General features: G+C 45.6%; 1 protein-coding gene and 1 non-coding gene across 2 annotated transcripts; both read left to right on the top strand.

The window, feature by feature from the left end:
- The first annotated feature begins 6,704 nt into the window (after window positions 1-6,704).
- On the top strand, window positions 6,705-31,175 carry LOC112320006 (cell adhesion molecule CEACAM1-like). Its single transcript, XM_071220078.1, is given in 10 exon segments — window positions 6,705-6,756; window positions 8,364-8,602; window positions 12,821-12,992; window positions 14,657-15,010; window positions 20,880-21,158; window positions 27,380-27,506; window positions 28,242-28,314; window positions 28,998-29,024; window positions 30,898-31,005; window positions 31,008-31,175. Coding segments are annotated over 10 exon segments (1,599 nt in total).
- A 105-nt stretch (window positions 31,176-31,280) lies between these two features.
- LOC112320269 (U6 spliceosomal RNA) lies at window positions 31,281-31,387 on the top strand. Its single transcript, XR_002976402.1, has one exon. It is a non-coding gene; the product is annotated as a U6 spliceosomal RNA (small nuclear RNA).
- Window positions 31,388-68,962: the final 37,575 nt, after the last annotated feature.

Consider the following 68,962-nt stretch of genomic DNA (forward strand, 5'->3'; position numbering starts at 1 on the left):
AGTGCAAGTTTTTACAAGGTAATGTGTGGGTTTCACTCCTAAATTTTTTGATTGCTTTAAAATAAAATTCACATAAACTGAAAATTATTCTTTAATCATTTCAAAGTCTGGGGCTGGAAGAATGTGGCCCATCTGGTCCTACCAGAGTTCCATGCTACGGGACAGACCCAGGGTGACCAGGGTCCTGCACTGACTGTCACTGCAGGTGAAAGGTCGCAGCCCATCTCTGCCCAGGGTTCCTGTCCACAGCACTAACCTGAACCCTGCTCAGGTGCCTGGCCTCAGGGCTACCCAAGGGTACAGTACCCTCGTGTCCACCAGAGGGTGATACGGGGACACACATGGTGTCTGTCACAGTCCCACACCCACCCTCCCTCATCCCCCTCACACACACACACACACACACACACACACACACACACAGGGCACTGCTAGACTCACTGACCCACAAATGTCCTCCAGTGCCCTGATCGTGGATCGACTTTAGGAGGACAGTGCCCACCATCTCAGATGAGATGGCCCTGAGGGACAGGTAGGTACATGAAGAAGCAGCTCAAACACCCATGGTCCCCACTCCTATACATGGCCCTCCCTCCCAGCCACACCTACTGGGAAGGAGAAAACTGGACTTGGCCTACAGGTGGTCTGTGTGACATGCAGGTGCCCCTGGACAGTGGGCAGCTGCCGCACTGCAGCCCCTCCCTGGGACGTCCCTGAAGGATCGCGTGGGAGGGAAATGCTCTCAGAGGCAGAGCTTCAGGCAGTGAAGCTCACTGGTCATTTTTCTTGGAAAGAGAAAAGGCCAGAGGAGTGATTAGATACCAGGTCATGGGCTGTGGCCAATGGTTTGGCTGAACAGTCAGGGACTTGAACATGATGGAAAATGGATGATGCCCACTCCCTCTGCCTCCTGACCAGCCCTGCTGATTCACTGTGTAAACCTGTGTGGAGTGTGCCCCCTCCTGTTTCTAGGAATCTGATAAGAAATTCATATTTAAGAAAAATGCTAGATGGCAGCGGAGTAAGTGGGAACTACACTAACCTCCTCCCAGCATCAATCTGGAATTACAACTACATTGTAGAGAAAGCATCCTGAGTAACCCACTGAACACAAGCTGGAGAGAAGCCTTATAACCACGGACAGACAGAAGAAATCACTCCACAACAACGAGACTGGTAGGGAATGCGGAGGAAGCACGAGAAGGCTGGCTGGGCTCCCACCAGCGGCCGCTGAAGTTCTAGAGGGACATTTCCGTGGCACGGGGTTCCCCCTGGGAAGTGTGGGGTCTAAACCCCAAGTTAGGTTCCACAGTTACAGCACCAGAGCTGGGAAGGAACCCAGATAACCCTGGGACAAGCAGCAGGGCTTCTGTCTGCCAGGGAAAGATGGCTGGAGATGCAGAAACCCTTTTAAAGGGCCAAGGCAAAATTTTGTTTGCAGTCACTTACCCTGGGCTCTGGAAGAGGGAGGGCAGAGTGGCCTAGAGAATCTTGAGGAGAGTTTGGGGTTGCTGGCTCTGGGAGAAAACTGAGGGAGCAGCCACCAGGATCCCCATGCTGAGTCATTCCCCAGACTGCAGGGGCCATCTTTCTCAGGCAGAGCACTCCTCTCTGAATGGCATCCACCTGAGGGGAAGCAATAGCCCCCACCTGCAGGAAAGACTCTGCCCTACCCTGTGGTGCTTAAGCCAGGCTGCTAATTACAGCTTAAAGCTATATAAGTGATTAGCTTAACAACTAAAATGGAAATACAAAAAAGAAGCAAAAATGGGAAGACAAAGAAACAGATCCCAAATGAAAGACAAGAAAATTCTCTAGAAGAAGAACTAAATGACATGAAGGCAGGCAATTTATTAGATAGAGAATATAAGGATACTCAATCGCATGAAAAAAGACATAGAAACCATACAGAAGGACCAGTCAGATATAAAGAATGCAATATCTGAAATTAATATGCTGGAAGGAATAAACAGTAGATTAGATGAAGCAGAAGATCAAATCAGTGATTTGAAAGACAGTGTAGGAAAATATACCCAGGTAGTGCAGAAAAAAAACACTTTTTTAAATTTGGAGAGCTTAAGAAACATTTTGGATAACATGAAGTGTAACAACATTTGCATCATGGGAATACCAGAAAGAGAAGAGAGTGGACAATAGATCAAGAACCTATTTGAAGAAATAATGACTGAAAACGTCCCCAATCTGGTGAAGGAAAAAGACACACAGGTCCAGAATGCTCAGAGAGTGCCAAACAAGTTGGACCTAAAGAGGTCTACACCAAGACATGTAATAATTAATGACAAGGTTTAAAGACAAGGAGAGAGTCCTAAAAGCCTTAAGAGAAAAGCAGGTAGTTACATACAAGGCAGCACCAACTGGACTGTCATTTGATTACTCAACAGAAACATTTCAGGCCATAGGGAGTGGCATGAAATATTCAAGGTGATGAAAAGCAAGGACCTACAACCAAGGCTACTTTACCCAGCAGGGCTATCGTTAAAATGGAAGGAGAAATAAGGAGCTTTGGAGGCAAGAAAAACCTAAATTTTTTAAACACCAAACCAGTACTGCAACAAATGGCTTGCTTTAAAAAGAAGAAAAGGAGAAAAAAGCAGAATAAAATAGTTTAACAATAAAATGGCACTACATTTCCATCAATAATCAAGATATTGTATCCATCGATAATCACCTTAAGTCTAAATGGCTTAAATGTTCCAACCAAACAACAGAGGGAGCTGACTAGATTAGAAAACAAGACCCATATGTATCCTGCCTCCAAGAGACCCATCACAAATCAGAAGGTACACACAGACTAAAAGCAAAGGGATGGAAAAAGATATTTCATGCAAATGGAAAGGGAAAAAAAAGCTAGGGTAGCCAAACTTAATGTATTTTGCCATGCATAATGCACACTTTTCTGCCCAAATTTTTCAGGGTAAAGTAAGTACATGCACTATAGATGGGTAGTATTAGTTTTGTACCGATATAAATGTTTTTAATTCTTTTCTTTATGATTATGCATTAATATTGTAATTCTAGAAAGCAATTATGGTATCTGTATGCAAAATAATACCCTGGAATACAATAATCATTTTTGTTTCTAAATATAAACAAATAAATAACCGAATTAAAAAATTAAAATGAAAGATTTTTTCCTGAAAGTTTGGGCCAAAAACATAGGTGTGCATTCTACATGGCCAAATAGAGTATATCCGATGAAATAGACTTTAAAACTAAGGCTATAGTAGGAGACAAAGAAGGACACTACACAATGATAAAGGAAACAATTGAACAAGAGGACATAACCCTAGTAAACATTTAGGCACCCAACATAGGAGCAACTAAATATGTGAAGCAAATCTTTTTTTAAATATATTTTATTGATTATGCTATTACACTTGTCCCATTTTCCCCCCTTTATTCCCTTCCACCCTGCACACCCCTCCCACCCACATCCCCGCCCCCCCCCCCCGCCCCCAGTTTTAGTTCATGTCTATGGATCATATGTAGAAGTTCTTTGGCTTCTACATTTCCTACACTATTCTTAACCTCCCCCTGTCTATTTTCTACCTACCACTTATGTTACTTATTCTCTGTACCTTTTCCCCCTCTCTCCCCTTCCCACTCCCCCACTGATAACCCTCCATTTGATCTCCATTTCTATGGTTCTGTTCCTGTTCTATTTGTTCACTTACTTTGTTTATGCTTTGGGGGGGGTAGGTTCAGTTGTTAATAGCTGTGAGTTTGTTGTCATTTTACTGTTCATATTTTTGATCTTCTTTTTCATAGTTAAGTCCCTTTAACATTTCATATAATAAGGGCTGGGTGGTGATTAATTCCTTTAACTTGACTTTATCTGGGAAGCACTTTATCTGCCCTTCCATTCTCAATGATAGCTTTGCTGGATACAGTAATCTTGGATGTAGGTCCTTGCCTTTCATGATTTTGAATACTTCTTTCCAGCCTTGCTTGCAAGGTTTCTTTTGAGAAATCAGCTGATAGTCTTATGGGAACTCCTTTGTAGGTAAGTGTGTCCTTTTCTCTTGCTGCTTTTAAGCTTCTCTCCTTCTCTTTAACCTTGGCTAATGTAATTATGATGTGCCTTGGTGTGTTCCTCCTTGGGTCCAGCTTCTTTGGGACTCTCTGAGCTTCCTGGACTTCCTGGAAGTTTATTTCTTTTGCCAGACTGGGGAAGTTCTCCTTCATTATTTTTTCAAATAACTTTTCAATTTGTTGCTCTTCCTCTTCTCCTTCTGGCACCCCTATGATTCAGATGTTGGAACGTTTAAAGATGTCCTGGAGGTTCCTAAGCCTCTCCTCACATTTTTTGAAACAAGAAACATTCTTGTTTCTTGATTCACAGGCCTGCACTCGATTCACTGAGCCACACCAGCCAAGACTGAATTCTTGTTTCTTCATTCTATTCTGGTTAAATGTTTCTTTCTTCCTTCTGCTCCAAACCATTGATTTGAGTCCTGGTTTCCTTCCCGTCACTGTTGGTTCCCTGTATATTTTCCTTTATTTCACTTTTCATAGCTTTCATTTTTCATCTAATTTGCAACCATATTTAACCAATTCTGTGAGAATCCTGATTACCAGTGTTTTGAACTGTGCATCTGATAGGTTGGCTATCTCTTTGTTGCTTAGTGGTATTTTTTCTGGAGCTTTGATCTGTTCTTTCATTTGGGCCTTTTTTTTTTCTTTACCCAGCAGTCTCTGCAGGGCTGCTAGGTAGTAGGGGGTGGAGCCTTAGGTGCTTACCAGGGTAGGGCAACTCACATGGCTGCATTGTGATGCTGTATGTGGGGGAGGGGTCCAAAGGGAACTTGCTCCATTTTTTGCTGGTTTTCAGTCACATCCCCCAATACACACAATCAAATTGGGCCCTTATGGTGCTGATTCCCAGGTGGGTGGGTTTGTGTACATTCTAGGACCCTGTGGGACGCTCCAATGAACTCTCCTGTGAAGACGGGAGTTTCTTCTGCTGCTGCCTGAACCCCACAGGTGTTTCAGTCAGAGTCCTTGAGGCTTTATTTTCCTGTACTGGAACCCTGGGTTTCATGGTCTATCTCTCTCCCCAGTTGTTCCTCCCGATTTATCTGCACGCAAATGTGGAACTCCCAGTCTGCAAGCCACTGCCTCACCCGGTCCGCCAGCCACTCGCATAGACCAATGGAACAGAATAGAGAGGCCATAAAAAACCCACACCTTTATAGTCAGTTAATATTCAACAGAGGAAGCAAGCACATACAATGGGCTAAAGATAGTTTATTCAATAAATGGTGTTGGAAAAATTGGACAAATACATGCAGAAACATAAAACTAGACCACCTTATTACACCACACACAAGAATAAATTCTAAATGGATTCAAGACTGAAATATTAGACCCAAAACCATAAACATCCTAGAGGAAAATAAAAGCAGCAAAATCTCAGACATTGCTTGTAGAAATTTTTAACAGATATATCTCCCCAGGCAAGGGAAACAAGAAAAAATAAACAAATGGGACTTCATCAAACTAAAAAGATTTTTCACAGCAAAGGAAATTATCAACAAAATAAAAGACAACACAGAGAATGGGAGAACATATTTGTCGATCCATCTGATAAGGAGGTAACGTCCAAAATTTGTAAAGAAATTACAAAACTCAACACCAGAAAAATAAACCAATTAAAAAATGGGCAACAGAGACATATGAAAAGATGCTCAGCATCACTAGCCATCAGAGAGATGCAAATTAAAACCACAATGAGGTACCATCTCACACCAGTCAGACTGGCCAACATAAACAAATCCACAAACAAATGTTGGAGAGGATGCGGAGAAAAGGGAACCCTAGTGCACTGTTGATGGGAATGGAGACTGGTGAGGCCACTGTGGAAAACAGTATGGAATTTCCTCAGAAAACTAAAAATGGAACTGTCTTTTGACCCAGCAATTCCGCTGCTGGGATTATACCCTAAGAACCCGGAAACACCAATCCAAAAGAACCTATGCACCCCAATGTTCATAGCAGCACAATTTACAATAGTCAAGTACTGGAAGCAACCTAAGTGCCCATCAGCAAACGAGTGGATCCAAAAACTATGGTATATTTACACAATGGAATTCTATGCAGCAGAGAGAAAGAAGGAGCTTATACCCTTTGCAACAGCATGGATGAAACTGGAGAGCATTATGTTAAGTGAAATAAGCCAGACAGTGAGGGGCAAATACCATATGATCTCACCTTTAACTGGAACATAATCAATAGAAGAAAAAAGGAAACAAAATATAACCAGAGACATTGAAGTTAAGAACAATCTAACAATAGCCGGGGGGGGGGGGGGGACAGTGGGAAGAGGGGATTACAGGAACTACTATAAAGGACACATGGACAAAACCAAGGGGGAGGGTGGAGGTGGGGGAGGGAGGTGGGTTTGGCTGGGGTGGGGTGGAGGGATGGGGAGAAAAGGCATACAACTGTAATTGAATAACAATAAAAATTTAAAAAAAAATGGGCAAAAGACCTGAGTAGACACTTCTCCAAAGAGGACATACAAATGGCCAATAGACACATGAAAAGATGCTCAACATCACTTATCATCAGAGAAATGTATATTAAAACCACAGTGAGACATCATCTCACACCTGTCAGATTGGCTATCATCAAGAAATCAACAAACAACTGCTGGCGAGGAAGAGGAGAAAGGGGGAACCTTGATGCATTGTGGGAATGCAGACTGGTGCAACCACTGTGGAAAGCAGTATGGCGGTACCTCAAAAAAATTTAAATGGATCTGCTTATTCCCCAGCTATCCCACTTCTGTGAATATATACAAAGGAACCCAAAACACTAATTCAAAAGAACATAAGCACCCCTATGTTCATTGCAGTGTTATTTACAATTGCCAAGTATAGAAGCAGCCCAAGTGCCCATCAGTAGATGAGTGGATAAAACAACTATGGGACATTTACACAATGGAATACTACTTGGCCATGAAAAAGAAGAAAAATTTACCCTTTGCAACAGTATGGATGGACCTGGAGAATATTATGCTAAGTGAAATAAGCCAGTCAGAGAGAAACAAATACCACATGATTTCACTCATACGTAGAATCTAATGAACAAACTGAATATGGAGAGCAAGATGACACCTAACGGGGGAGGGAGGTAAGGGGATGGAGGGATTAAACAAAATTAGAAAAAGATTCATGGCTATGGACAACAGTATGGTGATTTCTGGGGGTAGAGAAGGATAAAGGGACCAAGTGGTAATGGAAAAACATACAAAAAAAACCCTTATTTAAGATGGGAAAGGAACCAGCTCTGTTTTTTTAAAGTAAAAGAATACAATGGGAAGGTGGGAGGGGGATAAATGGTGATGGAAGGAGACTTGACTTGGGGTGGTGAACACACATTACACAGATGATGTGGTGTGGAACTGTGCACCTGAAACCTGCATAATTTTGTTAACTGGTGTCACCCAAATAAATTCAATAAAGAGGGAGAAAGAAAAGAAAACAGAGGACAAGGGGCCTGGGGAAGAAGTGTGAGCTTAGGCCTCTCGGAATGCTCACCACTGGCCTCAGGGGAGGGGGTTCAATGATCAAGTGGGTGGGACGCCCTGCTCTGTAGGCACAATCGGCCGTCCCTGTCATCCCCTGGGGGGCTCAGGAACAAGGTGGCCATGGTAGCAGGGATGGAGGGCATGCACAGGCTCAGCAACATGGACTTCCAGTCAGCAGCACCCGCCTGGCTGTGGACACCACTAAGGGCCCCATCTGTCTGCTCAAAGACCAACACGGGGCCCCTGACAACACTGCTCCCTGGGTGATCAGCAGCTACTTGGTGCAGGTTGATTCCCCTGGACCACTCCCGTCATGGAGCAGGAGCGTTTCATTCTTATTGGAAGAGACTCTCACTCTGGGTACACACTTGCCTTCCCTGCACACGTGCTGCAACAGACGCTGCCACCCACTGACCACAGGGTGCCTGTGCGACACCACGGTTCCCCACAGGGCACTGCTTCTGACCGAGGCCTCACTTCACAGCACATGAAACGCAGCAGTGGGTTCCTGCCCATGGAGGCCACTGGTCTCACCATCCTCAAACAGCTGGCTTGACAGAAAAGTGAAATGGCCTTTTGGGAACACAGTGACAGCACCAGCTATGTGACCATACCTTGCAGGGCTGGGGGAAGGTACTCCAGGAAACCACATATGCTCTGAATACAGGACGCTGCTTCTTCCAGAGCCAGGAATCACAGGTCCAGGGATCAGGGGGTGGAAGAGGAGAGACACCACTCTTTCTTACCTCTAACAACCCACTAGCACGTGCTCTGCCCCCTGTGCCCAAGACACCATGCTCTGCTGGCCTAGAGGGCTCAGTTCTGGAAAATGAGAAAGGTTTCCACCTGAGACACAGCAGTGACCCCATCGACACATCAGGGCCCCTCACTCTACAGCTCTCCAGACAGTGCAGCACCTTGGAGAGCGCCAACCCCAGCTCCAGCCTTCCTCCCTCACTGGAGCCAGGGCTCAGAGCAAATGAGAGGCTGCTGAGCACAGAGATGGTGAGGGGGCAGCACCACAAGGGCAGCTGCCTGGAATGGGAGCAGGTGAGGCCCTGGCTGAGGCTGCCCACAGAGGCCCAGGGAAAAGGAGGTGCAGGACAGAAACCCCAGGAATGAGGAGGGGGAAGGTGAGGCACACAGGCATTAGGGAGTTCTGCCTGGGCCCTGGGTGGGGCTGTGTGTGTGAAGCAGTCTCAGGACCAGGACTTCACCATCACAGCCCATGTGACAGAGAGCACCAACCACAGCCCTGGATCAATGTGGACCCAACACCTGACAGCCCAGCCACGGGCACAGGGCGCGTGAGGCCCAGGTCATGACAAACTGCTCAGGAAGCAGCTCCACTCACCTGATCAGGACCACAGAGAAGTGTGTGGTGCTGTGTGTCCCCAGAACCAGGGTCCCTGTCCTGGGCGCCAGGAACTAGCAGTGAGGGGGACCATGACTCATCCATCCTGCCCCCTCTGCTGCCCTAACACAGACCTTCCCCTCCTGACACGCCTGGTTCCCTGCTCCTCCTTCTCCCCACAGACCCACCACCCAGCACTCCAGCCACACACACCACTCCACCCAGGGGCACCCTCAGTGTAACCTGCTGGAGACAAACACAAATGGATACACATTCCTGGAAATGTGAGCCTGGTAACATGTCTCTGAGGGAAGAGGCAGGGCCAACGTACTTACAGGAACAGAGACTAGAACTCACAGACATGAACATGAACATGATACGTTTGACCCCTGTGAAATGTCTATGAAAGCATGGGGACTGCCACACTCCGACCTCTGTCCACCAGAGGGCAGAAGAGATACTCAACAGACAGGAGCCACCCCAGGGGCCTGCTGAACCCTGGCCTCCCCCTACTCTTCCCTGGCAGCAGCACTCACAGACCTGCTGGATTTGACCCTCCCCAGCACCCCACAGTCCACAGTCCTCCTCGCTATGCATTCTCCCCACACTGGATTCCATCAGCTCCTCTCTCCACCCAGAAAAGGCCAGCCCTCTGCAGGCAGCTGCTCTCAACACACCCTCCACATCCTTCCGGGGGTGAATACCCACTCATGCTTCAGTCACAGCCAAAAGGCCACTTTCTCAGAGGGGCTCTCTGTGATCCCCAGACCAGCTGAGACTCACCTGCGTGCTCCAGATGTACCAGACACTTGCCCTTCACAGACCATCTCTCAATAACTGACTCCTTCCTTCCATGATTTCACTGAGTGACCGTCTCTCTGATACAAAGTAATCTCCATGAGCACAGGGCCCCCTATGTCCTCTTCTCTGTGGAGTTCCCAGGGCCCAACACAGGGCCTGACTGACACATCACAGAAGCTCAGTAAATGCTCATGAAGTGGATGAGGAAACCACACAGCAGACGTCTGTACCCCGTGTGACACCTGGGGTCAGAGCATGTTCCTCAGTCAGGAAGACACTGGTGTCAGCATGGGAAGAAGCCACCAACTGCCCATGGCTGTCACAGGGACAGGCCTGTACTCTTTGTAGAGTCATCAAGAAGGACAGGGACTTCCTAACAGAGAGGGGTTGGAACCCCCTCATTCCCAGGAAACCATAGTCCTCCCCAGCTCTATCCTGTGAGTTGACTTCTCCTCCGATAGGGATGGAGTAGGCCTGGGCAGTAAGCCATCAGCAACCTGACTGGGCGCAAACTCTGAGTTCTCCACCACGGTGAGACACCACCAGGGAAGGGGGGAGTCTGTCCTGACCACAGAAGAACCAGGAGCATCTTCCCATCCACAGGGTCCCTGGTCCAGGGGGACTCCCACCTGTGGTCCCCAGCAGACATCTCACCACCCAGTCCATGGTGTCCTGGGGAACAAGGTGCACTCCCCATGCATGATGGGACTGGAGGACCCAGGATCTGGGGTGGCTTCCATCTCAGAGGGGCTGAGGGTCCCAAGGGGCCTCCCCATCCCCTGCCTGAGTCTCCATGTGGAGCTGCTCTGGCTCCTGGGCCCTGCGGGGAGGCCTAGAGCAGATGACAAGCAGGGATACAGGTGACTTGTGGTGGGGACACACAGGGCAGTCTGTGGAGCAGCCCCCCAGGCTGATCCCTCTCTTGAAACATTCAAGAAACCCCTCACCTGGTCCTTTCTAAGAAACCTCAGGGACAAAGAGCTCCTCCTGAGACAGCACATCCCCTTGGGGGATGGTTCTCCTGACACTGGATTGGACCCCTCTGAACACCTGTCCTCTCTCTGGGCTCAGTCAGTCCTGGGATGCAGTCAGGAATCCAGAGACCAGGACCCAGGCTGACTGGCCGCTTGGCACAGTGGTCAGAGCCCAGGTCTCCCCAGGGTTCAGGGTCAGCATCCTTGTACAGCCCCTGACATTGTCCACAGGTCTCCTTAATGCCCTCCAGGGGGCAACATTGAGACACACAGACAACACACAGGAAACTAACACAAGAACCTGGCTTTGGCTAAGGAGATAGAAAGAGCCTGATTTCCATACCACAGACCTTTCTTGGTCACTCCCACACACCTGCTCTGTCCCACTGGCTCCTTCTGGGGCCTGGGAGCACTGCTCTGCACTCCCTGCCTGGCACCACCCGTGAGCAAGGTTGGGTGACCACAGGGAAGTCCCCCAGCCAGAGAATAGAGGTTGCCCCCAAGGTCAGGGACAACGTGGACAGGCTCAACCAACAGACACGGAGGGAGGAGTCTCCCTGAAAATGTACCCTGAGGACCAGGGAGCCCACAGCCACCAGACCACCCCCCAGGACACACAGGATAACTCTCCCTTCACACTCGGGAACCACAGGTCCTTCTGAGACACCCAGTCTTGGGTCTCTGTCCTTAGAAGCAGAAGCCAGGCTGGTGACACCTGAAGACAGAAGGTGGGTCCCCTCACCAATCATCACCCAGCTTGTCCCTTTGTTACTCCAGAGTCACGTCTGTGACCTTCCTGCTGGGAGGACACCCACCACCCCAGAGCATTGAGAACCTGGGGGAGACCCGGTGCCCAGCTGGGTTTGGTGTCACAGACAGAAACAATCCCCAGGTTTGGGGACACAGGGGCTCCCTGTGTGGTGCTGAGAGACCCCAAACCAGGACACAGCAGAGACCAATGCTGGGGAGAGTTGTCCTTGGGGGAGGGTCTCTACCAGCCTCCCTGTTGGACCGTGCTCCTGAGCTCCTGTAATTTTTTAAACAAATTTAGATGTTTACAAGAAATGTCAAATGAAACATTCTGATGGATTTATTAAGGAGAATTGTATTTTCATTTCTGTGGATTTTTTTACTGTCATATGCCCAGGTTACTGAGTATAAGCTCAATAAATACTTGGTAAATGGGAGAGAGAGAGAGAGAGAGAGAGAAAGAGAGAGATGAAGGAAGGAAGGGAGGAAGGAAGTGCTTCACAGGCCAGCAAGATCAACCTCCCCTAAGAGCTTGTCAGATGCAGAGTTAGGTCCACTGCACACCTGCCGAGTCAGAATCTGCATTTGTAACGGGACCTTGGACCCTCCCTGTGCACTGGAAGTGGGGAGTGCCTGCCCCACCACCATATGTTGGGTCCACACCTGGTTGGGCATCCACCTTAGCAGGACAGCTGCTGAGGCATCACTTCTAAGGTGGCATCTCCACGCTCACAATCTTTACAAAATTCCACAAGTGATTCCGATATACAACAGGGTTACATCTTTGTGGCAAGAGTTCCTGATGATGCCCCAGGGCTCCTGCTCTGAAAGAAAAAGCCAGAAAAGCCCTGACCTGTGTGGTTGGGTTGGTTGGACATGTGAAAAGTCACAGGTTTGATTCCGGGTCAGAGCACATGCCCGGGTTTCAGGTTCGGCCCTGGCCTGGGCATGTACATACAAGCCAATTACTGTTTCTCTCTTACATCAAGGTTTCTCTCCCTCTCTTTCTTCCTTCCTTCCTTCCTCTCTACAAATAAATAAATAAAATCTTTTTTTTTTTTAAGAAAAAGCTAGAAGATATAAAAAGGCTTGAGGGTGACGATATTGTGCACCCAACGTACAGCTGTGGGGAACGCCCCTCCCCACTGTCCCAGGCTAGTGTGCGTCCACACAGGTCGTGCCTGCCCGTGCAGGAGGGTTGGGGATGGAGGGGTAGAGAATCACTGCGGGAAAAGGCAGAGGCCTCAGCCGGTCCCAGATCTGAAATCTAGATGGAAGATAAAAGGAAAGGAGGAAATAGGGAAGGCAGGAATGAGGGAAGATAGAGGGAGGAACCTCCGTACAGACCCTGCCCCCGGACCACGTGACTGAGGAGTGCTCCTGACCCAGAGCAGGCTCGCCACACCTGGAGAGGAACAGCAGCAGCTCGCTCACTTCAGGACAGCAGTGCCCGTGCGCATTTCTGGAATCCAAGCTCCTGTCACAGAGGGAGGGACAGAACAGACAGCAGACGCCATGGAGTCCCGCATAGCCACTGCCCGGCAGCGGGTCCTGCTGGCCCGTAAGGAGGGGACAATCCCTGGGAGTGGACTGGAGGATGGGGACAGAGACTGTCTGGGTCTCCTGGGGAGGACAGCGCTCTGAGAGGCGACAGAGTGCTTCTGTTTGTACCTCAGGGGAGAGGACAGGGGAGCAGAGTAGGATGGGGAGGAGGGTCAGCAACAGGGAAATCTCATGATCTGGAAGTGTGAGGGTCAGGAAAACCTCGATTACAGTAGGTTTTTAAAGTTATTCATCATAATAGTAGTTATAATAGCAGTTAACACTTACAGACCATTTCCACTGTGTGTGGCATTTTGCTAGGGGTTTAACTATCATTACATTAAATATTTAAAGCAATACCATGAAAGAGGTGCTCTTATTGTAACTTCCAGTTGTGGAATGTGAGGCTCAGAGAAGTTAAGAATCTTGTGCAAGAAACTTGTCATTGTAACTGCTTACTTTGCAAAAGAAGAAAGATCTCAAATCAACACCCTAACTTTACAACTTAAGGAACTAGAGAGAGCAGAACAAAATAAACTCCAAGCTAGCGGAAGGAAAGGGGTAATAAAGATTAGAATGGAGAAAAATAAAATACGGAATGAAAAAACAGTAGTGAAAATTAATGAAACCAAAAGGTGCTTTATCAAAAAAGCCTAACAAAATTGACAAACCTTTCACTAGACTGGCTAAGAAAAAAGAGAGAAGATTCAAATTACTAAAATCAGGAAAGAGAGTGGAACATTACTACCAATTCTGCAGAACAAATAAGAGTTCTGATAGTGCCATGAATTACTGTATGCCAACAAATTAGACAACTTAGATGAAATAAACAAATTACTAGACACAAACCTTCCAAGATGGAATCACAATGAAATGGAAAATATGAATAGGCCTATAAATAGTAAGGAGAAGAATTGGTATGAGCATTTGACAAAATTCAACTTCTGTTTTTTAAATAAAAACACTCTAACTAGAAATAGAAAGAAACTACCTCAACATTAGAAAAGTCATTTATGAAAAAAATGAATAATGTCTGGAAACTGATGAGAGTAACTATTTATGTCAGGTGCCACAAGAAAAACTTTACCAGGGGCACTAAACATTGTCCTTGCCACCTACCTCAGAAAGAAGCAAATACACCCCGGGAGGTGCAGGACCTGGGACCACTCGCTCATTCCCCCGCAGGTACCTGCAGCCTGTCACAGGCACTGGGGGTGCAACAGGGCCAGGCAAGCCCCTGCCTGCGTGGAGCTCACATTCTGCGGGGAGGAGAAGGACAAGGAAAGATCTAGATGTGAGGTCAGGTAGCCATGAGTGCCACAGAAGGAAAAGAGCCAGGGCAGGTCAGAAGGTGACGACACAGGGTCATTAGAGGAGGTAGTCAGGGAAGGTGTCTCCCTGGGACACCCCTGAGGGTCAGCAGGGGTCTGAGGGCAGTGAGGGGGAGCCAGGCAGACACCTGGGGAAAAGTTTTCGAAACAGAAGAAATAACAGGTTCAGAGGTAATGGTGGCCCTGCTGCTGACCTTGACCATGGGAGACACACACTCACAGATACACACACGCTCACACTCATACATGCACTAAGGCTGAGAGATAAAGAGACATGGTCAGGACCCAGGGCCTCATCTTTCCCTCCCAACATGTAGACCTGAAAACCGATGGATTTCTCCTTTCCTCCTAGTCTTACTGCTAACCTTCAGGAGCCCGCCCACCGCTTCCCAGCTCACAATTGCGTCGATCAATGCTACTGAAGGGAAGGATGTGCTTCTCCTGGTCCTCAGTCTGCCTGAGAATCTGGTAGGCTATGCCTGGTACAGAGGGGAAAGTGTGGACAGCAACCGTGGCATTGCATCATATGTAATACACACTCAAGAATTTACCCCCGGGCCTGCACACAGCAGTCGAGAGACAATATGCCCCAATGGATCCCTGCTGTTACAGAACATCACCCTGAAGGACACAGGATACTACACCATACAAGCCATAAAAAAAACTTTTCAGAATGAAGAAGCAAAGGGACACCTCCGTGTATACCGTGAGTGATTTCTCTCTGACCTCTGGGTGTCGGGTGGGGTGACTTCTTCACACACAGGTCTGACAGCCCTGGACTCTGCCTCCACCTCCCTCTGCTTCACGTCCGGGGGGTGGGGGGATTGGACATTTAGTGCAGGACACACACAGTGTAGACAAACCTCCTATGATCAGAGTTCCCCTCCCAGATTCCAGCCCTGCACACAGCCATTACCTACCTGCCCTGGGGGACATGAGAGACTCCAGAGGGAGGTGAGCATCCCCAGGGAGGAGCAGACAAGATGCTGCTCACAGCTCCTCGTCCACCAGGGGTCAGGCCAGGGAGTCCTCCCTCGGGGTTACAAATGGTAACAGAAGCTGTTAGCTAGGGCAGCTCCTCTGTTCCAAGGTTTACATTAAGAAATTGGGAAACAATTAAGGTTCATCCACAGACAACCTGGCAAGCCTGAGACCACTACCCTGCTTTATTCAGGGGAGCTGAGTTACTGGGGCACATTCACGCAGAGTCACACAGACCAGGACTGTCCAATCTGAGTCCCGCCAAGACCTGTCTGCAGTCATGGCCCATCCCCTCCTCCCCTCCAAAGGCCTTATCACACATGTGTAGACCCCGACACCAGCTGTTTGGTCGGATCTTTTCTTAGGTGTTGCCAGCTCAAAGGGAGAGATTCTGGTCTGGGGAGTGAAAGCAAGTGGAGAATTAATGTTTTTACTCCAGAACCAAAGAACCTGCAGTAACAATCAGAGTCCGTGCTGGGAACGCCCAGGCCTCCCCGTCAGGTGGCCGGTCCAACCTCCCTGCCCTGGACTTGAAATCCCTTCTTTGCTTCCCAATGTGCTGGTGTCACTCCCACTGGACATGAAGGGAAGGACTGTGCCTTCTCACCCCTCACCCCACACCTGCAACCAGCTCAGGGACCAGCACTCAGTTGCTCTTTCATGTAAGATAAGACTGGAAGGTGAGAAAAGTGAATAACTAAATGAATGAATGATTCATAATCTGTACAGAGGCTGGAACCTGGATAGAATCATAGAAAGTTTTGGCCACACTTGTTCCCTGTCTCTCTAGGGCAGAGACCCACATTCCATCACTCTGACCAACTGCCCCTGGAGCCCCCTCAGGAGCCAAGTCTCACAGTGACTGTGGGGCTGCCCAGCTGCAGCAGGCTTTCCGGGCTGCACTGGTCCCTGGGGCAGCCCTGGGCTCTTGATCCCTGGGGTCCTTGAAGTCACCTGTAATCCTCACTGTGCACCAAGGATATTTCGGGCTCTCTCTGCTCCTTCCATGTCCCTCATCTGCCTCCTCCTTCTCTCCAGCCCCATTGCTCTGTTCTGCTTCCTCCACCCTGCAGGCTCCCCAGATTCTCCTTCTCACACCTGTGTCCAGGCCCACCCTCCTGGGCAACAGGAAAGGACACAGAAGTCAGTCAGAGCAGCAGCCCCTGGCTCCATCATGAGCCAGGTCCCCAGGTCACAGGAGGAAGACCCTCTGCTGTGCCCCCTTCCAGGGCTCCTTCCTTCCCTGATGCCAAGAACAGGAACAGGCCACCTGCCAGAGACATGTAACCCATTGATCTACTCTGTGTATGACTAACAGGGACTCAAAGGCAGAAGGACAGGCTTCAGTCCCCAACAGGGCTCACTTCATCCCTGAATCGTGACACATCTGTGTCTGGTATGAGGCTCCCATTCCTTCCAGTGGCTCCCCACACTTTCCCAAGGCAGGGCTGGTGACCCTGCCCCTTCTGACTGGTTCACTGCCTGTGTCACACACGTGTGTCTTCACGATGAAACCTTTGCCGTGGGGCGGGACCCTCTCAGACGGTGAGGTGCCCCAGCCTCTGTGCTTTTCTCTTAGACACTGTCCAACTTGAATGAATTTGATCAAAGCACAGTTCTGTTTTCTGAGTTAAGTGGGGGCTCCTCCCACAAGCCTGACTATCCACAGAAACTGGTGACAGGGACCATCTTCCTCTATGTACTAACATAACAGTGTCTTTTCTACCAGTTTGGCGTCATCCCTCCCTTTATGCAACAGAGACGCCTGCATGTGCCCTCTGGTCACTTCTGTCCCCTCAACAGGACTCACAGTCTCTCCCCCCCCCCCCCAGGGAGGCACTGACTTCACACTCACTGTAGCGTCTTCCTTTGGTCACAGTGTGTCCTGGTTGGACTCAGAACTTGCTCTGTGACCTTCAATGTTCTCTTCACAGAGAGATGCCTCCAAGACTGGCCTTAGACCTTAGGGCACGAGTAATGATTTTCACATGTTCTTTCACAATTTAACTCCAATTTTTGTCTCATGATGCCAAACACGAATGGTCCATGAGGGCCATATTTCAGCAAGACCAGCTCCCCCACTTCCCACAAGTCCCCCCTTCTGTAGCTGCTGTTGTCTGGGTGTTTGAGGAAGGGTCCTGCCCGCTGCAGTGGGAGACAGCACAGCAAAGACCGAGGGCAGAGAGCCTGCTTCCACTGCCCAAGCCAGCCAGCTCCCACATCCCTCACTCTTGTCTCAACCATTTCTGGTCTGTGCTGTGCCCTTACTGGGGTCACTGCCTCATGTCGTCACCAATAAACTCCTGGGTTCTCTGTCCACCTCATGGTCCTGCAGCCTCAGACCAGAACTGACCACCAGACCTCTTGATGGTCTCTCTGTGTAATGTTTCTGCTCAACACTCAGCTGTAGGCCACACTGGCCAGTCCCATCAGGGTGTGAGACGTGTGGGAGGCCCTTTGTAACTCCTCTCTGGGATAACCCTGGAATGTGAGTCTTCAGTGCAAGCACGTCTCGCCCCATCAAAGTAGGTCTGTGTACCTTGAAAGGACTCAGCACCCACACATTCCAGGTGAGACCTTAACGACAGTCCGGCAGTCAGCTGATCAGTGAAGAGTCAGGAGGTGTCCTGTGGTCTCTAACTAATAGGTCTCAGTCTATCCATGATAAACCCTGATACTTAACTGACCCTTGAGACAGTCTGTGCTTTCTCCAGACACAGAACAGGAGGCCTCACATTCTCTGAGCACTCAGGTGCTCATGTTGTTGTGTGATACACAGACCCGCCTTATTCTTTAAAAACTCAAGTTGACTAAAAGGTGAGAGGTGCCAACCCTGATTGAAGATGCCTTTGGAGGATTCCAAGGTACCGCCCAGGGCAATGTTCTCTCTGTTATCTGCACAGCAGAGTTGCCCAAACCCAGAATCACAAGCAACAACTCCAACCCTGAGGAGCACAAGGCCCCTGTCCTGTTAACGTGTGGACCTGAGACTCAGGATACCACCTACCTGTGGATGGTCAACAGTGAGAGCCTCCAGGACAGCGCCAGGCTGGAGCTGTCTGTCTGAGGACAACAGGACTCTCGCTTTGCTCTGTGTCACAAGGAATGACACAGGACCCTATGAGTGTGAAACCCAGAACCCAGGGAGTGCCAGCCACAGTGACCCCTTCACCCTACATGTTTTCTGAGAGTAACTTCTGTCCCTGTGTGGTCCAGGGCACCACCTAAATTCACATACTAGAGGCCAGATTACAACCAGCTCTTCCTAAGGGCACAGACCCTCACCCCAGACACCCAGGGGAGCCAAGATTTTCTTTCCTAGACAAATCTGGGGTTCAATCCAGGTTTGAGACAAACAGGTTAATGTCTCAGACTCAAGCTCAGTGGACACAGAGGTTACGGTTGGAACTTTTTTCCATCACCATTCATCTTCTCTATACCCTCTTCCACTTCCAACCACCCCCTCCACTCTGGAGTCACCACACTGTAGTCTCGGTCCATGAGTTTTTCCACTTTTTTTTTCCTCAGTGCCCCACCTCCCCAGCCCCACCCAAACCCCCAAAGCTCTCAGCCTGCTCTCTATATGTCGGTCTGTCTGGTTGGAATTTTTAAAATGAGGATTGTGACCCAGCTCAGAGGGAAACTGTGGCCTTACACAGACCAGGAGCTTCCCCTTCCCTCTGATTACATCATGTGTGGCTTTGCTCTGTTTGCTCCAGATGGCCTGGACGACCCCTTCATTTCCTCCTTGGACCCCCATTACCTACAAGGGGCAAACCTCAGACTCTCCTGCCATGCAGCCTCTAACCCACCTGCATAGTGTTCTTGGTTTATCAATGGGAGACCCCAGCAACCCCACACAGGAGCTCTTTATCCCCAGCATCACTGTGAATGACAGTGGGTCCTACACCTGCCTCGCCCATAACTCTGTCACTGGCCTCAGTAGGACCACAGTCAGGATGATCACAGTGACTGGTAAGTACCTCCTGGACCATCAGCACTGACCTCTGGGTTGGAGGTTGGCCTGCTTTTCAGAAAAGAACCAGGATATTGTCTCCATCATATGGCCATGGACACATGAAATCACAAATTCTTCCCTGAACCCTCCACTACATCTCTGTAGTCTCTCTCCTCCCCTTGCTCTTCTGATTTCTCATGGCAGAGATGGGGTCCAGTCTTGGAAAGAGAGGAGGGGATTCTCTCAGCCTCAGAAAAGCCCCATGTGGTGGAGGGGGCCTCACAGAGGGGAAAAGCAAGGGGCTTCATGGTTAAGTTGCTTCTTCTGTCACTTCCTTCTTTCCTGTGACCCACTCCATGTGCTCCAAGGAACATATGAGGCTTTGAGTCAAGCTCACCTCTTCCTCCCCAAAGGAAACAGTGAAACCCCCTCTGAGGAGGTGAGCAGCACAGACCCCTGCTGCCTGCTCTGCTCCAGGCTCACTTGGTACCTGACTCTGCTGCCCCCAGTGCAGGACAGGCCCCATGGAGAAGTTGCATGGGCAGCCTGTCCTCAGTCTGGCCAAACTGAGCCACCCACCAACACCAGAGCCTCCCTTGGGTCAGGCTGCTGGAAACAGCCATAATGTAGCCGCCTCTGAGCTGTGTCGGCTCTGACGCCACCAGCTGTATAACGCTGTGTGATGCCAGCATGTGTGATGTTCAGAGGACAGCAGTGAGCGATGGGGCTTCCCTGACAGATAGGTAGATCCCTGCATGAAGTCCCTTCACAGGACAGAAGGAGCAGTGCCACAAAGTGTGTAGTTTACGGAGAAGGCTGAGTACCAGCCTTTGTTAAACTGGGACTACTTCTCTCTGGAGGTTTCCTTTCTTCTCTGCATTAGTCAATCCACAGGCCAGGGAGCAAGAGTCCTATTCACACTGAGAAATCCTTTGGGTCGGAATTTATTGAGGCCCTAAGGTCATGATAACTGGCTTGGGCTATTCTTACTGTCTTACAAATTATTTAACAAAAAGAAGATGACTTCCATCTCTATGCATAATCACCATACTAGAGAGGGGGTCTGATCTTTTACGAAGTCACAGAAAGCTCTAGGAAAGAGTCACACAAAAAGCAATGGGTAAGCCCTGACTGGTGTGGCTCAATGGATTGAGCACCAGACTGCGAACCAAAGGGTCACCATGTTGATTCCCAGTCAGGGCACATGCTTGGGTTGCAGGCCAGGTCCCCAGTGGGGGTGCTTGAGAGGCAACCACACCTTGGTGTTTCTCTACCTCTCTCCTTCTCTTCCCCTCTCTCTAAAAATAATTAAATAAAATCTTTTTTTCAAAAGCAATGGGCAAAAAAATTCCACCTAATGATGAGGACGCTGGACACATGGGCTAAGAAGTTCCTGGTGCTCATTCTACAGGTGTGCAGGAAGACAGGTCAGGGCTCATCCTGGGGTGATCTGGTATCAAAGGGAGAGACATAGACCTCTCCTTACATAGTATTGCCTGAACAAAGACACTTGTCCTCCTTCAGAGGCCAGGGCCATCCTCCAGTGACGATATCAAAGCTCCCTGGGGACTATGACTGGCTGAGACTCTGAGGAAGAAGCCCACTCCCAGTCAATCACCTTCTCGTTTCTCCACAGAGTCCGTGGGGAAGCCCTCCATCAGAGCCAGGACCACCACCGTCACAGAGCATAAGGACACCGTGGTGCTGACCTGCCTCACAAATGACACTGGGATCTGCACCCGGTGGTTCTTCAGTGACCAGAGTCTCCTGCTCACAGAGAGGATGAAGCTGTCCCGGGACAACAGCACCCTAATCATAGAGCCTGTCAGGAGGGAGGACGCTGGGGGTTACCAGTGTGAGGTCTCCAACCCCGTCAGTGCCAGCAAAAGTGACCCCTTCAGGCTGGGTGTACAATGTAAGTGACCCCTGGCCCCACCTTCCTGGGATGATTGCACTACCAGTGGTGTGTGAAATGGAGAGAAGTCACAGAGGGCAGAAGGTCAATTAGGAGAGCATTACAGAATGGCAAAGTGGTTAAGAGTTCAGTCTCTGAATCACATATACTTAGTTTCTTATCCTGAGTCTGGGATTCTCTGTGACCTTCACAAGGTGGTTTTATTACCACTTTTATGTGGTAAAATATACATAAAATTTACCATTTTAACTACTCTAAGTGCACAGTTCAGTGGCATTAGTACATTCATGTCAATGATGATGCAACTATCACCACTATCCCCTTCCTAAACTTTTTCATCTTACCACACTAAAGCTCTATAGCCACTAACTCCTCACTCCCCCACTGCCCACCCCTGGAAACCACCATTCTTCTGTCTCTGTGAATGTGACTATTCTAGGTACTTCGTATCAGTGGAATCATATGATATTTGTCCTTTTGTGTCGAGCCTATTTCACTTATCATAATGTCTTCAAGGTTCATCATGTTGTGCATATATCACAATTTCACTCCTTTTTAAGGCTGAGTAACATTCCCTTGTATGTGTCCATCATGTTTCACTCATCATTCATCCATCCATGAACTTCTGGGTGATTTCTACCTTTTCCCTTTTATAAGTAATGCTGCTATGAACAAGGATGTACCAGTATCTGTTCAAATTCCTTTTGAGTATATACCAGAAGGGGAATTGCTGGATTAAATAGCAAGTCTTTGTTCAATTTTTTAATGAACTACCATGCTATTTTTCACAGTGGCTGCACCATTTTATATTCCTTCTGGCAATGCACAGAAGTTTCAGTTTTTTCCCATCATTGCCAATCCACTGTTTTCTGCATTTATTTGTTTGTTTAGTAATAACCATATTAGTGGGTGTGAGGTGTATCTCTTTGTGCTTTTGATTTGCATTTCCCTAATGATTAGTGGTGCTGAGCATCTGTTCATGTGCTTATTTTCCATTTGTATGTCTTCTCTGAAAAAATGAACATTCAATTCCCCTGGCCCATTTTTAATTGGATTTTTTTGTTGTTGAGTTGTAATTGTTATTTACATATTCTGGATATTAATCCCTTATCAGGTATATGACTTTCAAATATTCTCTCCTATTCTGTGTTGTCTTTTCATTTTGTTGACAATGTCCTTTGAACACAGACGTTTTTAATTTGATCAAGTCCGATTTACCTATTTTTTCCTTTGATGTCTGTGCATTTGGTTTCCTATTCAAGAGATCATCACCAAAGCCAATGTCATAAAGCTTTCACCCGATGTTCTCCTCTAAGACTTTTTTGTTTGTTTGTTTGTTTTTGTTGTTTTTTAAATATATTTATTGATTATGCTATTACAGTTGTCCCATTTCCCCCCCCAACTCCACTCCATCCTGCCCACCCCCTCCCTCCCACATTCCCCCACTATAGTTCATGTCCATGGGTCATGTATATAAGTTCTTTGGCTTCTACATTTCCTACACTATTCTTACCCTCCCCCTGTCTATTTTCTACCTACCATTTATGCTACTTATTCTCTGTACCTTTCCCCCCCTCTCCCCCTCCCACTCCTCTATTGACAACCCTCCATGTGATCTCCATTTCTGTGGTTCTGTTTCTGTTCTAGTTGTTTGCTTAGTTTTCTTTTGTTTTGGTTTTAGGTGCGGTCGTTAATAACTGTGAGTTTGCTGTCATTTTTACTGTTCATATTTTTTATCTTCTTTTTCTTAGGTAACTCCCTTTAACATTTCATATAATAAGGGCTTGGTGATGATGAACTTCTTTTTCTTTTTTTAATATATTTATTGATTATGCTATTACAGTTGTCCCATTTCCCCCCCCCACTCCACTCCATCCTGCCCACCCCTCTCCCTCCCACATTCCCCCCCTATAGTTCATGTCCATGGGTCATGTATATAAGTTCTTTGGCTTCTACATTTCCTACACTATTCTTACCCTCCCACTGTCTATTTTCCACCTACCATCTATACTACTTATTCTCTGTACCTTTCCCCCCCTCTCCCCCTCCCACTCCCTTATTGACAACCCTCATGTTCTAGTTGTTTGCCTAGTTTGCTCTCGTTTTTGTTTTATGTGTGGTCGTTAATAACTGTGAGTTTGCTGTCATTTTTACTGTTCCTATTTTTGATCTTCTTTTTCTTAGGTAACTCCCTTTAACATTTCATATAATAAGGGCTTGGTGATGATGAGCTTCTTTAACTTGACCTTATCTGAGAAGCACTTTATCTTCCCTTCCATTCTAAATGATAGCTTTGCTGGATACAGTAATCTTGGATGTAGGTCCTTGCGTTTAATCTTGGGTAATGTAATTATGATGTGCCTTGGTGTGCTCCTCCTTGGGTCTAGCTTCTTTGGGACTCTCTGAGCTTCCTGGACTTCCTGGAAGTCTGTTTCCTTTGCCAGATTAGGGAAGTTCTCCTTCATTATTTGTTCAAATAAGTTTTCAGTTTTTTGTTCTTCCTCTTCTCCTGGCACCCCTATAATTCGGATGTTGGAACGTTTCGAGATGTCCTGGAGGTTCCTAAGCCTGTCCTCATTTTTCCGAATTCTTGTTTCTTCATTCTTTTCTGGTTGGATGTTTCTTTCTTCCTTCTGGTCCACACCACTGATTTGAGTCCCAGTTTCCTTCACATCACTATTGGTTCCCTGTACATTTTCCTTTGTTTCTCTTAGCATAGGCTTCATTTTTTCATCTACTTTTTGAACAGATTAGTTCGAAATTCATTCTTTTGATGGATATCCAGTTTCCCCAGTACCATTTCTTTTTTTTTTCTTTTTAAGATTTCATTTATTTATTTTTAGAGAGAAGGGAAGGGAAGGAGAAAGAGAGGGAGAGAAACATCACTGTGTGGTTGCCTCTCCCACGTCCTCTGCTGGGGACCTGGCCTGCAACCCAGGCATGTGCTCTGACTGGGAATCCAACCACAAGCCTTTGGTTTGCAGGCCCACGCTCAATCCACTGAGCTACACCATCCAGGCTCCATTTCTTGAAAAGACAGTCCTTTCCCTGTTGGATGGTCTTGGTACTCTTGTCAAAATCATCTGGCCATATATGTGAGGGTTTATTTTTGGGCTTTCCTTTATTTTTTTAAATTTATTTATTTAGAAAGAAGGGGAGGGAGGGAGAAAGAGAGGGAGAGAAACATCAGTGTATGGTTACCTCTCACACAACCTCAACCAGGGACCTGGTCCACAACATAGGCATGTGCCCTAACTGGGAATCGAACTGGCAATCCTTTGGTTCACAGGCCAGCACTCAATCCACTGAGCCACACCAGACTATGAACCAAAGGGTTGCCGGTTTGATTCCCAGTCAGGGCACATGCCTGGGTTGTAGGAGAGGTCCCCAGTAGGAGGCACTCAAGAGGCAACCACACATTGATGTTTCTCTACCTCTCTTTCTCCTTCCCTTCCCCTCTCTCTCTAAAAAAAATAATAATAATAATTAAAAAAAAAGGAAAGCCCGGAAATAAACCTTCACATATGGTTTTCTATTCCATTGGCCTATGTATCTGTCTTCATGATAGTACCATACTGTTTTTCTTACTGTAGTTTTGTAGTAAATTTTGAAATCAGGAAGAGTGAATCCTCCAACTTTGTTTTTCTTTCTCCAGGTTGTATCAGCTATTTGGGGTCTATTGAAATTCCATGTGAATTTTAGGATAGATTTTACTATTATTGCCCCAAAAGTGTCATTGGGATATTGATAGGGACTGCACCGAACCTGTAGGTCACTTTGGGCAGTATTGTCATCCCAACAATATTGTCTGCCAATCTGTGAACACAGAATGTCTTCCCACTTATTTACGTCTTTAATTTTTTTCACCAGTGTTATTTCTAGTTGTTCAGTATATAAGACTTTCACCTCACTGTTTAAGTTAATTCCTAAGTATTTTATTCTTTCTAATGCTATTATAAATGGAATTTTCTTAATTTCCTTCATGAATTGTTTATTGTTGATATATAGAAACACAACTGATTTTTACATGTTGATTTATATCCTACAGTTTTGCTGCATTTGTTTATTAGTTTTAACAGTTCTTTGTGGGATCATTAGTGTGTTCTACATATAAGTCCATGTCATATGCAAACAGAGGTAATTTTACATCTTCCTTTCCAACTTGGATGCCTTTTATTTCTTTTTCTTACCTAGTTACTGGCTAAAATTTCCAATACTGTTTGTGAAAAAATGGCAAAATCAGGGATCGTGGTCTTCTGCCTGATCTTAGAAAAAAACTTGTAGTCTTTCACAGTTGAGAATGGTGTTAGCTGTGGGTTTTTTCATAAATTATCTTTATAATGTTGAGGTAGTTTCTTTCTATTTCTAGTTAGAGTGTTTTTATTTAAAAAACAGAAGTTGAATTTTGTCAAATGCTCATACCAATTCTTCTCCTTACTATTTATAGGCCTATTCATATTTTCCATTTCATTGTGATTCCATCTTGGAAGGTTTGTGTCTAGTAATTTGTTTATTTCATCTAAGTTGTCTAATTTGTTGGCATACAGTAATTCATGGCACTATCAGAACTCTTATTTGTTCTGCAGAATTGGTAGTAATGTTCCACTCTCTTTCCTGATTTTAGTAATTTGAATCTTCTCTCTTTTTTCTTAGCCAGTCTAGTGAAAGGTTTGTCAATTTTGTTAGGCTTTTTTGATAAAGCACCTTTTGGTTTCATTAATTTTCACTACTGTTTTTTCATTCCGTATTTTATTTTTCTCCATTCTAATCTTTATTACCCCTTTCCTTCCGCTAGCTTGGAGTTTATTTTGTTCTGCTCTCTCTAGTTCCTTAAGTTGTAAAGTTAGGGTGTTGATTTGAGATCTTTCTTCTTTTGCAAAGTAAGCAGTTACAATGACAAGTTTCTTGCACAAGATTCTTAACTTCTCTGAGCCTCACATTCCACAACTGGAAGTTACAATAAGAGCACCTCTTTCATGGTATTGCTTTAAATATTTCATGTAATGATAGTTAAACCCCTAGAAAAATGCCACACACAGTGGAAATGGTCCACAAGTGTTAGCTGCTATTATAACTACTATTATCATTAGCCTCTATGAAGTCAGGTAGCCCTAGAGTCAAATCCCAGATCCACCTAGTACTAGTCATATGACTTTGGGAAATTTTCACCACTGTAAAGCCTCTATTTTTTCATCAGTAAGGTAAAAATAGCATCTATTTGACAGAGTTATTATAGGAATCAAATGAGATGTAAGTGGAAGATTTAGCACAGAGCCTGGCACATAGTAGGCATCCCCTAAGAGTAGCCAACATGAATATTAGTCATCAATCTTGAGGTCACTAGTGAGGGCAACAGAAATAAAAGGAAGAAACAAATGAAAAGTGATTTATGTTTGGGGGAGTACGAGGGCCATTACACACAAAATTCACTGGGACAGGAAAAGAAAAAAGGAGCTGAGTGCAAAGTTTCAAGCCCAGCTTGTTAGTTTTCATCCCCTGAGATACAGCTAACATAGGATTAGACATACTGAGTATTTATTGGAAAAAGTGCCTGTGGAGGAAAGTGGGATGGAAGTGGGAGGAGCCTGGCAGATTCCTCAGACCACGGTGCAGATCCGATCCGATCCCGTGAAGGAGAAAGAAAAGACAGTGTTGGGTTGCAGTGGTTGGTTCTAAGAGAGAGTCTGCAAGGCTGACGGGGAGACCTTGAGCTTAAAGTCACCCATAGGAGGAAACAGTTTCTCACAGAATTGAGCTTATTTCATGTCCCTGCTGGGAGCCCAGGGAAGCGTGGTCTCTGTGCAAAGGAGGTGGTTAATGCACCACCTTCCGTCACTTAAGCCCCCCCCACACACAGGAGACCGGAGTGGCACATGTTCATGGCCGCCACACCTGGTACACAGGAAACATGCAACCATGGAAAGGTGGGAAGTGATAACCTACAAAAATGGCAATCAGCCTTTGTCACATTTCCAAAGCTCCAAAAATATCTGCGCACAGGAAGGCCAGGATGGAATTGAGGCAAGTCTGACCACCAACCTAGAAATACCATGAGAAAAAAAATACAAGGATATAGTCAGCTAATGACAACACAGAAACCTTCCCACAGAAAATGTATTCCCAGGAGGAACAAGTACAGAGTTCTTCGTGTTGAGACATTTCCCAGGGCACCTCACTGTAAAATAATGTCACCTTCATTCATTCTTCTCTTTTCATGACAGATGTTTCAACATCACCACATCCTGGCCTCTCAGGTGGGGCCATTGCCAGCATCGTGATTGGAGTCCTGGCTGGGGTAGCTCTGATCACAGCCCTGGTGTACTTTCTGTATATCAGGAAGACCGGAAGGTATGATGGCCTTTCTCTTGTCCCATGTTCTCCAAAGCTAACCTCCATGCTTGGGAGGGAAATGGAGACTTCCCCTCCATCTCTGGGCTTGGGTCCTCCTCCTTTCTATCCTCCTGCTTCTGAGTACTAATCCCTGCAGCCTCTTCTTCCCTGGTCTTCAAGCTTCCTGTGCCCCGCTCTCTCCGGCACAGGCTTATTGTCATCACCATGTGGCTTAGAGGGGGCAGACCCGATTATGCTCCTTTGTCGCCCAGTTAAGGGAACAAGGTCCAAGCAGGGAAACAAATGAAAATGAAAATAGGAGCAGGAGAAAGTGAGGTGTGTGCTCTGTCAACCACAGGAAGAGAAGGAGAAGCGAGGGGCAGGACAGCAAGAGAACCTAAGGAAAAGCAGAAGCTAAAGGCCTCTCAGGCAATAAACAAAGTGAGAATAAAAACAGCATCTGCCTAGAAAAGGGAAAGATGTCAGGGTAGAAGCAGGCTCAGAAGCAGTTGATAAAGAAGAGACCTATGTGAACGTCAGGCCAGCAGGAAGGGGGTACACACTAGAGGGGATGGCGGATGGCTGGTACATTGAGGAGGAGGCACTAGGAGGAAAGGCAGTTCTGACCCTGGTATAGATGAGCACTGAGGAGCCCTCACCCAAGGAATTATCTGCTGACAGTGTCCTTCCTACTTCAAGAAGCAAAGATCCTATGCTTGGGAACAGCAGTCACAGTCTCTGATATTTTTTTAGGGCAAATAACCAGAGCAATCTCACAGAGCACAAACCCTCAGCCTCCAATCACAGTGAGTAAAGCCATAGCCTGGTGAGAGCTGGTGTGTTCCACCACGTGCCCTGCCCTAGCAGGGAATCCTGGACTCTCACATACCCAGTATCTTCAGAATCTTTAGAAGGGATCTCCATTCCCCAACCTTAGGTTGAAGTAGGCCCTCATACCCTTCTAGCCACAAAAGATTCCCCTGAGACCCAGACCTGAGTGAGACTCCCTCAGCCATCCAGGCAGGCCTGGGTAAGACGGACATGTTTCTAGAAGCCATTCCCACATCTTCCTCCCGCCCCCCCCCCCCCGCCCCTGCCTCTACTACAGATGCAGGCACTCTCCTTTGGGGAGACTTTTTCTGTCTTGTGGTGCTCTGGCTGCTGTGGGTCTCAATGACCCTCCTTGCCACTGGTACCTGGTGCTGAGGAACACATTTGGGCAAAAAGGAAGTCCTTGTGAACTGGAATAAATCTTCAGAAGGGGACCGAGGCCTCTGTGGCTCTCCTCCTGCCCACCGACTGGTACTAACACCCTGGGTCTGGACCACAGTCTCTGAGGGAAGCACATTCCTTAAATGATCACAAGATCCCTCCCCACCCACCTTTCTCAACACCTGCCACTTGCTTCAGCTAGAAATCAAACAGCCTAGGAACACCATGGCTGGAAGGCCATTAGTCATCTTTGCATTTTCATGGATTGGTGACTCTTCTTTTATTTCCCCCAAACAGGTTCACTCTGACAACTCACCTTACAAGGTAAGCATAGCCGGTTTTGCTGGCTCCTTTTCTCATGGAAATACCTCTGTGTAAAGTGGATTACTCATGAAGACACAAATGTGATCAAGTTTGGGTCAGGGTTCCTCAATGCAGCAATGAACGAAGACGTATTGGTTAACTATACTCCCACGGTCTATCTCGTGCATGAACATAGGCTCTGGAGTTATCCCTACCCTGTGTGGAATCCTGGTGTGACTGTTTAGGTAGTAGCTCTGTTAAAGAATGGACCCGTGGTGGGGGGTGGGGTCCAGATACGATGTCGCTCTGTCACTGTGGGTTTTCCTAACACCACTGCCAGGTGTTAGGAATTATGGCTCTCAGTGCCAGAGTTTGGTAAAAAGGGAATATTTATTCAAAAGTTATACAGCTTTAGAGTAATTGCAGAATGTCACCATTAAAAATTTCAAAGTCCCTTAAAATACCCACAAACACACAGAGTCCTTCCTTCCCCCCTTTGCCCAATCAGGCCAGTCAGGGGTACCATATCTCAGGAAAAATAGAAGTCCGTAGCTCAGCTAGACTGCCAAGTCCTCCCAGTAATCCATGCTCAGCTGGCAGGCCACCCATGGTTCCCAGCACCATCAGCTGTGTTGCCACCAAAATCTCTAGTTCTTAACCCAAAACCACATGGCACCTCCTCATGGCCCACCAGCAAGAGTCTTTTCACCCCTTTTCCTCCCACAAGGTCCCACATTCTTCCGAACTGCTGAGAGCTCTGCATGGCTGCTACATCTTGCTCTCCTGCTTCCTAAGCCACAGGGTTCAAGAGAGCCCCCTCTCTGCCCCCAAAACCTGCGTGGTTAGTCCTGCGTGGTTGCCGCACCTGGATTTAAATCCTGCCTTGAATCTTCCTCTGCATCCCCATTTCTGACTCCTCCCACAATTGGCCACACCTGCCAGTACTCCCGAATTTTTCAGCTTTTCTTGGTTGCCATAGTAAGTCTGGGCAGGCGTGGCCCATGACGTGGAGCCAACCATCTCCTAGGTCTCATGCAGGCGCTGTAAGGGGAGCTGCCTCCCAGTTACAGCACAGGTCAAAGTTATGCATATCTCCCTAGCTAGACTTGTTGATATGCAAAATAACCATTTTTGCCTATCATATATGAAGCTGGCCAGCTGTTGATATGCAAAATAATTCTCAATGGCCCTGCTCCATGGGTCCCATACCCCAGTCCAACTTGTGGGAGTGGGGATATCCTATATTTTTCTATTTCCTGGACACCCCGAATTCTGGACCCTGTTTCAAATCCTTTGTTTGAGGGGCCTTGGCTGCATCCTGTTACAGCTCTGTGACCTTGGTTGGGCAGGTAACTTAGCCTTGTTGATCCCCCGCTTTGTCATCTGTAAAATGGGCGTGCTGCCTACTCCAGAGAGAAGTTGGAGGGATGAAAGGAGGCAACAAATGCAAAGCGCCCGCACGCTCCTAGCAGGAGGAGGGCACTGGGTCATTCTCCCTGCTCTACCTCCAAAGAGTAGCCTCCACCCTGACCTCTAAGCCACTACATTAGTTTTGCCAGTTTGTGGTCTTACATCGAAAAACACAGTATATCCGCATATGTGCCTGGTTTCTTTCATTCGGAATGGTTTGTGAGACCCATCCGTGCTGTTGCATGCACCCACAGCTGCTCGTGCCCACTGCCGTGTCATCGCATTCTGTTGTGTGAGTGCCTAGTCCGTCTCTTCCCATGACCATCCAAAGGGTGTCTGCAAGCAGGGAGAATGGGTGGTAAAAGCCCTTCTCCAAGGCTAGGAGTTTCAGAGTGGTGAGAGCAGGGGGTGCTGAATCACACCGGACCAGGTGAGGGCCTGGCCTGCGACACTGATTTAACTGACTGCTGCCGTTGCCTTTCAGATCCATGAATTTGAAAAATCTTCCCCTGACGTCAATGCCCAAGAATTAAAGAAACCAGCTTCAGCCTCCCCATCCCCAACAGCCACAGAAACAGTTTCTTCAGAAGTGAAAAAAAAGAAGTAATGCAACCTGCCCTGCTTGCTGCACTGCTGGCTTATCCCAAGCTTCTCATCCCCATAACCAGGAGATCCCTTTACTCTCAGGGAAAAGGAGAAGCAGCCCCTTTCCCCACCCTCATTTCACACACTCCTGAGACAGCTCCAGACTCGCGGTCATAACCCCTCCCTTCAGTGTCTACAGATGAAAAGGCACATCCGGGGTCTGTAGCCAAGCCCAACCTACCTTGTCATTGAAATGTGGCTCGTTAATAGGTACTACAATCAGTGCTCGCTTAGGCAGCACATATACTAAAACTGGAACGATACAGAGAAGATTAGCATGGCCCCTGCGCAAGGATGACACGCAAATTCGTGAAGCGTTCCATATTTTTTTGCAGGAACTATTATAAAGGACACATGGACAAAATCGGGGGGGATGGTGGGGGTGGGGGAGGGAGGTGGGTTCAGCCGGGGTGGGGGGAGGGAAGGGGAGAAAAGGCATACAACTGTAATTGAATAACAATAAAAAATAAATTAAAAAAAATAGGTACTACAATCAACAAAGTCTAAGGTGGTTCTTTAAAAAGTGAACATCTGGCTGAATTATTAAGAAAAAGTGAGGACAGGCACAATAAGCACAATCAGGTGTAAAAAAGAAAACAGTGTCAGACAGTAGGCCATTAGGAGCATTCTAATTGCAAATATTTGAAAAGTGACATAAAATGAATAAATTCCTAGAAAAATAAAATGAAACCAGAGTGGAGTCAAGAAGAAATGTATGAGTAGTCCTATTACCCAATAAAGAAATTGAGTTAATATTTTTTATCCTTCCAATAAAGACACACATAATCTAAATTACTTGACAGGGAGTTTTCCAAGCGTTCAAGGAACCATGAAGTCTAATCTGACACATAATCTTACAGAAAATAGAAAAGGGACAACACTTCCCCAGCTCTTAGAGTACGACAAGTATAATCTTGACCCCCACCCCCAAACCAGAGCAAACTCAGAAAGGAAATTGACAGGCTAATGTCAGCATATACAAACATCCTCCATGAACATTAGCAGTAATTCAGCAATGAATGGAAAAGGTAATGTGCATGAAATGTGGTTTTATGGTTTTATTTCAAGAATACAGTTCATTTAACAGTAGAAAGATCACTTTCATTCACAGCAATAAAGGTTTAAAGGAGAAAAAGCATATGAATTTTGTAAAAGTACACTTTCCCAGAAAAGTCCACCTAACATTCAGCCTCTATTACGTTAAAAACTCAATAAACCAGAAATAAAAGGAACTTCCTTAATCTGATGAAGAGTGTCTACAAAACGCTACAGCACCAGTATGCCTGCAGACCAGGTGGCCAGGCAGCTGGCCACCATCACCACTTTTAACTGTGCAGGGGGGTGCTCACCACACAGTAAGACAAAACAATAAAATGGAAGGTCTGAGAACTAAAAAAAAAAGACAAAAATGTCAAAATGTAAAGGAAGTATTGTTGCCCGTAGGGGAAATGAAAAAGAATCTGATGATAAATTATCAGAATCAATGCTGGAATTTACCAAGCTTGCCAGACATGTGATCCATAATGACACTCAATGACATCGCTTCATGCAGCAAATGCATTTTCTGGAAAAGACTGTATTTGTGACAGCAATATAGAAATAAACAAGGCCTTCATGTAGAAGGTCTTTATTTAGAAACACAGGGAACTTGGCTGGAAGACATTCAGCAATAACTGAGAGATGATAAGTAACAGGTGGACAAAGAGATGCGATATATGTGCATCAACAGGGAGATACAGTGTGATGAAAATCTCCATTCCCCCCAAGTTATCTATAGAATTATAAGTTTCCAGATCAAATTCTAGTTGTTCCCTTTTAAACAGTAAAACAAAGGCCCTGAGGAAGAGTCACAAGGTAGCAACTGTCCTACTAAATGGCAAGGTGTATTGTCACTGCGCTATTAAGACAGTGTGCTGTGGGGACCCTCAGGCCTATGCAAAATTGAGAACTCCCCCCTTCTGCCCCCCCCACACAAACTTTACAACAGAGGTGGATTACAGATAAGTTGGGAAAGGAAAGCACTTTTATGAATGATTCTGGAAATATGGGTCACACATGTGCACACACGGCCTTGGGAAAGTATCCTAAATTAGGTAAAAAAAGCACCAATTTAAGGGTAAAGGGATCAATTCTACCACATTAAAATGGACATCTATTTATGAAAGGACACTATAAAGCAGTAAAAAATACAAGCCACACACCGGGAAAGGAGGCGTGCAGCAGGGACCCTGAGGAAGACTAGCATGCAGAGGTTATGAAGGACGCCCCGCAGAAAGCGGAGGAAGGCGCGCCCAGAGGTGGGTGTCTGTGTGCAACAGCAGACACGTCTGCAGAGAGGTGTTCGTGGTGGCGGTGCTGGTGCAGCACGAACACACAGACATCCAAAGTGTACACAGATAACCAGCTTGCGAGAAATAAAACGTGGTCAGTTACCACCATGGGAGCCCATCTAGCACGTCAGCCACGGACGACTACCAGCGTGGACCTTGAGAACAGAATTTTGACTGAGCAAAGCAAGTAGCAGAAAATTCAGTATAATTTCACTTGTATGAAGTCCCAAAAGACTGAAAATAAAATATATGGTTTTTCAGGGTATAGCATGTGGTTGAAAGGTGCTACAGGAAGGGCGGGAGGCTGGCGGGCGCACTGCCGCGGGGCGGTGGGCAGCGGGCGGCCGGGTTGGCGCACAGGGCCGATGCGAGCTGGCGCTCCTCCTCCTTACACGGCAGGAGGCACGTGGTGCGTTTTTAATAAAGTCGTTGCCCTCCATGCCCCATGCAGATGTTATAAATAACTCTTTTGAATGTATTCAATATGAAATATGAAACAAAAGTGGTTTTGAGTCTTTGTGTCAGACTTCCTTTTAAAAACAGGGGGGAGCCCTGGCTGGTGTGGCTCAGTGGATTGAGTGCCGGCCTGTGAACCAAAGGGTCGCTGGTTCTATTCTCAGTCAGGGCACATGCCTGGGTTGCTGACCAGGTCCCCAGTGAGGGGCACATGAGAGGCAACCACACATTGATATTTCTCTCTCTTTCTCCCTCCCTTTCCCTCTCTCTATAAATAAATATTTTAAAAAAATAAAAACAGGGGGGAAAAAGGCTCCAATACGAGCACAGAGCAGACCTTTACCATATGACCTTGATAATCAACTGAGTCCTTAATAAATAGAGCTTTACAACCAGAAAGCGTAACACATTTGGGAACCATCCATAATAAAACGAAAAAGGGGGCAATGAAGGAGAAAACCAAGGCACACGCGTTGTGAGGACATCGAGTGCAGGTGAGGTGTAGAACAAGTGGATGATAAACCGATGAACCCACGACCGGGGGAACCTTCATTTAACAGTTCAGAGCCCTGACCACTGACTGGTAGGCACCCCTGTAGGCAGAACAAGAAACAGTTCCCAGAAATTAAAAATGCACACAGAATAATTCGTGTAATTGCTGAATAAGTGGAAAGTAATTGCTGAAAGACTGACCGAATGATCTGGAAGATATAACCGAGGAAAGCAGCCCCAGCATGGGGGGGGGGGGGTCAGAGCCGGGCGGTGGGAGAGAAGTGGGGTCGGGACAGGCCCGGGTTGGTGGGAGCTCCCTGGGGGCCGCTCTGGCCTGGCGCCTCACCCCTCTGAGCTCGCCCAGTCTCAGACGGCTCTGCGAGAGAGTGCGTTTCCCCTTCCAGTTATGAGGAGAGTCATACAGTTTTTGCTCATGGATTTTGTAAAATAATTTGATCAAATTATTTTACAAAATCTTCTGAGATCAGTATTTTTCTGCTTTAGTCTGTTGACATGCTGGAGAATAACATGCTGATATTAAAACACATTTGCCTTTCTGATATGAACTCTACTTGGTCAGATAACTTTTTGTTTGATTTTAATTCTGAATTTGATTCACTAATACTTAATTTGGTTTTGTAGGCATAATTTCCTTGTCTGGTTTTGTATAGCTATACAGGCCTCATAAAACGAATTAGTAAATGTTCTCTTTTTAAACCTTTGACTTCACTGAGGGAGTTTCTCTGAATTCACTGAGGAAGGTCTTTACCTCCAGGGTTTGTCAGAAGTCGCCCATGAGGACACCAGGACCGGGCGTTGCCCTGTGGGCGGAGGGACGACCCTGGCTCTCACGCTGGTTTCCTTACTGGCCAGTGCTCGACTCACAGCAGACACTTTTCCTTGATTCGGTTTCAGTGGTTGACAGTTATCTAGCTGACTAGCCATTCGATCTAGGATTTAATAAATCCTGGCATAGGTTTTGTAGTTGTCTCTGATCAATTATAAAATCTCTCATATCTCTTGGATGTCCTCTTTAAATTTATATCATTATATCAACTCATCCCTTTCTCCACCCCCCTCCCCGCCCCGCCACACACCACGGTTTGCAGGTGAATGGTACAGGATGGAGGAAAACACATAAGAAAGAACTTCTCGACCACACCCACACCTTAGACAGGCTCCTCGGAGCCCTCTGCTCATCTAGACCTGACCTTGGGTTTCTTTCTCTGCCCTTGTAGAGTCCCGATTTAGCAAGAATCCTGCTGAGTCGGTTTAGCCAGAATCCCCTGGTTAAACTCGTATCTGTTTGGCCTCCATGTCTGACCGAATTCCTCCCCGCTCACCATTCCAGGTGATGCCTGACCACGCTGGCCTGCCTCCGGTAAGATCCTGTGAGGTCCATTCAGCAAGAATACTCCACCCTCCGGGTGGTTTTCCACCCACTGATGGTGCAACCTGCTCCTTGGCTGTAAATCCCCACTTTTCTCTGTTGATTCAGCGTTGAGCCCCATCTCGGTCCCTGCTGCAAACCCCAGTGCAGCTGTGCCTCTGGATAAAGTGGGTTAACTTACTGTCTTTCACAAGTGTCAGAATAACATAAACAAATAGTTACGATATGGTCGAAGACTGCTACAGGGAAATCCGTAAAAGGGGCTCTGGGGTTACAGAGGAATCCACTAATTGCACAGCAGTGTTTGCAGAGGTCCAAGAGTTTGGAAAATATGGAGGACAGTGGGAGAACCTGGGCTTGGGGGCAGTGGGGACGAGCAGTGCTGAGCGCTGTTAGGGCCAACCTGACGGGGGCATTGGGGCAGGTGCACAGCTCTCGGTTCCCCAGGGAGCGTATCCTGTGAGGGGCACATGCACTGCTAGTGGCCACCTCACAGAAGTCCTCACAGAAACTGCATTAAATACCCACGGAGTCTGTTGCAGCCGCATCTGAGTGATCACTGGATCCAGGGCACCTGAGTCCCAGATGCGGCAGCAGCAGCTGAGCCTCTGCCGCTGCACAGGAAGGCGCCCTGCTGTCCAGCCTGGAACGGAGGTGGTGCTGCGAACCCCACACTCTAGCCTGCTGTGCATTTTAGGGTTCCTTCCTGAGGACAAATTTCTGGGTCGGTTAGCACCTATGTTTGTATACAAATAACAACCCAGCACAAGCTGACTTTAGCTGCAAAGGGGCAGTGTTAGCTCATGGAATTGGAATTTGACAACAAACTGGCCTTGGACCTGACGTGACCCAAGTCTCCAACCGTCTCACTGCATCTGCCGGCAATGGGGGAGGGGTGGTTCCCAGCTGGAAAAGAAAATCAGTGGTGGGAACGGGCTGTGTGGAGCGGAGAGGAGGAGAGTGCAGGCAGTTTTGACCTTGGACTCTCCAGACTCTGCATCGTTTGGTTTCCGCCTCTATTCTCAGTGCTGTGCGCACCTCAGCCTGTAGACGGTGGTGTTGATGATGGATGGTTGAGGCCTGTGCTTGAAGTTTTAGGGTCCAGTGGCCTTCCAGGACGTGAGCCCAGATGTGGCCCCGGGACCCCTCTCAGAGGAGCCTGTACAGAGAGACGGGATGCTGCAGAACTACAGGCACCTTCCCTGAGCCGGTGGGGACAACCTTCTGCATCCTCACACAGCCCCTGGGGATGGGTCTCTGTCTCCTCAGTGTCCGGGCTGTGGGATGCTTGAGATGCCCATAAAGCTCATAAAGTCTCAACTTCATCAACTGTGTGTCTAAGATTCAGTGTCCAGGCTGTCTGAAACCCTAACAAATAGATAACGAGACATTCTTTTTCCCACTTGGGTAAAGTCTTTTCTTGCTAAAGTTATAAAGGGGTAGTTTTGCTGGGTTGTTTCTGAAGCCTTGTCTTATTACCTGTCTTTGAGAAACTTCAAAGATAACGTCTGGCTAGTACTAAATTTGGGGGAATTTATCTCTCTGCATGCTTTTCCAGGCCCTATGGCTTCCCTCATTCTCAGAGAATCAACTCTTTACAGCAGACTCTATAGCCCCACTAGGCCCAGAAGAACCACTTGGCATGATGGAGCATAAACCCTCCCAAGAGGTATGGCTTAGGTGGGAGCATTCAGCTGAGGGTCCTGGTGAGTAGCGCCCAGGTCAGCACTGCCCAGGGCAGGAGTCACTCCCCGAATGTGGTTCCTGAGTCCTGGAAACAGGGCGACTCCAAATGGACATTTGCTGTGAGTGTAAACACATACTGGATCTCAAAGACTAGAATGAAAAAAAAGTGTAAAATATTGATAATTTTACATTGATTATATGTTGCATAATAATATTCTCAATTGAATAAAATATAATTAACCTGTTTATTTTTACTTTTTTCTATTTTATTTATTTTTAGAGAGAGAATGGAAGGAGAAAGAGAGGGGGAGAAACATCAATGTGTAAGAGATACTGGTTAATGCTTTACTCGTGCTGTAACAGGATGCAGCCAAGCCCGGGCCCCAAATAGGGATTTGTAATGGGGTCCAGAACTCAAGGTGTCCAGGAAATATTAGAAAAATATATACAGGTTGTCCTCAGCCCCACAAGCCTGAGCTGGGGGAAGGGACACATGGAGTAGGGCCATTCAGAGCTGTTTTGTATAGCAACAGCTGTGCAGCTAACCTCTGGCACGGTCATTTAACATATCTATAATCTTTAACTGGTTTCATAGATATGTTAAATAGCTGTGGCCCTGCTTTGAGCCAGAGAGATGGGAGTGACTTCCACCCAAGATGTAACTGGGAAGCAACTCCCCCTGGTTACAGCACCTGCGTGAGAGCTTGGAGAACATTGGCTCCATGCCATGGGACCACACCTGCCCGGACTTACTACGGCAGCCCAGTAAAGCTGGAAGAATATGGGAATGCTGGCAAGTGTAACTGATTGTAGGAGGAGTCGGAAATGGGGCTGCAGAGGAAGACTGGCGCTGGGATTTAAACCCAGGCGCAGCAGCCATACCCAAGAGAGAGGACCACATGGTTTTGGGGGAGAAGGGAGAGAGGACCACACTGCTTTGGCAGAGTGGGGACCCCGTGGTGGTGACACAGCTGACAGTGACACAGCTGATGGAGCCTGAATCACGGACTTCTACTTCTTTTCCTGAGATACGGTACCCCACACTGGGCAGAGGGAGAAGGAAAGACTGTGCATCTGTGGGTATGCTAGAGGACTTTAGTATTTTAATGAAGAAATTAAGTCATTGCTCTAAGTCTGTGTAACTCTTAAATAAATAATTCCTTTCCTTTTCATCAGTCTCTGGCATTGAGAGACGTCTTTCCTCTGGCGGTGGGCAAGGCGAACCTAGTAGGTGGGGGGGACCCCCAGAGAGAAAGGGGGGTTCCTTTCCATAATAGTATATTGTCCACCCCACCCCCAGTCTGTTCTGTAACAATATACCCCCTACTCAGGACCTGGCCCGCAAGCCAGGCCTATGCTCTGACTGGGGATTGAACCGGCAACCTTTTGGTTCACCAGCCAGCATTCAATCCCCTGAGCCTCACCAACCAGGTCTGTTTATTTTTACTTTTAAACGTAGTTATTAGTTTGCTAGGGATTCCATTTCAATGTCTCACAACTGGATGGCTTAGAACAACTGAAACTTTATTATCTTACTGTCCTGAAAGCCAAAAGTCCAAGATTGAGATGTGGTCTGTGTTGGCTCCTTCTGAGGCCAGAGAGGAAACATCTGTTCCATGCTTCTCTCCCGCCTTCTGTGGTGTTCCTTGGCTGTGGCAGCATAGGTCCAACCTTCACATGGCCTTATAAAAATTTCCTCTTTTTATAAGGACACCACTCATATCGGGTTAGACCCCTTCCTAGTGATGTCATCTTAACTAATTACATCTGCAATGACTATTTCCAAATAAGGTTACATTCTGCCGTACTGAGGATAGGACTTCAATACAGGAATTCAGGGAGAGAGGGACACATTCCAACTGATAATGCAGCCTCAAATTTTGATTACACAGAGCTGGCCTACGTAGTCAGTAGGACAGGGCTGCCTGTTGACTAGGGTCATGATGAGGCACGTTCATGCATCCTGTGACAACTCAGTGACAGTCTATTACATGACTCAGCACTGGAGGTCAAGCACAGGACAGTTAGCCAAAATATATTCCCCCCTCAAGGCACTTGCACGTTAGTGAGGGATGCAGAAAGCAGTCAGTAAGCACACACATTTTAATTGCACAGTGGGCTAAGTGCTATGAGGGACAAGGACGGGTGTAATGGTGTTGACCTTCACCTGTGCCCTGTGCTCCTAGCAACCAGCAATGGTTAGAAGCTCGCCCACCCTACTGTGCTAGGGAAAACAGCTGACTGCGAGGAAACTACCTTCCCCACATGACTTAGATGAGACTCTCAATGGGCCCTTGTTGTCCTATGAGGAGCCCAGACACAGAGCCCCAAATTCGCATTCTTGTCTCATGAATGAGCGTGGCCTTGTTCGCAGAGCAGTGAAAGCCCGAGAGAGAGCAAACTGTCAGACCAACAGTTGGAGACAAACATGGTGCTTCTCCTTCTTGGACCTTCTTTCCACTTGTCGGTTGTGTCCCTCGATCTCTCAGTTTTTAAGGTATTAGAGATAGTCAGCTGTGTTCGGTGTTGGTGAGAGTATGAATAAGAGTGCATCCAGACCCTGCTTAGTGTGGCTTGATGGAATGAGTGCCGGCCTGTGGACCAAAAGGTCACCAGTTCGATTCCCAGTCAGGGCAAGTGCCTGGGTTGTGGGCCAGGTCTCCAGTTGAAGGTGTGTGAGAGGAAACTGATCAGTTTCTTTTCCTCTCTTTCTCCCTCCTTTCCCCTCTCTCTAAAAATAAATAAATAAAATCCTTTTTAAAAGTGCCCCTGGATGTACTGACCCCCTTCATGCTATACACAGGCTTTTGGCTACCATTTTTTCAGTGCTCACATGTTTTCATGTGTTCCAGACACTGTACTAAGCCCTTTAAACACATTTCCTTATTTAGTTTTTACAACAACCCTATGAATTAAATACTATTAATATTTCCATTTTTAGGATGAGAGGCTAACTTTTTAAAAGATTTATTTATTTATTTATTCACTTATTTATTTATTTTTATAGAGAAGGAAAGAAGGGAGAAAGAGAGGGAGAGAAACATCAATGTGTGTTTTCCACGCCCCCTACTGGGGACCTGGCCCGCAACCCAGGCATGTTCTCTGACTGGGAATTGAACCAGTGACCTTTTGGTTCACAGGCCAGCACTCAATCCACTGAGCCACACCAGCCAGGCCTTTCTTTTTTTTATTAAATAGTACCCCCAAATCATTTATTTATTTATTTTAGAGAGGGAGAAGGGAGGGAGAGAAACATCAGTGTGAGAGAAATATCATTTGGTTATCTCTTATACATGCTGACCTGGGACTGAACCCGCAACCCAGGCATGTGCACTGACTGGCAATGGAACAAGCAACCTTCTGCTTTATAGGACAACGCCCAACCAACAAAGCCAAACTGGTCAGGGCAACAGGCTAATTTGACAAAGGGCTCATAGCAAGTGATGGGGAGAGCAGAGACTCTAAACTAGCTGTGTTTTAGTCTGACTCTGTAAAACCCACAGCTCTCCAAGTTATGTATTTACAGCGTGTCTGTTTTTCTTGACTAGATCCTAACTTCCTGGAGATCAGAGACTGAGTGTTATTTGGGTTTGAATCCCAAGCATGTGGTAACTGATTATAGTATATGAAGTTAGTCTGATCGATATTTAGAATTTGAACCTTCCAAGAAAATTGAGAACATTTCAGGTTATGGGAGCAACATGAACTAAAGCCTAGCATTGGAGATGGGCATGATCCATGGGGTTGGAGATGAGTGGGCAGAGCAGAATCTAACCTGAGTGGAGCAGTGGATGATTGCTGGGGCTGGCAGATGGCACGCTTGAATTCACTGTGGGCACCCCCAGAAGTGCTCTGCATACCCAGGAGAGGACATGTGAGTTACACGCTATAGACACTGGGGACAGGGACATTGATGGTGGTAGAGGTGAAGAGTTAAGAGAAACTAATGGACAGCAATCTAATTCTACTTTTGGACAGCTTCAGCTTAAGGGAATCAAAGGGAAACCAATCTTAGCTTAGCACCTGTTTAGTACCAAGTGCTAGGCTAGGTCCTCTTCTGCACAGGGCCACTTTCAGTTATAGAGCCCTAAGAAAGGCATTAGAATATAAGGATCAAGAAGATCGGCAGCTTGTCTGATTTCACTGCAACATGCTGCCTTTGCTGGTGCTGTTAAAGGCCAGGTTTCTGGCAGAAAATCAACAAGGAAACATTGGCTTTAAGTGATACACTAGATCAGGCGGAATTAATTTCTATTTTTTGAGCACTTTACCCAAAATAAGCAGATTATACATTCTTTTTGAGTGCACATGGAACACTTTCCAGGATAGACCACATGTTGGGCCATAAAACAAGTCTTAGTAAACCTAAGAAGACTGAAATCTTATCAAGCATGTTTTTCGATCACAATGGTAAGAAACTAAAAGTCAACTACGCCCTGGCTGGTGTGGCTCAGTGAGTTGAGCACTGGCCTGCGAACCAGAATGTCACCAGTTTGATTTAAAGTCAGGGCCCACACCAGGTTGTGGGCCAAGTCCCCAGCTGGGGATGTGTGAGGGGCAACCAATCAATGTTTCTCTCTCACATATCAATGTTTCTCTCTCTCCCTCCCCCCTCTTTAAAAATAAATAATATCTTTTAAAAAAAATAGAAGAAGACTGAAAAACACACAAGCACGTGGAAGCTAAATGACATGTGACAATGAGTGGGTTAACGATGGGATCAAGAAAGAAATCAAAGATACCCTGAGACAAATGAAAATGAAAACAAAATGACCCAAAATCTATGGGGCATGGCAAAAGCAGTCCTAAAAGAGAAATTCATAGCAATACAGACATACCTCAAGAAACAAGAAAAATCTCAAATAAACAATCTTAACTTATACCTATGGGAACTAGAAAAAGAACAAAAACAAAGCCCAAATGAGCACAATAAAGAAAATAATTAAGATGAGAGAGGAAATAAACAAAATAGAGTCTTTAAAAAACACAAAATATCAATAAAGCCAAGTGCTCAATCTTTGAAAAAATAAGCAACATTGAAAAACCTTTAACCAGACTCAGAACAAAAAAAGAGACATGCCCCAAATAAATAAAATAGAAGTGAAAACAGAGAAGTAACAATTGACACCACAGAAATATGAATAATTATAAAAATGTTACTAACAACTATATGCCAACAAATTTGAACAATCTAGAAGAAATGGATAAATTTCTAGAAACAATACAACCTTCCAAGATTGAATTAATAAGAAACAGGCAATTTGAGCAAACCAATTATAACCAATGAAACTGAAGCAGGGCTCAAAAAACTCGCAGCAAACAGAAGCCCTGAACCACATGACTGCAGAGGTGAATTTCACAAAACATTCAAAGAAGGATTCACCCCTGTCCTTCTCAACCTACTCCAAAAAATTCAACAGGAGGAAAGGCTCCCAAGCTCTTTCTACAAGGCCAGCATTATCCTAATCTCAAAACCAGATTAAAACACTACAAAGAAAGAAAATTATAGGCCAGTATACCTGATGAACATAGATGCTAAAATACTCAACAAAATAGCAAAGTGAATCCAGCAATATATTTAAAAGATCATACACCTCAATCAAGTGAAATTTATTTCTGAGATGCAAGGTTGGTATAATATCCACAAATTAATAAATATGATATATCACATAAACAATATGAAGAATAAAAACTATATTAGCATATCAATAGATGCAGAAAAAGCATTTGGAAAAATCCAGCACCCATTTATAAAAACTCTCAGGAAGATGGGAATAGTGGAAACACACCTAAATAATAGTAAAGGTCATATATGACAAACCCACAGCTAACATCATACTCTACAAGACAAAACTAAAAGTGTTTTCCTAAGATCAGGAACCAAATAGGGATGTCCACTTTCACACTCTTATTTAACACAGTGTTGGAAGTCCTAGCAACAGCAATCAAACAACAAGAAGAAATTGAAGGTATCCAAATTGGAAAGGAAAAAGTAAAACTGTCATCATTCGCAGATGACATGATACTATAGAAAGAGAATCCTAAAGATTCCACAAAAAAAAAAAAACCCCACCTCTGCTAGAACTAATAAATGAATTCAATAAAGTAGCAGGATACAAAATAAGTTTTCAGAAATTGGTTACAATTTTTACAATTATGTTATTTATTATGCTATTACAGCTATGTTATTTATTATACTATTACAGTTGTCCCATTTTTCCCCTTTCGCCCCACTCCACTCAACACCCCCACTCCCTCAGGCCATCCCCACACCATTGTTCATGTCCACAGGTCATGCGTATAAGTCCTTTGGCTTCTCCATTCCCTCTACTGTACTTTACATCCCCATGGCTATTCTGTAAATACCTATTTGTACTTCTTAATCTCCTCCCCTCTTCACCCATTTCCCCACACCTCCCTCCCATCTGTCATAGTGTAAGCAGCCTCTGAGACAATTTCAAGAGGTCCAACATTCACATCATAGGGGTGCCAGAAGCAAAAGAGAAAGAGTAAGAAATTGGAAATCTATTTGAAAAAATAATGAAAGAAAACTTCCCTAACTTGGTGAAGAAAATAGATATGCAAGTCTAGGAAGCATAGAGAGGTCCAATTATGATGGCTGCAAAGAGGCCCACTCCAAGATGCATCAGAATTAAAATGTCAGAGGTTAAAGATAAAAAGAGAATCTTAGAAGCAGCATGAGAAAAGCAGTGGAGTTCCCATAGACTGTCAGCTGATTTCTCAACTTTGCAGAATAGAAGGGACTGGCAAGAAATATTCAAAGTCATGAAAAGCAGGGGCCTACAGCCAAGATTACTATACCCAGCAAAGATATCATTTAGAATTGAAGGGCAGATAAAGAGCTTCCCAGACAAGAAAAAACTAAAAAAGTTCATCTTCACCAAACCATTATTATATGAAATGTTAAAGGAACTTATTTAACAAAAAGAAGACCAAAACTATGAACAATAAAATGACAATAAATACATATCTATCAACAACTGAATCTAAAAAACAAACTAAGCAAACAAGATCAGAGACAGAATCATTAATACAGAAAGCATTTTGATCATTGCCAGAAATTGGTTGCATTTAAATTTTTTTTACTTTTTTAAAAAGATTTTATTTATATATTTTTAGAGAGAGGGGAATGGAAGGAGAAAGAGATGGAGAGAAACATCAATGTGTGGTTGCCTCTTACGCTTCCCCCACCAGGGACCCAGCCAGAAACCCAGGCATGTGCCCTGACTGGGAATTGAACCAGCAACCCTTTGGTTTGCAGGCCCGCACTCAATCCACTGAGCTACACCAGCCAGGGCTCAGTTGCATTTTTATATACCAATAAAGAACTATCAGAAAGGGAAACCAAGAAAACAATTCCATACAATTGCATCAAAAAATACCTAGAAATACATTTAACCAAGGAAGTAAAAGATACATACTTGATAAATTATGAGACACTAAAAAAAGAAATTGAAGAAGATACAAGTAAGTGGAAACATATATCGTGTTTATGGATAGAAAGAATTAACATCATTAAAATATCCATACTTCCCAAAGCAATATATAGATTCAATGTAATTCCTATCAAAATACCAATGCCATTTATCACAGAACCTGAATAAACAATCCAAAAATTTATATGGAATTACAAAAGACCCTTGAGAGCTACAGCAAAATTGAGAAGAAAAGAACAAAGTTAGTGGTATCATGCTACCTGATATCAAACTATATTACAAGGCTATAGTCATCAAAATAGCATGGTACTGGCATGAAAATAGACACACAGGTCAAAGGAATAGAATATGGAGCCCAGAAATAAACCCGCTCCTTTATGGTCAATTAATGCATGACAAAGGAGGCAAGAACATACAATGACGTAAAGACAGCCTATTCAATAAATGGCGTTGGGAAAATTGGACAGATAACATGCAAACAATGAAACTAGACCACCTTCTTTCACCATAAGCAAAAATAAATTCAAAATGGATTAAAAAACTTAAATGTTCAAGTAAAAACCATAAAACTCCTAGAAGAAAATATAGGCAGTAAATTCTCTGACATTCTACTTACCAGTATTTTCCCTAGCAATATTTTCCCTGACATATCTCCTCGGGCAAGGGAAACAAAAGAAAAAATAAACAAATGGGACTACATCAAACTAAAAAGTTTTTGCACAGCAAAGAAAAACATCAACAAAACAAAAAGACACCTTGTTGAATTGGGGAAGATATTCACCAATGATACATGTGATAAGGGGTCAACATCCAAACACGCAACTCAACACCAAAAACAAATAAACGATCCAGTTTAAAAAAGGGGCAGAAGTCCTGAATAGGTTCTTCTCCAAAGAGAACACACAGATGGCCAACAGACATATGAAAATACGCTCAATGTCACTAATCATCAGAAAAATATAAATTAAAATTACCAAATCAACCTGTCACAATGGATATCATCAATAAATCAACACACAAGTGTTGGTGAGGATGTGGAGAAAAGGGAACCTTCAGGCACTTAACGTTGGAATGCAGATTGGTGCAACCACTATGGAAAACAGTATAGAAGGTCCTCAAAAAATTAAAAATGAAACTGTCTGACGACCCAGTGGTGCCACTTCTGGGTATACAGCAAAGAAACCCAAAACACTAATTTGAAAGAGTATATGCACCCTTATGTTCATTGCAGCATTATGTACAGTAGCCAAGCTATGGAATCAACCCAAGTGCCCACCAATAGACAAGTGGGTAAAGAAGATGTGACACATAATACAATGGGAGGTTACTAGGTCATAAAAAAATGAAATCATATCATTTGTGACAGATTAGATGGACATAGAGGGTGTTATGCTCAGTCAAATAAGTCAGTAGGGAAAGACCAATACCAGCTGATTTCACTTAGATGTGAAATCTAAAGAGTAAGATCAGTGAATAAAGAAAGTAGAGACAGGCTTATAGACACACAGATCAGACTGATGGTTGCCAGAGGCAGGGGTGGTTGGGGGGATGAAAAAGGTTTAAGAAAGGATTAAGAAATACAAATTGGTAGTCACAACATAGTTATGAGGATGTAAAGTACACACAGGACCCAGGTCAGGTGGCTCAGTTGGTTGGAGCACGGTCCTGTACCACAAAAGGCTGCAGGTCCAATCCTCAGTCAGGGCATATACCTTGGCTGTGGGTTTGATCCCCAGTCAGGGTACCTACGGTAGGTAACCCATCGAAGTTTCTCTTTCACACCTTTCTCTCTCCCTCTCTCCCTCTTTCTTCCCTCCTCTATCTCTAAAATCAATAAGCATGTCCTCAGGTAAGGATTTTATAAATAAACAAACAAACAAATAAATAAATAAATAAAATACAACATAGGGGAAATAGTCAATAACGTTGTATAACTACATGTGATGCCTGGTAGGTACTTGGAAAATTGGAGGACCACTTTGTAAAGTATATGATTGTCTAACCACTATGTCGTGCACCTGAAACTAATACAAAATGATGTTAAATATTAACTGTAATTGAAAAATAAATTTGAAATTTTTAAAAAGGCCAGCCCTGGCTGGTGTGGTTCAGTGGATTGAACACCGGCCTGTGAAAACCGAAAGGTCACCACTTCAGTTCCCAGTCAGGGCACAAGCCTGGGTTGCAGGCCAGGTCCCCAGGTTGAAGTATGAAAGAGGCAACCGATTGACGTTTCTCTCACATATTGATGTTTCTCTCCCTCTCTTTCTCCCTCCCACTCTGTCTCTCTAAAAGTAAATAAATAAAGTCTTTAAAAGATAAAATTAAAAAATTAAAAATGGCAGACTTCTGGGAACCAAGAGAAATTATAAATAAATCTGATGTATCAGGGTTTGAGAGTGAAACAAAAGACTGGGAAAATAACCAGTTAAAGAAATGAAAAGAAATTAGCCCACCTTTATGGGCCAAGTAAGGGCTCCATGGAAAAAGTGTCTAAAATATTTCCCTTGTCTAGGCATCTCAATGTTTTATGTCTAAAATGAGATTCTTGGGGGTTTTTTGTTCCCCAATGTTTTTCTAGTGTTCTCCATATCGTAAATTGTTACCATTATCTTCACACACACACACACACACACACACACACACACACACCCCACTGATCAAACCAAAAGCTTGGGAGTGATCTATGATTTCTCCTTTTCCCCTCAACTCCTCCCACATCCAATCCGTGAACAAGTCCTATCAGTTCTACCTGAAGGAGAGCGGTCCATCTTTGGCCCACTCTTTCTGTCCACTAGCCTTGCCAGGAGGCTAGTCTGAGCCACCATCATCTCTCATCTTTACTTCCGGTCCACCCAAATCCTGTCTCTACCAGTGGTGAGAGCCATCTTTAAAACTTTAGGTACTGCCTCACTTAAGCCTAAGACCTTTCAGTGGGTCCCAGTTGCTCTTAGAATATACCAACTCATTCATGTTGCTTTAAAGTATTTACATCAGCCCTGGCTGGTGTGGCTCAGTGGATTGAGCACCAGCCTGCAAACCAAAGGGTTGCTGGTTCAATTCCCAGTCAGGGCACATGCCTGGGTTGCAGGCCAGGTCCCCAGTAGGGAGCCCAGGAGAAGCAACCACACATTGATGTTTCCCTCTCTTTCTTCTTCCCTTCCCCTCTCTCTAAAAATAAAATAAATAAAATCTTTTTAAAAAATAAAGAAAGAACTTACATCATACACGACTGTCTCTGAACATATGTCATATCATCTGAGCCAGGCTCTGTTCTAAATACATACATGAGCTCATTTAATCTTTGCCACAACCCATGATGTAGGTACTATCAGCCCCATTTTACATATGAGGAAACTGGGGGCATAAGGTGACTAAGGGACTTGCCTGAAATCACATAGTCTCACCATTTAAGTGGTAAAGGCTAAAGTTTCCCATGGTCAAAATGGCAGGGTCAAAACCATAGAATGGAGCGAGCCTTGTAGTCTTCAGTTCTCACTCTGTGAATTAGGACTCAGAAACCGCCATTTCTTTGCTCAGCCACGGGAAGGGACAATGAGAAACCCAAAGAACCGACCCCCACAATCGCTTTATGAGTGTTTGTGTGGCCCCAGTCTGAAATATTAAAGTAGGCAATCATAATAATGACTTATCATTATTGAATTTGCTTTATCTTTAAGAGTAGTAAGAATGGAGTATCTACTCGAGTTTCTTACCATAAGAACCATATAGTGAATATATTTGTTTGCTAGGGCTGCCCTGAAAAAATGCCAAAGGAAATTATTTTCTCACAATTCTGGAGGCTAAAAGTCTGAGATGAAGTTACCGACAGGTTTGGTCTCTTCGGGGACCCTTCTCTGTGGCTTCCAGCTGCAGCACTTCCTCACTGTGTCTTCACTTGACTGTCCTTGGTGTCCTAGTCTCCCCTGCTTAGAAGGAAGCCAGTCAGGCTGGACTCAGGGCCATCCCTAATTACCCCTTTAAAGACCTTATCTCTAGATCCAGTCACATTCTGAGACACTTGCATTAGGGCTTCAACATAAGTTTTGGAGACATAGTTCAGTCTATCATCGTCAATCTTAAAGAGAATGGTACCAGTAATTTAGAAAACTAAAAAATTTCAGCTTACAAAGCTGAATTGCAGACAAGAAAACAATAGGGAAAACCATTTCCAAAGCAAAAGGTAAAGAGCAACCTTAGGGGCCAGGAAAAAAGTGATCTTACCCGGAAGAGGTCAAGATTTTGAAGGAGGTTTTCTAATGTGACGTTGGGAATGGGGATGGAACATTTTACAGACTAAAAGTCCTCAGCACAACCACACAGGTCCTGACACATAAGTGTAATGCTACAGAGCAGGTATGATCACTACCTCCTGCCCCCTGAAACACTGACTAACAAGATCCTCTTGGTTAGTCAGGCCCAAGCAGCACAGCTCCTAAGGTAGAAGTCATGTTTCCTTAGTGATTCCCTCATCAGACATGCAACATACCAGAAGCAGCCCTAGCACCATTAAGACAATGGAATCGGCTGCTTTTTCTCAACACAAGATGTAATAACACAGCTGAACTGGGTAGGGCCGGGCTACAGTTTGTCACAACCAGATGGTCTCTGTGGCCCTTGTTGGGTCTGGGATTTTATTTCACTTTATTTATAAGCTAATAAGTTTGCCTGTTACTATCCTAAGGTACTTGCTGGCAAAAGACAAGATCCTGGGTCAGAGACAAAGGACCTTATTTCTCTTGGCTGTACAAGAAGTATGACCACCCTCTGTATTTGGTCCCCTTGCTGCCTTCCTAGTTCCACAGCAGAGCAGAGGGGCCCAGGGACATGCTGCCCATGCAGTGCATCTCCACTGCGGCACAGGAACGTGGAGCATGGGGGACCTGCTGCTGGGTAGGAAGCAGTAAAAACCCTGCTACTCGTCCTAGAGAAAGACACCACCTCACCCCTCAATGCTGCTCACTGCAAACACAAGCCTGAGAAATGCCGGGGAAAGACGGTTAGGACCTTGCATTCTCGGGCACCTGACAAGTGTGTGCAGGACCCTCGGGGCCCAGGATGGAGGCTTTTCAGAGCCTGTGGCCTGCTGGGGAGGCCCTGGGAGTTCTGATGGCTGGAAGCATCAGGCAACCAATCCGTGGACATACAGTCAATGACAGCAAGGGGTGCAAGGAACTGTAGGACCAACAACTATTTTAATAAAGTATGAGAGTCCTGGGTGAAGAAGTACAATACAACAAACTTCACTCATATTTACCAGTGGTGATAGAAATAGGAGAATTGATAAACTCTTATGATGTTAAATGTGAGGTAAAATTCAAACTTTTAAAGTGTGCTTCATACCGGCTAACTGAGAGTCACAGTCAGGAATAAGGCAACTGGTAGTTCATGAGCAAAATGACTCTTTTTCCAAATAACACTTCTAGACTCTTTTGTCATTCTCTGCAAAAGCCTGTCATTACACAAGCCAAAGATGCCATCAGAAACCTCAACTAAATTATATGTATCTGGAAGAACTTTTTAAACTTGTGATCTCAGATAAGGATAAGTCGGTAGATACCCCACAGGTCTAAAGTTTTAGAAATGTAACCAAACAAGTTTTTCTGGGATGTTGGTCACCAGAAGAAAACTGATGATGTTCCTTAGGCCACAGCAACTCTTACAAAACCAACATTCCTGTCATTTTTTAGGCAGCACGGGACCTCCAGAGTGAGGCTGAGGGTTCCCCAGGGCATGGTTGGTCACAGGGCTCCAGGGAGCCACGGCCATCAGCTCCACGAGATGGAGGTGTGTGTGGTGTGAGGTACAGAGTCGTGGGACGTGCTTTATCACTCCCGTTATTGTTCACCATTGTGTGGGGAGAAACAGTGTCTGAGGTAAAAGGAAGAATAAGTCTTGTGAGCAAAAGGGTGTTTGCTTCTGCCAGTACAATGGTGATGGTAGAATTTTATTTAGGTTTTTTTTTTAACATATTCAAGTTGCATGAGAACAAAAGATAGTAAGGACAAAATGCAGTTTGAATTATTTTCATTCTACTTGGGCCAATAAAGTACAGCCATGCAATTAATCACAATATAACACCAAAAAGAAGGAAGATGGGGGGAAGCAAGTAGTACTGACCTGACCAGGTCCCTCTGACTCTTCAGCTGTCACATACAGGACAGTGCTGCCACCAGCAGGGCATCCAGGAAACAGCACTATGGGCTGCAGCCCAGGAAGGTGCTGTTTGAGGTCTGTTAGCTGTCCCACTGCCCATCAAATTCATCCACATCTTGTATGTCTGAAGACCTCAAGGCTCGGGCCAACATGTAAGAATCATCAGTCTGATGTGCCGCACCCACCACCCCTCCCTGGCCTCTCTTCTAAGCTGGGCAAACCATTCACTTTCCACCATCACACAATTTAAAAGTTCAACTCGGGTCTCCACACAGGCTCACTCTGCATCCATCTCATTCTGTTAAAGGTCTTTCCATCCACCTGGTTGTTCAAGCAAGAATCACAGGAGTCCCAACTGATTCTCTCCTCGTGCTCCTGCCCCAAATATGGCAACATAGGTCCTACTGATGCAACCTGTAAAATATAATATTTAGGAAAATGCTTCTCAAATTCTCAGTGTTCTTGAGAATTACCTGAGGTGCCTTTTGATATGGAGCTCCCTGGACTCCATGTTCTTATGGCCAAGCCTGAAATAAACAAGGCAGGGGACGTGCCACCCTGTAGGGGGAAGAGCTGTAAGGCGCAGGCAAAAAGTGGGTGTGTCAAGATGGAAGGAAAGAAGGAAGGAAGGTTAAGAAGAGTGATTCCTTCTACAACACAAACCTTTATTAACTAGATGTACAACACCTGCTCATGAACCTTGCATTTAAAATACATACTTGCTAAATGTCTTTTAAATCCCCTTACCTTGAGTCTTCACATGTGTGCAGGGCTCGCATGCACACAGACACACACATACACACCACCCTCAGGGAGCCCCATGGCCATGGGGACAGCTCCAGGCAGGCATCAGGAGCAGAGCATCGGGAGTGAATGGCCCACACGATGACCCTGGGGCAGTCGGCACAGAATCTGCTGTGAGGGCTGAGGTGGTGCTGAGGGAGGGGCAGGGCCTGCAGGGAGGGGGAAGGTACCAGGTTGCTGGGCACCACTGTCTGGGAAGGAGCACTACTGGCAACAGGGAACACATCTCTCTGCAACCCTGGGAATACAGAGGGGCCCCAGCCAGGCTGCTAGTGCCTCACCCCAGCACCTACTGTGCACCACGGTACAGAATTTGCAGTCTGTGTCTCAAGTGGATGGGACTGAGGTGGACCGTGACACCCAAGGGAACTCCAAACTCAAAAGCCTGTCATCCAAAATAAGAGAATATCGGAGTTCCAGCCAAGGAGGCGGCATACGTACAAACCCTTCACTTCCTCGCACAACCAAAAGGAGGATAACAACCAATCTAAAATCAATAAACAACCAAAATCACCAGAAAATCAAACTGCATGGAACTCCAACAACCAAGGAATTAAAGAAAAAATCAACCAGAACAACCAGACTGGTAAGGCCACAGAGGAGCAGCTGACTCAGAAAAATCGAAGTGATGTGGCAGCCTTGGGGGCGGGGCTGGCTGCCTACGGAGGCGGGCTTTGAGGGAGGGGCTGACTTAAGGGGAAAACTGAGACTCAGAGCTGGCTGAGGGCTGCCGCTGGGGTTGCCATGGTGGCAGATACTCCCAGTCTCACACCAGAGTTCCTTAAAAAGTGCGCCAGAGACCAGCAGGCGAGCTACACTGTTCCCTCTCTGTCCCCTCCCCCACAGGCAGCATCGCAGGGCAGCAAGGAGGGTTGTGCTGCCTGGGTGAATACATAAGGCCCCGCCCCCTTACAACCTATCAGCTGCACCAAGACAAAGAAATATGACCCAAATGAAAGAACAGAGCATAACGTATACGCTCAGAGCAGAGCAGACTTATATATACAACCCATGGACATGAACTAAGGGGGTTGGGAATGCTGGAGGATGGGGGGGCAGGGTGGAGGGAAGATAAAGGGGGAAAATTGGAAAAACTGTAATAGCATAATCAATAAAAAATACTTTAAAAAAAGAAAAGAAAATACTCATGCATTCTCTATTAAATTCCCAAGTCATACACCATCACACTACTGACATCTAAATTCATACAAAGCTCAGTCATTTCCTGGGTTCCTCCCCACCTGAGATCCACTTGCAGATTCACAGGGGGGTAACCTTTGCCCCTGCATCTCTCCTGTGCTCAGCTGCTGCCACCTCCTGGCAGGTGACTGGTTATCAGGACCTGGAACCTCAATGCCTGTTCCCACATGGAAGGGCTGCCCAGGACGGCAGGGCTGGGCCTCCATACTGGTGGGGTCGTGGGCGGCAGTGACCACTCTGAAGACCTGGTCGACCTGGGCAACTGGTCAGTCAGAGCTGCCCAAGGGTGAGGGGGACAAAGAGTTGATGTAAGACTGAGTTGGGAACAGGACTGAGAAGCCTCAGCTGGAAATAGTGAAATGGGAAGTTCTTGAATGCTTGCAGGGGAAGGCTGGGTTCTCCAGAGGAAATGCTCTGGGCCCTGACTCAGCTGCAGCAGCTCAGCCAGCTGTGGGCCTCCTGTCTGTCCATCAGCTCCCAGCTCCCACCCCCAGGAATGAAGGTCTCTCCTCAGGTCCACCTGCACTGCCCCACCTGTGCTCATTCAGGGTCCAACTCTCCATGAAGGGGCTCTGGGTCCCTTTCCTGCACTGCAGGGAGTGGGAGGGGAAACAGTCCCCCACAGACAGCCCAGCAATGGTATTCTGGGAGGTGGGGTCAGGCAGGACCTCACACTCCCCCATCCTGGGTCCTGATCCGGACTTGATGGCAAAGCCGGGGCACCACCTGCTCCCTTGGGCTCCGAGAGAACCTCCCTCGTCACCCTGAACAGACCCACACCTTGGGTGCCATTGCCATTACCTGCACTTTTGGACACCTTCGTATTTTTACTGTAGTCAGATGCTTCCCAGCTCTGATGCTGGGGGGACACGCAACTCTCTGTGTATACAGATGAGTGACAGAAATGCACACAGAGAAACTGCATCAGTGTTCACAGAAGATGATCTCTATGAACTTAAGAAAAATTAAAATCATAGGAGAGTGTACGTAAAATCTACATCCCTGAGCTAAAACATGAATTGTAGATGGCTTTTGCCATTTCCTTAAGAGCTAAATTGCAAAAAGTGACATCAGTAATGAAGTAGAAGTGTATGTGTCACAGGTACTGGTAAAACTAAGTTATTTCTTTGTCTTTAAGAGAGCATTCCAGTGCGTTACTTTCACTTCTACCATGTGCTGTAGAAAGGGAATGCCTTCCAGTCCCGGCGTCTTCCTGCCATCCTGAAGCAGCTGGCTATAATTATTGGGACTACATAGAAATGATGCTTTCTCCCTTTAAATATCAAATATATGTCCTGGCTGGTGTGGCTCAGGATTGAGTGCTGGCCTGCGAACAAAAGGGTCGCTGGTTTGATTCCCAGACAAGGTGTGTGCCTGGACTGCAGGCCAAGTCCCCAGTAGGGGGAGCTTGAAAGGCAAGCACACATTGTTCCTCTCCCTCTCTTTCTCTTTCCCTTCCCCTCTCTGAAAATAAATAAATAAAATCTTTAAAATATGTATCAGTGGGCTGGCCAAGATGCAGACCTAGGTAGAAATACTTCCCTTCCTCACACAAGCAAAAGAAGGATAACAACCAATTTTTAAAAAACAAACAACCAGAACTGCCAGAATATCAAACTGCATGGAACTCTGACAACCAAGGAGTTAAAGAAACATTCATCCAGACTGATAGGCAGGGTGGAGACCGGCAGCCAGGCAGGTGGAGAGTACCTTCACCAAGACAGTGGACCCTGTGGGCAAGGTGGGGCTGGCTGACCGGGAAAATAAGACTCAAAACCTCTAGCTGTAAATACTGTGGGGGATGCAAAAATGAGAGAAACTCCCAGCCTCACAGGTGAGTTCGTTGGAAAATGGGGCAAGAGCTGAGTATGCCAGCAGCATTGTTCCCTCTCTGACTCCTCTCCCACAACGGTGCAACAATGGAGAAAACAGGGGTGCCCTGCCCTGGCAAATACCTAAGGCTCCACCCCATTACAACCTAACAATTGCACCAAAACAAAGAAATATGGCCTAAATGTAAGAACAGATCAAACTCCAGAAAAACAGCTAAGTGACAAGGAGATAGACAACCTATCTGATGCACAGTTCAAAACACTAGTAATCAGGATGCTCACAGAACTGATTCAGCTCAGTCGCAAAATGAAGGAAGAAACGAAAGCTACACAAAGTGAAATAAAGCAAAATATACAGGGAACCAACAGTGAAAGGAAGGAAACCGGGACTCAAAACTACAATTTAGAACAAAAAGAAGAAATAAACACCCAACTGGGACAGAATGAAGAAACAAGAATTCAAAAAAGTGAAAAGATGCTTAGAAACCTCAGGGACACATTTAAGCACTCCAACATCCGAACCATAGGTCTGGCAGAAGGAGAAGAGCAAGAGCAAGAAATTGAAACTTATTTGAGAAATAATGAGGGAGAACTTCCCCAATCTGGCAAGGGAAATAGACTTCTGGGAAGTCCAGGAAGCCCAGAGAGTCCCAAAGAAATTGGACCCAAGGAAGCACACACCAAGGTACATCATCATTAAGTTACCCAAGATAAAAGAAAGAGAGAATCTTAAAAGCAACAAGAGAAAAGGAGACAGTTACCTACAAAGGAGTTCCCATAAGGCTATCAGCTGATTTCTCAAAAGACATCTTACAGGCAAGAAGGGGCTGGAAAGAAATATTCAAAGTCATCATTGCTTAGTTGTATTTTTTTCTGGAGCTTTGATCTGTTCTTTCATTTGGGCCTTTTTTTTTTTTTTTTTGTCTGGCATGCCTTTATGTAGTAAGGGGTGGAGCCTTAGGTATTCGCCAGCGTGGGGCAATCCAGGTCACTGGGTTGTGGTGCTGTATGTGGGGGAGCGGTCCAAGAGGGAACAATGTGGCTTGTTCAGCTCCCTGCTGGCTTTCAGTCACTTCTTCCACTACCCACAAGCAAATTGGGCCCTTCTAGTGCTGATTCCCTGGTGGGTGGGTTTGTGTAGGTTCTAGGTTCCTGTGGGTCTCTCCAACAAACTTTCCTCTGAGGCTGGGAGTTTCTCCCGCTGCCTCAACCCTCACAGGTTTTTTCAGTTAGAGGTTTTGAGGTTTTATTTCCCTGCACTGGAACCCTGGGTTGTGTGGTCTGTCTCACTCCCCAGTTGTTCCTCCTGGTTTATCCTCACACAAATGTGGGACCTCTCATTCTGCCAGCCACAGCCTTGCCTGCCCCAGTTCTCCAGCCGCTGCCTTGCCTTGAGTCCTCTCTGCTGGGCTGCCTGTCTCTGCCCCTCCTTCCTCTCTGGATGAGTGTTTCTTCTTTAACTCCTTGATTGTCGGACCTCCATAGAGTTCAATTTTCTGTCAGTTCTGGTTGTTTCTTGTTTTTAAATTTGTTATTGTCCTTCTTTCAGTTGTGCAATGAGGCACAGTGTATCTACCTACACCTCCATCCTGGCTGGAAGTCTCTGATTCATTTCTTCTGAGGAGCTGACATTGGCATTTTAGGAAATTCCTTGTTATGTGGAACTGTCCTAAGACTTTACCACATTTACTATCTCTCATCCCACACCAAGTTCTGGAAGGCCTATCAAGTCACTGATGGAGCCAAAATACTCCCCAAACACAGAGACATTTCCAAAAGGTCTCTGAAAGGATTGGGGAGCAGCGGGAGCTGTGACTACTCCAGCTGAGGAAACTTATGAATATTTAACATTTATGCCCAGGCCTTGTGGCCCTCCCCTGAGGGAGTAGGGGGCTTCCAGGGAAAGTGGACAGTCTGTGACTCACCCTTGATCACCAGACAAGGATCTGAATAACAAGGACCCTTCCCTCATTTACTCTTTTTCTACTCATGGGAATTTGCTCTTAGCAGAAATTCACCTGAAACTCCAGGTCCATTCTTTCCTGGAGCGCACAAGAAAACTATGTCTACGTCATCCTGACCCCCAACCCTACTTCCTGGGAAAGAGGAGTTGCAGTAGGAACAATATTGACAGGGAAGGATGAGAGTCACAAGAGCCCCTGTCCAGCCAGGAAAGGGCTGGGCTGTCTTCACTCTGCCCCTGGAACCGAGAGACCTCAGACAGCTCCCAGCCTTTCTCCCTTTTTGCAAATGCAGGTAGGAACCTAGTGAAACAGAATGCGGGGCCAGCTGCTGTCCACAAAAATATGATTAAGAAAGGACCTGGCTGGTGTAGCTCAGTGGATTGAGCATAGGCCTGCGAACCAAAGGGTTGCGGCTCCATTCCCAGTCAGGGCACACACCTGGGTTGTGGGCCAGGTCCCCAGTAGGGGACATGCAGGAGGCAACCACACACTGATGTTTCTCTCCCTCTCTCCTTCCCTCCCCTTCCCCTCTAAAAATAAATAAATAAAATCTTGGGTGGTGGACACAAGGTGCCAGTAACTTCTCAGCCTCTCCCCAGTGCCCTCCTGCCCTCTTTCAGCCCATGCTCTGGAGGAAAGACACCAAAAAAATATATCATCTCTTCAGAGAAGCCATCATCTGTCACCACCTGTGTCATCTCACCTTCCCACCGACCTCTCTCTCCCCTGTTCCTTGTCATCCCAAGTACACACACACTGCACCCTCATGACTCTTGGTCCATCATGACTTGAACTTGCCCCTGACTGGTGTAGTTTAGTTGGATGGGCATTGTGTCAAAAAGCAAAAGGTCACCAGTTCAATTCCTGATCAGGGCTCATTCCTATGTTGTGGGTTCCATCTCTGGTTGGGGAGTGTGCAAGAGGTAAACCAATCAATGTTTCTCTCTCATATGGATGTTTCTCTCCCTCTCTTTCTCCCTCCCTCCCTTCCACTCTCTCTAAAAATAAACATAAATAAACAAAATAAAATAAAAGACTTTATCCTGCCTCCATGTATCTGCACACATAATCACTACCTCGGATACCCTATCTCTTTCTCTATGAACATGCTCCTTCCTCTTCTTTGCAGCCAGCCTCATTGGTCATCTTGCCAAAAGGTCATCCCAACCTCCACAGGTGGACACAATGGGCCCCTTTGGACTCTCACCTCCAACTCTTCTCTTTTGTGCTGTGACATGTCCAAGAGCGCTTATTTGTGCTCTCATCATGTGTCCTAGGGTCCCTGAGTTCCCGAGAGACAGGCAGGATGAGATCACTGTGCTTCTCAATGGTCCCATCACTCCTCCACAAGGGCCTGGCTCAGGAAAACGGTTGTACATGTTCAAAGATTGAATAAAGGAAGCAAAGTTGGATAAATTGGTATAAACTGCTTCTACTCTCACATAATTATTATGGATGTGCCAATGGCATGAATGAGTGCACATTCGCTTACCCTACCAGTGTGTTTTTAGTGCAATTTTTATACAAAGTAATGTTTAGGTTTTTCTAATTTTTTGGCTTGTTTTAAAATAAGGTTCACATACATAGCAAGATGGTGGAGGAGTGAATGGAAGCCACACTAACCTCCTCCCAGGACCAAACTGGAATTACAACTAAATTGTGGAGAAATCACCTAAAACAAACAACTGAACAATAGTGAGAAAGAAAACTTATAATCTCGGACAGACAGAAGAATCAGCTTCAGCACAAACTGACTGGTAGGAGTGAGGTGGATACTCGAGAAGGTTGGCTGGGTGCCCACAGGTGGCAGAGCTGGAGGGATAATTGAGCAGCTGGTTGGATCTCCCTGAGAAGTATGGAGTCTAAACCCTAAGCCAGGATCCCCAGCCTAGAGCACCAGAACCCAAAAAGTACACAGATAACAACTGGTGGTGAAAAGTGGCAGGGTTGCTCTCCTCCAGAGACGGATGGCTGGAGATGCAAAGAGAAATTTAAAGGGCCAACACACAAATTTTCATTTGCAGCCACTTACCCTGGGCTCTGTAAAAGGTGGGGGCAGAGTGGGCTAGAGACACTGAGGATGGAGAGACTGAGGATGGAAGTCTTGGGGAGAGAACTGAGAAAGTAGATGCTGGGATCCTGCTGCTGAGTCATCTTCCATATGGCAATGTCATCCTGGTCAGACAGACCACTCCCCTCCAAGTGGCAGAAGCCTGAGGGAAAACAATAGCTCCAACCCCAGGAGAGACTCTGCCCTGGCTCTGTGGTGCTTAGGCCTGACTGCTGAGTGCAGAGTGACTAGATTGACAACTGAAGGAGACAACCATAGACAGCAGATCTCTGGCAGTCTCAGAGCAGGCTGCCTAAGGTCAGATGGGCTCTACATCTGACATCACCAGAGGCATATCCAAAAGAATAAACACTGGTAAATACTAGACACTCTGAGATGAAACCCACTCTGGTCTTCTCCATGATTTGCAATATTTTCTTTCCTGCATAGCTTTTTAACATTGATTTCTTGTCCATCAAGTTTGTGCATATTAAGTCACTGGTTTTTATGCTATAGTTTATTTCTCTCCTTTCTTATAATGGTCTTAATACCCTTACACCCTTATTAATACTGGTTCATTTGCTATTGATAGTGGGATTGCGGGGGGCAGGGGGACTATTTTTGCAGATGTGGGTTTCTTTCCTGGGCTTTGTGGTTTTGTTCTGGCAGCACCTGCACAACAGCATACAAGACGTGGTGGGTGGAGTGACGCTCGTCAACCAGCTGGAGGGAGGACCCTCCAAAGAATGACCCAACAACAATCAAAACCCAATGACATCCAGAGAGCCAACATAAATGCATAAAGGGCATCCCAAGAGCATCAGCTGCAGGAGATCAAGTAAAGTGCATCACTGAATCACACAGGTCTCACACCATAGAAGTTCACACCACAAACTCCAGGAGTCAAAACAGATCAATTTCAGAAGCAGGAGCAAACAAGAAGAGTCTCACAAATAATGGGAAGACAAAGAAACAACCCCCAATCAAAAGGAAAGGAAGAATCCTAACAAAGAGTGCTAAATGAAATAGAGGCAAGTCAACTATCAGATATTGAGTTCAAAACAATGGTTATAAGGAAGCTCAATGAGCTCAGTGAGAATTACCAAAACTACAGGGAAGCTACAAGGAACTTACTGCAAAGTACATCAGCATGAAAAAGACATAGAAACTATCAACAAGAGCCAAGAGGAAATGAAGAATACAATTTCTGAATTGAACAACACAGTAGAAGGAATCAAAAGCAGGCTAGATGAAGCAGAGGATCGAATCAGCGAGCTGGAGGACCAGGTAGGAAAAAAAACTCCCAGAAAGAGCAAGAAAAGGAAAAAAGACTCAAAAACAATGAAGAAGGGTTAAGGGAACTGCAGGAAAACATGAAATGAAATAATATCTGTGTGATAGGGATACCAGAAGGAGAAGAAGAGGAGCAAGGGATAGAAAACCTGTTTGAAAAAAATAATGACAGAAAACTTTCTGAACCTGTAGAGAGGAAAAGCCATGCAATTTCAGGAAGCACAGAGGGTCTCAATCAAGACAAACCCAAAGAGGCCTACTACAAGACACATCATAATTAAAATGCCAAGTTTTAAAGACAAAGAGAGAATCTTAAAAGCAGCAAGGGAAAACAAGAAGTAACATACAAGAGAGCTTGGATAAGGCTAGCAGCTGATTTCTCAACTGACACACTTCAGGTCAGGAGAGAATATCAAGAAATATTCCAAGTAATGAAAAGCAAAGGCCTGCAACCATGACTACTCTGCCCAGCAAGGCTCTCAATTAAAACAGAAGGCGAAATAAGGAGTTTTCCAGACAAAAGAAGGCTGAAATAATACACCTCCACCAAACCACCATTGCAAGATATGCTACCAGGACTGCTCTAAGAAGAGGAAGAAAAAGAGTGAGAGAGAGGGGAACACAGGTACAAAGTGGGAAAAAATGAATAAGTTCCTATCAACAATACCCTTAAATGTTAACAGATTAAATGCTCCAATCAAAAGACATAGAGTAGCTGAATGGATAAGAAAGCATGGACCACACATATGCTGCCTACAAGAGACCCACCTCAGAACAAAAAACGTACACAGAAAGTGAAGGGTTGGGAAAAAATATTCCAAGCAAATGGACAAGGGGGGAAAAAAAGCCGGGGTAGAAATACTTATATTAGACAAAATAGACTTCAAAACAAAGGCCATAAAAAGAGACACAGAAGGACACTTCATAATACTCAAGGGAAGAATCCGTCAAGAAAACATAAATATTGTAAACATATATGCACCCAACATAGGGGCACCCAAACATATAAGGAAAATCTTGGACTTCAAGAAAAATATAGACAGCAATACATATATACTAGAGGATTTTAACACTCCATTGCCAAAAATGGATAAATCTTCCAAACAAATTTTGGATATTGTGGCATTGAACAATGCCCTAGATCAAATGGACTTAACCGATATATGTAGAACCTTTCATCCCAAAGAAGCAAAATACACAATGTGTTTAAATACAGAATCTGTTCAAATGCACGTGGAACATTTTCAAAACTAGATCACATGATAGGGCACAAAACAAGCCTCAACAAATTCAAGAAAATTGAAATCATATATTTTCTCGGACCACAGGGGCCTGAAACTACAAACCAACTCAAGAAAAACCTCTAAAACACTCAAATTCATGGAGAATGAATAGCATCTATTAAACAATGAATGAGTTAAGGAAGAGATCAAGGAAGAAATCACAAATTTTCTGGAAATAAATGAAAATGAACTCACAACAATCCAAAACTTATGGTAAACAGAGAAGGCAGTCATGAGAGGGAAGTTCATAGCAATACAGGCCTACCTTAAAAAGATAGAAACATTTCAAATGAACAGCCTAACCCTACATCTACAAGAACTGGAGGAACAACTACAAAGACAGCCCAGAGCAAGTCGAAGGAAGGAAATAACCAAGATCAGAGCAGAATTAAATGACATAGACACTAAAAGAACAATTCTAAGGATCAATAAATCCAGGAGCTGGTTCTTCAAAAAGATAAACAAAATTGACAAGCTTTTAAGCAGACTCATCAAAAAAAAAGAGAGAGGACCCAAATAAGCACAATAAGAAATGAAAGAGGAGAGATTACAACTTAAACCACAGAAATACAAGGATTGTAAGAAATTACTATGAAGAACTACATACCAAGAAATTTTAAAACCTGGGTGAAATGGACAAATTCCTAGAAAAATATAGTCTTCCAAAACTGAAAGAAGAAGAAGCGGAAAACCTGAACAGACCAATAACAGCTGGTGAAATCAAAGCAGTAATCAAAAAACTCCTGGCACACAAAATCCTCACAGGAGGATTTTACAAAACACTTAAGGAAGAGCTAACCCCTATCCTTCACAAACTATTCCAAAAAATCCAGGAAAAAGGAAGACTCCCAAACTCTTTTTATGAAGCCAGCATCATCCTGATTTCAAAATAAGATAAAGACACAACAAAGAAAGAAAATTACAGACCAATATCACTGATGAACATAGACACTAAAATTCTCAACAAAATATTGTCACACCACATCCAACAATACACTAAAAAGATTATAAACCATGATCAAGTGGGATTCATCCCAGGGATGTAAGGATGGTACAATATTTGGAAATCAATAAACAGAATACATCACATAATCAAAAGGAAAGACAAAAATTGCATGATCATATCAATAGATGTGAAAAAAGCATTTGATACGGTACAGCACCCATTTATGATAAAAACACTCATCAAAGTGGGAGGAGAGGGAGCATACTTCAACATAATAAAGACCATAAAAGAGAAACCTACAGCCAACATCATACTCAACAGGCAAAATTTAAAAGTTTCCCCAGTAAGATCAGGAACAAGACAAGGATGTCAACTTTTACCACTTCTATTCAACATAGTATTGGAAGTCCTAGCCACAGCGACCAGAAAAGAAAAAGAAATAAAAGGCATCCAAATTGGAAAGGAGGAAGCAAAACTATCATTGTTTGCAGATGACATGATAGTGTACACAGAAAATCCTATAGACTCCACCAAAAAATTACTCGACCTAATAAGTGAATTTGGCAAAACAGGAGGATACAACGTCCATATTCAGAAATGAAAGGCATTTTTGTACACCAACAACAAAATATCAGAAACAGAAATCAGGAAAAAAATCCCATTTGATATAGCAACAAGAAAAATAAAGTACCTGGGAATAAACCTAACCAAGGATGTAAAAGATCTGTACTCAGAAAACTACCAACACTGAAGAAAGAAATTAAGAAAGACACAAACAAATGGAAGCATATTTTGTGTTCATGGATTGGAGGAATTAACATCATCAAAAAGTCCATACTACCCAAAGCAATTTATAGATTCAATGCAATCCCTATTCAAATACCAATGACATATCTCACAGATATAGAAAAACATCTCAAAAATTTATATGGAACCATAAATGACCCTGAATAGCCTCAGCGATTTTGAGAAAGAAGAACAAAGTAGGAGGGACCACAATACCTGATATAAAATTATATTACAAGACCAATGTAATCAAAGCAGTCTGATACTGCATAAGAACAGACACATAGACCCATGGAACAGAATACAGAGCCCAGAAATAAACCCAAGTTTCTATGGTCAATTAATATTCAACAAAGGGGGCAGAAGCATAAAATGGAGTAAAAATAGCCTCTTCAACAAATGGTGTTGGGAGATCTGGACAGCTACATGCAAAAAAAAAAATGCACTTGACCACCAACTTACACCATACACAAAAATAAACTCAAGACAGATGAGACTTAAATGTAAGTCATGAAGCCATAAATGTCTTAGAAGAGAACATAGGCAGGAAAATCTCAGATACTCCACGCGGCAATATTTTCACCAGTATGCCCCCTAAAGCAAGGGACATAAGGAAAAAAATAAACAAATGGGACCTCATCAAAATAAAAAGCCTCTGCATAGCTAAAGAAAATAGCAAAATGAAAAGGGAACCAACTGTATGGGAAAATATATTTGGCAATGATAATTCAGAGAAGGATTTGATCTCCAAAATATAAAGAACTCACATGACTCCACTCCAGGAAGACAAACAACCCAATTAAAAAATGGACAACAGACCTGAACATACACTTCTCCAAGGAGGACATGCAGAGGGCCCAGAGACATATAAAAGGATGCTCAGCATCACAAGTCATCAGAGAAATGCAAATTAAAAACACAGTGAGGTACCACTTCACACCAGTCAGAATGGCCATCATAAATCAACAAACAAGTGCTGGTGAGGTTGTGGAGAAAAGGGAACCCTAGTACACTGTTGGTGGGAATGCAGACTGGTGCAGCCACTGTGGAAAACAGTATGGAATTTCCTCAGAAAACTAAAAATGGAACTGCCTTTTGACCCGGCAATTCCACTGCTGGGGTTATACCCTAAGAATCCTGAAACACCAATTCAAAGAACTTATGCACCCCAATGTTCATAGCAGCACAATTTACAATAACCAAGTACTAGAAGCAACCTAAGTGCCCTCAGTAAATGAGTGGATCAAAAAACTATGGTATATTTACACAATGGAATTCTACGCAGCAGAGAGAAAGAAAGAGCTCCTCCCCTTTGCGACAGCATGGATGGAACTGGAGAGCATTATGCTAAGTGAAATAAGCCAGGCGGTGAGGGACAAATACCATATTATCTCACCTGTAAGTGGGCCGAATCAACAAAACAAACAAGGAAGCAAAATATAACCAGAGACATTGAAATAAAGAACAAACTGACAGTAACCAGAGGGAAGTGGGGAGGGGATAACAGGGAGGGAAAGAGGGAAGGGTGGCAAGGAACATGTATAAAGTACACATGGACAAAGCCAAAGGGGGTAAGATTGAAGGTGGGAGGTGGACATGGGTGGGACAGGGGGAGTGGTTGGGGGAAAATGGAGAAAACTGTACTTCAACAACAAAAATTAATATAATATAATATAATATAATATAATATAATATAATATAATATAAAATTCACATAATCTAAAATTCACCTTTTTCCCCATTATAAAGTCTGGGGCCAGAGGAATGTGGCCCATCTGGTCCTACCAGAGTTCCATGCTGCGGGATAGACCCAGGGTGACCAGGGTCCTGCACTGACTGTCACTGCAGGTGAAAGGTCGCAGCCCATCTCTGCCCAGAGGCTCCTGTCCACAGCACTAACCTGAGTTGCCTGACCTCAGGCTACCCAAGGGTACAGTACCCTTGTGTCCACCAGAGGGCGATATAGGGACACACATGGTGTCTGTCACAGTCCCACACCCACCCATCCCTCAACCCCCTCACACACACACACACACACACACACACACACACACACACAGGGCACTGCTAGACTCACTGACCCACAAATGTCCTCCAGTGCCCTGAGTCAAATATGACTTTAGGAGGACAGTGACCACCATCTCTAGATGTGCCTTTATTGGAACAATGATCCTGCCCCAGGAGAAGTGGCATCTGTCTCCGTGTGCACCTCCTGGGAGAGCTGAGCTGAGGGACACTTGTCCTGTCTGAGTGGGGTAGGGGTGAGTCTGCTCTGCGTGCAGACATGGCAAAGCTCCTTCTCCTTGTTCTCTCCCCGCAGGTGAACAGGCCCAAGGAGCCTCAGCACTTCCTCCCTGCTGGGCCACCATGGGCACTGTGACTGGGGTCCAGGCTGGGCTCACTCTGACATGGAACTCCTGGGTATCTCTGTTCCCAGAAGCCTGTGGGGTCTTCTTCAGACGAGGCTCCCTCTGTCTACCTTTCATAGGACGCACCCTTCACCATGAATGGGAGGTGCGAGTTTGTACAGGAGCCAAACACCCTTGAAGAGCTGCGTGATGGCTCTTCTCTGTCAGGTCAGAAACTACACTGGGAACTGCTGCCACTGACCGGGAAACCAAAATGCGACGGGGTACCTCAATCCTTAAGTAGCAAGGCTAAGACACAGCACTTAATGGCCAAAGGCAAGTGGGCCATGATCACTGTAATGGACAGTAGATCGAAGCAGTAATCAGAATGGAATGATTCACATGTACCAGGGACTTTGACTAGTTGAACCTGGCGTTCCTAGAAATGAGAGAGATCGGAAGTCTACTAAATTCTTACTCGATCTGTATAAGTGGAAGAGTTCTAGGTCAAGTGAACAAAAGCCTAACTTGAATTGTAGGAACAGAGTGTGGTGGCCCCTCAATCAGTCCCAGACATGGGCTCCTTTACAGACCCAGGACCCTTGAATGAAAGGAACACTGGACCTAGCTGGTATGGCTCAGGGGGCCGAGTGGCAGCCTGAAAACTGAAAGGTCATCAGTTCGATTCTCAGTCAGGACACATCCCTCCTGGGTGGAGGCCAGGTGGATGGCACTTGCGAGAGGAAGCCAATTTGATGTTTCCCTCCCTCATTGATGTGTCTCTCCCTCTCTTTCTCTCCCTTCCCCTCTCTCTAAAAATAAATACAAAGTATCTTAAAAAAAGAAGAAGAAGAAGAAAACTGCATTCCAATTAGGAAAGACCCCAGTACACAACCTGAAATTTTGAAATTTACACTGTTATTTTTTTCTCCCTGTCTTTCCTACAGAAACCTATAGTTTTTTTTACCAGGGTGTCAGTGCACCAGGGGAAAAGAAGCAATCTGACCTTTGGGGACCACGGGGCACTGGCTCTGAACTGACACTGACTGCAGGACACTTAAAGTGACACAGTGGCCCCCAGTCAGGGTAGGAATTTATGGAGATCAGGTGAGCGATGGGATTTCAGCTCAGGCTCATCTCCCCATGGGCCTGTGTTTGCCACACTCACCATGTGGTGACTTCCCCAGGTCTTGAGTGTGTACCTGGAAAATGGGTCCCCCACAGCTGGCAGAATCCCCACATTGGTCCCATGACCTGTGGGGTGAGGGCTTTTGTGGTGGGAAAGGCCAGTGAAGACCACTAGAATGGCCTCTGCCAGGAAAACATAAACCAAGTTCAACACCACCTTCCTGGTAGGAGTGCCCAGATCAGAGCCCACCAGCGGGGAAGGGAAGGTTTCCGGGGTTGTGATTCCCTCCACACCTCCGTTCAACTCCGATCTGTGCAGAAGAGGTGCGTCTTGGAGAATGAATAGTCGTGCATTGCTTAACGAAAGGGGTGCACTCTGAGAAATGCGACATTCTGCAGTTTCATCTTTGTGCAAACATGCAGCACACACTCACACAGGCCTAGACGGTACAGACTACCTACCACACACGCAGGCTATCCTGCATCGCCTGGTGCTCCTGGGCCAAAGCCTGCACAGCACGTTACTGCACAAACAATGTGAGACTGAGTCAAGCACCAGGGAACGTGGTGCGATCCAGAGACGCAGACAACACAAGATGTGCGAGGCTGTTGTCCATGTGACAGCCACACTGAGGTACAGAAAACCTTTTTGTTTAGTAGAGAGCGTGCACTCTAAAACGACAGTTAAAAGTGTGCCACGGCAAATGCATGAACAGTAACATAGTTGTTTCTTACCATCACTCTGTGCTGTACGTGATGGCACGTGCTGTACTTTTATGTGACCGGCAGCGCAGGTTGTTCACACCAGCATCTCCACAAACGCAGGGGCGACATGCTGAGCTACCACAAAACAATAGCTGTGACGCCACTAAACGATCGGAATTTTCCAGCTCCATTACGATCTTACGGACCACGGTCGTGTATGCAGTTCGTTGTTGACGGAAACATCTTTATGCGGCATGTGACTACAGAGCATCATAAACCTAACCAATCGCAGCCGTTGCACCACATGTGCTCTCAGTGCTTCAGCCAATTGACACACCCTCTGGCGCCTGGTCATGCAGCTACTGATCTGGTGAATACTTTCCCCCATACCTGCTGGGGGAGACCCGCCAGTCAGTTTGCTTTCAGCAGACAGGCCCCACCATTGACCTTCACTGTCCTACCCCAAGGGTGTATACAGTGTCCGGCCTTGTGACATAATGTAGTTCGGAGCAATCAATCATCTTCCTCTTTCACATGAGCTCCCACTGGTCCATTACACTGATAATGTTACAGAACAGACAGCGGGGTGGCTGAACGATATAAAAGGACCCCCCCTTTTTCTCCGGGGGTTCTTCCCCCGTACTAGGTTCGCTTTGCCCGCCGCCAGGGGAAAGACATCTCTCAATGCCAGAGACTGGTGAAAAGGAAAGGAATTATTATTTATTTAAAAGTTATACAGACTAAAGTAGAAGAAAGAAGTAGAAGTCCGTGATTCAGGCTCCCAGCACCATCCACATGGCAAAAGGGAGCAGTTCCAAAGACGTGTGGTCCTGACTCTCACCCAAGCCTCGTGGTCCTAACTCTGCCAAAGCCATGTGGTCCCCAAAAGAGACACCAAATGGCTGCCATGCCTGGGTTTAAATGCCAGTGCCAATCTTCCTCTGCAGCCCCATTTCTGGCTCCTCCCACAATTGGCCACAGCTGCTAGGATTCCAGGCAGGTATGGCCCTGTGGTGTAGAGCCAATTATCTCCAAGCTCTTCTGGACCCCATTACAAACCCCTATTTGGGGCCCCCCTCTTGGCTGCACCCTGTTACAGTAACATTGTGCTGACTGGACCTAGGGAGCAAGAAGTAGCAACTACTCTACACTTATTAGTAAGGCATTTGATATCAGAACATGGGAAATAAATTTAAAACAAATCCCTCTACTTCAGTGAAATTTCTAGAGGTCCAGGGGTGGGGGGCATATTTAGACATTCCTTCTAAGGAGAAGGGTAAGTCATTGCATCTGGTTCCTCTTCCAGCCTACAGGAGGCACCACGCCTAGTGGCCTCGTTGAATTCTGAGGGAACATATTCCTTATGTGGGTGTGCTACTCTGGTACGCTTATCAAGTGACCCAAAAGCTGCTAGTTTTGAGTAGCACCCAGCACAAGAGAAGGCCCTGCAACAGGCCTACACTGGGCAACATGCTCTACCATCTGGGCCACATGACCCTGCAGACCCGGTGGGACTGAGGTGTCGGTGGCAGATGGGTTTGGCAAGTCCACATAAGTGATGCAGCCCTTGGGACTTTTGAGCAGAGCCTTGTTATCCT

This window comes from Desmodus rotundus, chromosome 12, assembly GCF_022682495.2.
Source record: "Desmodus rotundus isolate HL8 chromosome 12, HLdesRot8A.1, whole genome shotgun sequence".
NCBI classification, from domain to species: domain Eukaryota; kingdom Metazoa; phylum Chordata; class Mammalia; order Chiroptera; family Phyllostomidae; genus Desmodus; species Desmodus rotundus.